This window comes from Carya illinoinensis, chromosome 1 (assembly GCF_018687715.1).
Source record: "Carya illinoinensis cultivar Pawnee chromosome 1, C.illinoinensisPawnee_v1, whole genome shotgun sequence".
In the NCBI taxonomy this organism is placed as follows: domain Eukaryota; kingdom Viridiplantae; phylum Streptophyta; class Magnoliopsida; order Fagales; family Juglandaceae; genus Carya; species Carya illinoinensis.
In genome coordinates, this window is record NC_056752.1 from 23,044,700 (window position 1) to 23,116,788 (window position 72,089).

Below are 72,089 nucleotides of genomic sequence, written 5' to 3' on the forward strand. Positions count from 1 at the left end.
AAAATATTTAAATATACTTAAAAAATGTGAAAAGAAAAAAGAACCAAAAAATAAAAACTTCAAAAATGTACTAGCGGTCAAATGGAATAATGCTACTCAGGCGGTAGAGTAACACCGCTCATATATATATATATATATATATACTAGTAGAGGAGCAATATGCATGCTTGTTTGCCTAGTTAGGTTAATTGGTTATTTCAAAGAAAAATAATCTTTTCCATAAAAAAGTAATCCTAATAAAAATTTTAATATATAGGGAAGAAAACCTTAATTCTACCAATTTTTTTTTATAACAATAGTTAAGTGGAGTATAGTAATTACATATTTACACATATTAAAATAGAAAAATATTAGTTCAGAATTCAACATAAAGTAATGCAGATTACACGTGATGAATGTTAGTGTATGGCATATTTATCATGAAGCAAACATGGTTGCTGATTTTCTTGCAAATGAGGGGGGAAGGGTCGAATTTTTTATTTTTGGGGAGAGGAATTTAGAGAGAGGCATTTTCTTGGGCTTGTACGTGTTGATAAATAGGGTCTCCTATATATTACGGGCCAATAATGTGAGGTTGTTAATTGGGATGAACTTGAAACCTGATTTGTCTTTTTTGAGTTTTGGTATTTTTGGTGTCCCTAGTTTGATTTTATTCAGTATTTCTCCGTCATAAGTGAGAGCTTTTAATAAAATTGGAAAGGGGGTCACTTTTAAACATGTGACCTTCGACTATTTAAAAAAAAAAAAAGTACTACAGATTCATCATGTTGCTAGTTTTGGCAAATTTGTTTAGGACAAACTTAATTCAAGTTTAGTTAAAATATCAATTCAAAATGTGTTCTTTTTTGCATCATCATTATAGCTCTGGCCATGTTATACGGGACCAATTGAGACTACGTTGAAGTTTTTGTGTTGTTGGTTGAATTTGTCTAGGTCTGTAACAAGTTGAATCATCTAATATTTTTATGAAGCTTGTACTGTAATATTCTCAATATATGGTAAATGCTCATTCATAACAAATATTTAATAGCATCATATTATTAATAAAGATGTAAAAAATTAATATGCAGAAAATTGAAATACTATAAATCTATATAAGTTTTATTACACAACACAATTAGTTTATTGAAATTTTTACTTTTGAGAATAAGAGTTATTTTCTATGTTGACTATCTTTTATGTATGTTGTAGTCTTGTAGATAAAAATAACATTTTATATTGAAAAGGTGATAACAAGGGGGTGATGAAATAGATTTTATTTTTTTTATTATACACACTAACAAAATATGACATTATATGTAGCTTTAAAACACGGGCAGCGTAAAATAAATTAAAAGGCAAACCAAAATAAATAAAAATGACAATCATAAACATTTCAAACATCAAAAAAAAAAAAAAATTAAAGCTGTTTGTTTTTTTCGAAAAGCTGAAAGGGAAACTCAATAATATACAAACTGAGCTAAATATATTAATAAAAAAAATATACAAATCCAAGAAACAGAATCAATAAGAAAATATACAAATCCAAATTGAAAAAAATAAATTTGAAAGACATACAAATCTTAAAGCACCATCAACTCCAAACTAAAAAGTGTATATTCCCTACCAAAAAGTGCAGATTCCCTGCAAGAAACAAACCAATAAATCTGATTAACCAAAGGAAAAAAAAATGATGACATGCAAAAAAAAAACTCAAAGCATTATCAACCCCAAACCATACAATGGAAATTACTTTTGTGCTATATTTTCTTGAACAAAAGTACCATATAGAATTCTCAATAAAAGAACCTTTCAATTTTTGGTATAAAATAAAATAGCAAAATATTTAACTTTTTTTCTCTTCTTATTCCATTTTACTACTTTCATATTGTTCAAGAGAATAAAATTTCTTAAAAACAAGTTTAACCTCAACATAATTTATCCCATTGCTAAATTGTTTCAATAGATTTCATCTTCATAAGTCTTCTCATCCCTAAAGAGAAGACAATATATTCTCTCTATTTGTTGATATTGCATGAGGATTCCTGAAGCACCTGAAACAGAAATAAAAAAAAAAAAAGGTGGATAAGATGATTCCAATGGATTATATAGATTTGATCCAATTAAACAGGTGTTTGATTTATTAATTTATGGAAGAGCACTCCAATTTTATTTATTAAGTTAGCCCACTTGTAAAATCCTGCACTTGAATAAATTATTTAAAATCAATTTTTTAAATAATTAATTTTAAAGAATCTGTGTGATGAAGTGGCTTACATCCTAATCTAGTATTTTTTAAGAAACTGTGTGATGAAGTGGCCTTGTGATCTCAAGTGGTACTAAGTTTTTACTGCTATATACTTTCTACATCTGAACTCAATCATGGTAAGGATGAGTTTATTTGGAGATGAATGATGTTTGCCGGTTTGTAATTAAGAGACATCCTTGAACATTACGCTTTTAAAAATTATGAGAGGCACTTAATTATTCCCAAACAAGGGTATGAAAAGCATCCTCCTTGTCCGTGAGTTTCAACCAGGAAATCCTCCTTGCACTCTTCACTCCATTGTATCCTACATGATTGTTTATGGTAGTTAAAAGGTGTAATTAAGAACCATCATATAATATCTATATATAAAGGTGAAGCTTAATCATTCTGGACAAAGCCAAAACATTTGACAAATATATTCGACAAACATCAATAGAACCCATAGGAACATAAGTTAAACCAATCCACAGTGCACTGCCTTTGACTCTTTTATATAAAAAGACTTATTCCCCTACTTTTAGACCCAAATGAAAAACAAAATAGCCTATAAAAAGCTAATTTAATGAGAATGTAAGAAATTAGATTTAAAAAATGCAAATGTTTACCTTTAATGCCCAAAGAAGAGTAATTTAAATCTTGGATTATCTAAAGTTTTTCGATTTCCTTGCCAAAATCCCCTCTAAAACCCACCAAACCCAAACTTAATATAAATTTCTGAAATTAAAAATTTCAAAGAAAAATAAAAGGAAAAGGGAAACCTTTCCAAGAATAAGGTAGACATTGTTGAACCCAAGGTTTCAAGTTTCATGTGATTATAAATCTACACATGGATTTTGATGATAACAAATAAATTCAAAGAATAAAGGAGTTTCAAACTCAAATTGTCCACACAATGGAGTCAAGCACATCAAAGAACCAAGCATGAGCAAGAAGGAAACAAGTTCACATTAAAGTCATAGAGTAATGTTGTAAATCTCTTAAAATTCGAAATTAGGATTAATGCTCAAAATTAATATTTTATCATAAAATATTAAAATACTTTTTCCACATGTGCATGAATATTTTTAAAAATTAAATTTGAAAATTTTGAAAGATGATTGATTGTCATCTTTTACATGTACATGCCTTGATTAAATGGTTGAACTTTGAAAATATTAAAAATGATTGATTTTCATCTTTTACATGTGCATGCCTTGATTAAAGGGTTGAACTTTGAAAATATTAAAGATGATTGATTGTCATGTTTCACATGTGCATGTTTTATTTGAATATTTTCAAAAGTGATTGATGCTTTTTTAGACTTATACAAAAAGTAGATGATTTTGTTTGAAAAATTTGAAAAGTAAAGTGTGCTCCTTTTGTCATATGCAAAAAGTAAAAGATTAGGTTTGAATTTTTTGAAAAGGAAAGTGTGCTCCTTTTGTCATATGTCAAAAGTAAAATATTAGGTTTGATTTTTTTGAAAAAGTGAATGATGTTGTCTTTGACATGTGAATCTTTTTAAATTTGAATATGAAGTCTGATATGCCTATAAATAGATCATTTGAGAGCTTCACATTTACAACACTAAGAGCATACAACATTCATTCAAAGCTTTCATTCTCTCTTCTCTAAGCATTGAGCCTTAATCCTTGTTCATTTTGAGAGATATAGTTTGCGCTGTATTGTTCTTGTTTCACTCATTGAGGAGTGTTTTCTGATAACCTACCCACTATCAGCTCTTGTATCAGAAAAAGAGTGTGTATAACACTTGTGCCTGTAGAAAGTATTCTACATAGGGAATAGTTGAATCACCACGTGTAAGGTGATTGCAAGTGTAGAGGGTGTTCTACACGGATCCTTTGTAGCGGTGTTGTTCAAAGGTATAATAGGTTTCTATCTCCACTTAAAGGAGGTTGAATAATGAATTTGGAAATCCTCAAGGGGTAGCTTGAGGCGAGGACGTAGGCAGTGGGGCCGAACCTCGTTAACATACTGAGTTTGCTTCTCTCTTACCCTTACTCTTTATATTTATTGTTATTTCATATTTTGTTTATATTTTATATTATATATTTGATTTATAATTGTTATTTTTTTAATACAGCTCAATTCACCCTCCTCTTGTGTTAGTCATCTGGGTAACAATTAGTATCAGAGCTAAGAGCTCTATTATAAAATTAACTATCTTTTGAGTTAAGATCTTATGGCTAACATTTCAGCTTCATTTGGTGAAGGTCAATCTAGCAGTCGGCCTCCACTCTTTTGTGGAAATAATTACTCATTCTGAAAAGTTAGAATGAGAATATTCCTTCAGGTTCAAGGTCGAGAAATCTGGAAATGTATTGTAAATGGACCTTATATTCCAACAAAAGTGGTTGATGGAGTAAAGGTCAAAAAGGAAGAAGAAGAGTTTGATTGCGAAGACGATAGACTTTATACTTTGAATTTAACTGCTATGAATTTATTATTTAATGCTCTCAATGGAAATGAGTTTAATAAAATAATGACTTGTGCTACGGCAAAAGAAATTTGGGATAACTTGGAAGTTACTTATGAAAGAACTTCACAAGTTAAGGAATCAAAAATTTATATTCTTATTCATGAATATGAAATGTTTAAAATGAATGATGATGAATCTATTTATAGTATGCACACTCGTTTTACTAACATCATAAACAGCTTGACAGCTCTTGGAAAAGTTTATTCCAGGTGGAGATAGTAAGAAAAATTCTTAACTCTCTACCAAAACGCTGAGAATCAAAAGTGACAGCGATTCTTAAAGCTAGAAACCTCAAAAAGCTCGAAGTGAATGAACTCATCGGGTCACTTATCACCCATGAGTACACATTGAAAAGAGGAGAAGAAGAAGGAAAGCCAAAGAAGAGCTTGTCACTTAAAGTTGTTCATCATGAAAGTGAAAGTGATGATGATGAGGAAAATGAAGATAAAGATGAAGAAGTTGTGATGATAACAAGAAGAATTCAGAGGTTCTTAAAGAAAAATAAAATTCTTCCGAGGAAATCCTTCAAAAAGTTTTCCAAGAAAGATTCAGGTAAAAATGACACTTTAATTTGTTATAAATGTAATAAGCCTGGTCATATCAAGCCAGATTGTCCTCTGCTAAAAAAAGATCGAAACAATGGCAATAAAGCAATGAAAGCTACATGGGATGATGATTCAAGTAGCTCAGATAGTGAAGCAAGCAATGGAGAATCAGCAAATCTTTGTCTTATGGCTAAAGATAACATTGAGGTAACAAATCTTGATAATATTGAAGATCTTTCATATGAAGAATTGCAAAATTTTTAGAAGAGATTTATGAGGAATTTGGAAAATTGGGTATCTAATATACTGCTTTGAAAAAGAAAAATTTTTCTTTAACAAATGAAATTAATATTTTAAGAAAAGAAAATATCATTTTGAAAGATGAAAATCTTGAATTGAATAAGAAGAAAACCGATTTAGAAAATATTGTTGAAAACTTTACGAATAGAAAAAGAAATTTTGAAAAACTTCTTGGTAGTCAAAGATGTATTTTTGACAAGGCAGGCTTGGGATATATGCCAAAACAAAAACACAAACCTTATAAAAATTTCTTTGATAATCCTTCTATATCAAAGACCAATAATCAAAATTTTTTTCATAAAAATAATTTTGTCAAAAAAAGATATTATTATAATCATTCAAGTTCTTCATATATGTCACATGCTATTTGCAATTTCTGTAATAGAAATAGTCATAATTATCATACTTGCCCTATTAGAAGAAATCATACAATGACTGTTAGGAGCATATGGGTACCTAAAAATCTTGTTTCTTCTAATACTAATAAATAAAGGACCCAAAGAACTTGGGTACCAAGAAAAATCATTTTAATTGTTTTTATAGGTATGCATGAAATCATCCACAAGCAAAAACAAGTGATTTTTAGATAGTGGATGTTCAAAACACATGACGGGAGACAAGACTAAGTTCTTTGATCTTAGATCTAAAGAAGAAGGACACGTGACATTTGGAGACAACTCGAAAGGGAAGATCGTGGGAATCGGTAAAATTGGTAATGAATCTTCTCTCATAATTGAAGATGTTCTACTTGTTGAAGGTCTAAAACATAATTTTTTGAGCATAAGTCAATTATGTGATAAAGGATTTACAGTAACTTTCAAAATGGATAAGTGCATTATTTTGAATGATCATGATTGTAATATTTGTTTTATTACTTTTAGAAACAATAATGTTTATACAATCGATTTTGAAGAAATTACCTCACAAGATGCTATTTGTTTTTCAGTTCAAAATGAAACTAGTTGGTTATGGCATAGAAGATTAGGTCATGCCAACATGGAACTTATTTCCAAACTTTCAAAAAATGATCTTGTGAGGTTTATCAAAAATAAATTTTCTTAAAGACAAAATTTGTGATGCATATCAATTTGGTAAACAAACAAAAACTTCTTTTAAAACTAAGAAACATATTTCCACTACTAGACCATTGCAACTGATATACATGGATCTTTTTGGACCAAATAGAGTTGTAAGTCTAGGAGGAAAATATTATGCATTTGTTATTGTTGATGATTTCTCTAGATATACTTGGGTCATCTTTCTTGCTCATAAAGATGAGGCACATAATGCCTTTATCAAGTTATGCAAGAGAATTTAAAATGAAAATGACTATACTATTTCAAGTATCCGAAGTGATAGTGGAAAAGATTTTGTTAATAAAAATATTGAAACATTTTGTGATGAAAATGGTTTTGTGCATAATTTTTCTGCTCCTCGAACTCCTCAACAAAATGGGGTAGTAGAGAGGAAAAATAGATCTGCCAAGAGATGGCAAGAATAATGCTCAATGAGAACAACTTGCCTAGTTATTTTTGGGCCGAAGCGGTAAGTACTGCTTGTTATGATATAAATAGAGTTATGCTAAGGTCTAAGTTAGATAAAACCCCCTATGAGCTTTGGAATAAGAAAAAGCTCAACATTGGTTACTTTCATGTATTTGGATGCAAATGTTTTATTTTGAATGATAGGGATAATTTAGGCAAGTTTGATGCAAAATCTGATGAAGGTATCTTTCTCGGGTATTCTACTAATAGTAAAGCTTATAGAGTATTCAATAAAAAGATTTTGACTGTACAAGAATCTATGGATATAGTATTTGATGAATCTAATTCTCCAGTCTCCAAAAAATCTATTGATGAAGAAACATGAGGTATAAATAACATGGAAAGTCTCAATCTCAACAAAGAGAAAACAATAGAGGAAGTTCAACATGGAGCCATCAGGAAAGATCATCAAAATTTAATACAAAATGCAACTAAACAGTGGAAATTTGTGAAAGATCATCCAGTGGAACAAATTTTGGGAGAACCTTCACAAGGTGTAAGTACTCGATCATCTCTTAGAAATATTTGCAATCATACTGTTTTTCTATCTCAAATTGAACCCAAAAATATTGATGACGTACTTCTTGATGAATCTTGGATTCTAGCTATGCAAGAAGAGTTGAATCAATTTGAAAGAAATGATGTTTGGACACTTGTTTCTAGACCCAAAAATCATACTATTATTGGAACAAAATAAGTTTTTAGAAATAAGAAAGATGAGTCCAGAGTCATTACTAGAAATAAGGCTCGACTTGTAGCCCAAGGTTTTAATCAAGAAGAAGGAATCGATTATGATGAGACATATGCACCTGTCGCAAGATTAGAAGCTATTCGAATGCTACTTGCATATGCTTGTTATAAAGATTTCAAACTTTTTCAAATGGATGTTAAAAGTGCTTTCTTAAATGGTTTTATAAATGAAGAAGTATATATTGAGCAACCTCTAGGTTTTGAAAATCATATTTCCCCAAATCATGTTTTCAAAATTACAAAAGCACTATATGGACTTAAACAAGCTCCTAGAGCTTGGTACGAGATACTCAGTGGTTTCTTGATTGAAAAAGGTTTTTCAAGAGGAAAAATCGACACAACTCTTTTCATTAAATATGAAAATGATGATATTCTTTTGATTCAGATTTATGTTGATGATATAATATTCAGTGCTACTAATGAAAATATGTGTCAAGTTTTTGCTAAGACTATGCAGGAAGAATTTGAGATGAGCATGACGGGAGAACTTACATTCTTTCTCGGATTGCAAATTAAGCAAGCAAAAAGTGGGATATTCATCAATCAATCAAAATATATTAAGGAATTACTGAAGAAGTTTGGGATGGAAAATGCTAAGGAAATTGGAACACCAATTAGCCCATCAACTAAACTTGATAAAGATGAATCCGGGAAAAACCAGTTCACTCGAAGATATATCGAAGTATGATTGGTAGCTTATTTAACAGCCAGTAGACCAGATATTATATTTAGTGTGTGCTTATGTGCACGCTTTCAATCATCTCCAAAAGAATCACATTTAATTGCAGTTAAGCGCATTCTTAGATATCTTAGTGGTACAATTAACCTAGGGTTGTGGTACCCTAAGCACACATCTTTCGATCTAATCAGCTACACAAATGCAGATTATGCTGGCTGTAAAATAGATCGAAAAAGCACTAGTGGAGCATGTCATTTCTTAGGTCATGTACTAGTTTCTTGGTTTAGTAAAAAATAAAATTCTGTTGTACTATCTATTGCTGAGGCAGAATATGTTGCTGCGGGTAGTTGTTGTGCTCAAGTTCTCTACATGAAGCAACAACTTGAAGATTTTAAACTCATGTATAATCACATTCCAATCAAATGTGATAATACAAGTGTCATAAATCTTTCAAAGAACCCAATACAACATTCTAGAACTAAGCATATTGAAATAAGATATCATTTTCTTCGAGATCATGTGCAGAAAGACGATATAGTACTAGAATTTACAAACACACAGGATCAGTTAGTAGATATTTTCACAAAGCCTTTACCAGAAGATAGATTATGTATGATCAGAAGATAAATAGGTATGATGCATGCTATGAATATCTCTTAAAAGATAGACTAGAGTCAATAAAAATAGAAATAGATTTTTTAAATACTTTTACATAAATTTGAGATTTTTAGCCTCATGTTTGAGACGTTCATTCTCTTCATACAATATCATATCATTCTTATCCATGGGAACCTGCAAGCGGAATGAAGAATCTAATAAAGATTTCAACTGTTTATTCTTCTGCCGAATGATTCCTTCCCTTGTGTGAGACTCTTGAACAATTCGTTGAAGTACAACAATTTGTTCTTTGAGCTTTTCAACTTCATGATTTTTGACTTGTAGCCGCTGAGAAAAAACAACAATAGAGGAAGAGTAGCGAGTTCCAAGACTCACTAAGTCATAAATAGCATCAGAATCTGACTTATTAGTCAGATTATTATTTTCCTACTGCAACATGGCACCAATGGCAGCTGCAGAAAGGACAGGAGGTTGAGATGCAGAATGCCTCATGGATGGATCTAGAGAAATGTTAGAAGAATAAGCCATTGAGAAAAGAATATAAGGCTTAAAACGAGAATGTTGAAGGAATGCAGATGAGAAGAAAACTTGATACGGATTGGATGAACTTCAGGACTGATTTTATAGAGATAGCATAAAGAATAAGACAAACTATTGTCTCTTCAAATCTTATTTAGTCAAAAGAAATACAAGATATGCTGGACACACATTGTCAAAAGTTTTCTTACTAAGCCAGCGAGATTAACAGTAGATTGTCCCTATTTTTCTAGTAAATGATGAACTTCTGCTGTTATCTGTCGATGTTGACATTGTATCTGAACCCTTTCTCGTTCCAGCTCCTCTATTCGTGGTTGCAGATCATGAGCATACCAATCTGCAAATTTTTTCAACTCTTGGTTTTCTTGGTTTAGCCTTTTATTCTCACTATCCTTATTAGCAAGCTTCTGTCGTAACTCAGATATTTGCATGTTAAGATGATCAATCTAACTCACCCTCGCCATTAACCTCCGAGACATGATCGTAACAGAGGCAGCATATTGACTACTGAGCATTCTTAATTCTGCAATAATCTCAGAATCAGCCTTACTAGAAAAACGGTTTTCTGCTCCTATCATGGTATTGACGGTCTCAGGAGAGAAGATTGATGATTGATGCGTCAAGGGTTCCTAATTCAAGTCTAGAACATTAGTGGAAGAGAATTGCTCAGCCATTCTATCGTTGTGGAAAAACTGAACTCAGGTCAAGAAGCAATGTATTTTTTTGGCATCCGATAGATGAAAATGCTCATTTTTTTTTATAGAAACTCAGAACCTTCAATCGCGTTTGTCAACAACATCGGCTATTGTTTAAATCTCCAGCCGCACTAAATTCATAGAGTTAGGCCTTGAGACTTTGCAGCATTTGTCAGGTCACGGACGGCTCCTTTTTCAACTATCTACAGTGACTATTAAACGCATCATTTTCTTCAGTCCATTTACTTGCTACCGATCCTTTTTAATGATGCCAAAAGGGGGAGAAGTTTTTGACTAGAACATTAACATTGTTTAAATTGCTAAACTTGTTATAGATGCTTGGAATTATATTTATACTTTTGCTTGAAAAACTAACGCATATTTTCAGTGAGAGCTTAAGTATTAATACAGGCTTCAAGTTCTATCTAGTATTTGTCATCATCAAAAAGGGGGAGATTGTTGAACCCAAGGTTTCAAGTTTCATGTGATTATAAATCTACACATGGATTTTGATGATAACAAATGAATTCAAAGAATAAAGGAGTTTCAAGTTCAAGTTGTCCACACAATGGAGTCAAGCACATTAAAGAACCAAGCATGAGCAAGAAGGAAACAAATTCACATTAAAGTCATAGAGTAATGTTGTAAATCTCTTAAAATTCAAAATTAGGATTAATGCTCAAAATTAATATTTTATCATAAAGCATTAAAATACTTTTTCCACATGTGCATGAATATTTTTGAAAATTAAATTTAAAAATTTTGAAAGATGATTGATTTTCATCTTTTACATGTGCATGCCTTGATTAAAGGGTTGAATTTTGAAAATATTAAAAATGATTGATTGTCATCTTTTACATGTGCATGCCTTGATTAAAGGGTTGAACTTTGAAAATATTAAAGATGATTGATTGTCATCTTTCACATGTGCATGTTTTATTTGAATATTTTCAAAAGTGATTGATACTTTTTTAGACTTATACAAAAGGTAGATGATTTTGTTTGAAAAATTTGAAAAGTAAAGTGTGCTCCTTTTGTCATATGCAAAAAGTAAAAGATTAGGTTTGAATTTTTTGAAAAGGAAAGTGTGCTCCTTTTGTCATATGCCAAAAGTAAAAGATTAGGTTTGATTTTTCTGAAAAAATGAATGATGTTGTCTTTGACATGTGAATCTTTTTAAATTTGAATATGAAGTCTGATATGCCTATAAATAGATCATTTGAGAGCTTCACATTTACAACACTAAGAGCATACAACATTCATTCAAAGCTTTCATTCTCTCTTCTCTAAGCATTGAGTCTTAATCCTTGTTCATTTTGAGAGATATAGTTTGCGCTGTATTGTTCTTGTTTCACTCATTGAGGAGTGTTTTCTGATAACCTACCCACTATCAGCTTTTGTATCAGAAAAAGAGTGTGTATAACCCTTGTGCCTGTAGAAAGTATTCTATACGGAGAATAGTTGAATCACCACGTGTAAGGTGATTGCAAGTGTAGAGGGTGTTCTACACGGATCCTTTGTAGCGGTGTTGTTCAAAGGTGTAATAGGTTTCTATCTCCACCTGAAGGAGGTTGAATAGTGAATTTGGAAATCCTCAAGGGGTAGCTTGAAGCGAGGACGTAGGCAGTGGGGCCGAACCTCGTTAATATGTTGAGTTTGCTTCTCTCTTACCCTTACTCTTTATATTTATTGTTATTTCATATTTTATTTATATTTTATATTATATATTTGATTTATAATTGTTATTTTTTTAATACAACTCAATTCACCCCCCCTTTTGTATTAGTTATCTGGGCAACAGACATAGCCAGAAAAACTGATCCCCTCGAGTTTTCAGCATCTGGGACCTCACTTGATTGAGTGGAAAGATACTATTCCAGTATCAGTAGACCTTGTATGCATGATTCATCTGAAACAAAAATGGAAAAAGAAAGTGAAACGAAAATGGAAGAAGAAAGTGAAGAGTAAGTATAAGTACATTTTTCAAGAAAGCCTATAAAAGAAATAGAGGAATGGAATAAAGATGAAACCCCTATGAAAGGAATGTCACGGACGAACCTCCTGCCATGAAGCTCTACAGAGCGAAGGAGGTTTGGAAATGAGGTTTAGAAGTGGGTCCCTCGCCTCCTCCATCAAAATCCACCGCTATCTCCTTGGTGTCCCACGCGCATCACCCTTCCTCCAATATATGCACATCCCCCCTCAAGCCCAGGCCCTCAACTTCGGAAACCGTATCTTGAAGACTTACGACTTGGTCGCTATGAGGCCCTTGAACCAAGTCGTCTTTGACTAGATTTCGTACGGTGGAGCTGTTACTACAACAAAGAGGTGGTGCGGCTGGTGGTAGGTTTCACAGTTTTAATGGTTTGGGTTTCACAGAGGGAGAGACAAGCTTTGGGGAGATGATAGAAACAAAGGGAGAGGACAAGCGTTGGGGTTGGATTTCACAATTTTGGTGATTTGGATTTCAGCTACATGAAGAGAAATGGAGGGCCACGAGAAAGAGAGAGAGAGTGGGTCTGAGTTGAGAGAAAAAACTCGGGAGGCAAACGAAACCAAATTTGAGAGATGAATTTGTGCGGTCTAAAATTTTTTTGGGGAGAAAATATTACTGGCACAACTTAACACTAAAGACCAAAATATCCTAATTTAAACGGATACAAAAGTAAGGGTGTGCATCCGGATCCGGATATCCGGCTATAACCGGATTTGGATCGGATCTAATTCGGGCGGATAACCGGATCTTATCCGGATATCCGGATATATTCGGTTTTTTTTTTTCCTTCCTTTTTTTTGGCTTAAATCTGGATTGAATCCGGGTTTTTACATAATTTTTTTTTTTAACAAGACTATAACCTAAAACAATGTTTTATAGCTCTTTTTTATCAAAAAAAATATTCCGATATCATCCTTAAATTGCCCAAATTTCTTTAAAAAATAATTTAAACACTTTTTAAAAGAATTTTATAAAAAAATAAATTAAAGAACAAAATAATTAAAAATGAAAAATAAATAATATTGTTATTATATCATAATGCAAAACATAAATTTACATAAAACAAAATAAATAATAATATATCACAACTAATTAAACTATTACATAGCAATGCAAAATAAATAACATTGTTAAATATTTTCTGGATCATTTTAACATTCTGGTGAATATTTCCTCCATATCAAGTGTTGGGTACTTTTTTCTCAGCACACAACCTGGATAAAAATATGAGAGAAAAGTCAATAAATAAACAAGAGAATCAGACTCATTTAAATCCATTAGCTCTCGGACCAGTCAGCCTGGTAAAACATTATTGTAACTACGTGATGCTTGCAAGCAACAAAAAAATAAACCCCCTCGGTCCATAGTCCTTAACTAGCCAAAAACGACAATCAACTTATAGATGGGGCCCAAACACATGGCACCATCTTTCAAGATGCTGAGTGATTTGAGAGACTCACAACCCCCTTGAAGTTGGAAGTCATTTTCATTCCAGCACTCTTAAATTTCAAACTGTAGCACTTAAGTCTCTCTTTATGAGACCACAACTGTGAAAATTAACAACAAAATAGTCATAAACCACTGACACAACCGTTATTTAGCAAATTGGTGATTGGTGATAAAGGCAAGCTATCTCATATACATCATAATAATTTCTTGTATACTACCTGTGTAATTGGACTATGCCTATTTACTATAAATAATATCTCTATTATCTATCAAAAAAAAAAATATATACATCACAATAATAATTGAAGAAAAAATTTAAATGAAAGAAACAAAAGACTAAAAGGAGAGAATTATGGATGGCTAGGCCACATTTTTACCTCCAGCAAGCTACCATAAGTTGTAGGAGATAAATGTTGCAGGGTACAATGATCTCCTTACTAAACTTAGAACTGATCCTCGTGACCATGCAGAAAACCTGCCATGCCAGAAGAAAACTTAGAACTGCAATGAAAAAAGCACAGCTAACATACTCACATGGCTATAATAAATATTGTGCAATTTAGAACTTTAATAAATATTATGAAACCTTGGTTCAACAAATATATATGACTACAGAGAGCAAGGGAGCTAGCCACAAAGCATGCCAACCTTGCTGCAACAGCAATTGATTCTCTACCCGAGAGCAATGATGAAGATAATCAAGAAGGGCACTCATAGCAAACAAAAACAAATGATCAAAACAGGTTGAAAACAGTATTTTGATGAAGAAGTAACATCAAAATACTACAAAAAAAAAAAAAAATCTCTGAAAAATCTCAGAAGTGGTAACCAGTTAGCAGTTAGGAATTACATGATTTCGCATCAGTTCCCATATCCCATAGGTTTCTTACAACAAAATCTCATGCGGAGATTTGGTGACCCCTGTCATGCTGATATCCCTCAAGTGGACAATACCGAGCTAAACCAATAACTCATTTATAACCAATTGAATCATGACATAATAAAAGAACAAAACTATTATCCAAAACATCCAAAATAGATAGCGAGCTAATGAGATAGAGAATCAAGGTGCTGTCAAAACATCCAAAACCCTAGTTACAAGATAGAGAATCAGGGGCTGTAATAACTGCAAAAATACTTTTTGCCCGTCACATCCTCGAGCTTTCCTCCATTAACCCATCTAATAATTTCCCACGCCGAGGTATAAAAATAGAAAGAATCATAACATAAATAACTCAAGTCTATTAAAAAGTTCAGAGAAACCCATTAACTTCACACATGGTTAGCCCCCAAAAGAAAGCAATAGCACAGAAAAGAGGCTGGCCAAAAAAACCCAAATATATTAAAAAGTTGAGGGAAATCCAGATATGTGCAAAACAATCTAGCCCAAAAAAATCCAGGTCTGTGAAAAACAATGGAAACATGGCCACTGAGATTTCTATCAACCATTCTAGCACAAAACTGTATAATAATGTATTATGGACTTGATTACAAGAGCATATGTCCTGGATGAACGAAATCCTAAGGCCTATACAAAACCAAACCACGGAGGCATATTCAAAATGAGAGAGAGGGAGAGAAAAAGCCATACCAGAGATTTTATTTGTGATGGAAACTGCCAATGACGTCGACTCAGAATTTGAGTTAGGTTTCAGTGCGGCAGCAAAAGAGAAGGAGATGGGATCAGGGATCAGGGATCTAGGGTTTTCTTGGTCCAATGTTCAGATCGAGTGAGAGAGTGAGCGAGAGAGAGGAGAGTAATTTTCTTTTCAAAACACACAGTGAACGAGAGACCTATCCGTAACCTGTCGGCTAAAATATTTTAAAACATAGCCGATTACGGATAACTGGGTTAGAATTTGTATTCGTAACCGTATCCGGGCGGTTACATATATCATTTTATCTCCCGGATTCAATCTGGGCGATAACCGCCCAAATCCATCTGGATTTCCAGATTTTGCATTGGACCGGAAAAAAATTCGGTCTGAAAACAAAAGATGAAACCAAAAGGATAAAAAAAGACAATTAACAACCAACACAGAATAAAATGCACGGAATGGAAAAATTATTGTAGCTCAGTGATGTCCGCTAATATAATTGCTATAAATATTAGATGATACGTACTGTTTCACAACAAGGCATAAAAAATAAAAACGAAAATAAAAATAAAGAATTAAAATAAATAAATACCTGTCTGGTGGTCGAGGACTCGAGGTTTGACTTGGGAGTCGTTTTCCATTACCCGAACCCAACGCCTAAATTCTGAAAAAACTTTGAAAGTTCATGGGAAAACATGTAATGCTCCCATGTTTTTCTTTTCTTTCTTTTTTTTTTTTTTGGCCCTTTCTCTAGAAACCTCTAATTTAGCATCTCATTTATGTATAAAAGTCTCCCCTCCCTCCCTTGGCGTGGTAGCAGTAGCAGACTAGCAGTGGTCCCCTCTCCCTTCCATTGGCAAAATCCACAAATGGGAAGAGGAAGAGCTCTTCCTCTCCTTCTCCTCGTAACCCTCACTTCTCTCCTTCTCTTCCGCTCTGCCTCCTCTGAGATCTTCTTTGAGGAGCGATTCGAGGGTACGTACTTTCAATCTTTTTATCATTATGCTACCAGTTATCATTTTAGATTTACGAGTTCGTTTCCTGAGAAAACGCTGGAAAATACTACCGTCTGGATAGCAGAAAATGTTTGGTAGACCTTTTTTTTTTTTTTTTTTTTTTTGTTTAACCTGTTTGCTTCGGGTGGTGTGTGCGCAAAGATATTAAACCACTCGCTCCTAGCATAATGAATTTTACGTGTTTTTTGTCTAGTTAGAAATTTGATTTTCTTGACGTTAGTGTGTGCGTGTTTCACTATCGTATCTGAACAAAATTGTACCTTGTGTATTAGATCATTCTGTGCGAATCTTTTTCAATGTCAGATTCGGTATGTTTAACGGAAAGAGGGTAAAAAAAAATTGTATTTGGTGGTTTTTCTGTAAATTTAGATTTATATAATTTTATAAAAGTTTGTTTACGATTGCTTCAAAATGAACGATTGACCAAGAGGCACGGAGAGATATTCAGTGGTCAATAGTAGCTTTTTATTACCTCCTACTCATTTTGAGTCCGAAGAAAATACGCGTGTTTTCTGTTGCGTTTATTTGATAGGGATTGATGTTATTTTCTGAACATTTTATGTGATTCTCGTGGAAAAAGATGGGTGGAAGAGCCGGTGGGTCTTATCGGACTGGAAGAGGAGCGAAGGGAAAGCGGGCACATTTAAGCACACGGCAGGAAAATGGTCTGCGGATCCTGACGATAGAGGTATCTGAAGTAATATCATGTGCCTAATCCTGCCTATTTAGGGATAGAAGTATATATTTGTTTCAAGTCTTAAATGTCCTTTGAAAATGCTGTTAATGGTTACTTTTTTTTTTTAAAGTAATAAAACTCCATTAATCAACACCAAAGGTGCATCCAGGCACACAGGGTGTATACAAGAAAGTTTCCATATAAGAGTATAAAAATGTACTAGAAAGTCGTGAAAATTTACTACAAAGTCTAACTGGTGTTAATGAATACTTTTATTTTTTTTTATTTTTAAAGTAAGAGAACTACATTAATCAGCTCAAAAGGTGCATCCAGACACACAGGGTGTATACAGGAAAGTTTGCATTGAAGAGTAGAAAAAGGTACAAGAAAGTCATGTAAAGTTAGCACAAAGTCTAAAGAAGATGTTGAAAGTGAAAGAGTATTAAAAACTTAAATTTTTTAGCTCCTCGAATGTCGGCTCACTATCCTCAATATTCCTATCATTCCTTTCCCTCCAAATACACCGTACTAGACAAGTAGAACCATGTTTTAAATTGCTGATTATATATTAGTCAAAGAAGCAAAGGCATATGCAATTAAATTTATTTATTTTGCTGAAATTATATCAATTGTATTGTTTTGATAAAGATTTATAACAAGAAAGATACGGGAAAAGTGCATTTAAATTTTGAGATATGCTTGGTCAGAAAAGCTTGCAAAAATAATTCAAATACCTGCTGAAATTGGAGATAAATCCCCATACATTTTCTACCATCATTGCTTTGTGGTTTTCATTTAGAAGTCACTCTAGATGTTCCATTATTGTAGCGTTTGATACACAGCAGTCTGTCTACTGGTCTGAATTGGGACTTTGGAATTATAGTAGATATTGATGATGCCTGGAAATCACAGGTCTTCAGACATATAATGATGCAAAGCATTATGCAATATCTGCAAAGGTACCAGAGTTCAGCAATGAGAATAGAACTCTCGTAGTCCAGTATTCAATTAAGTTTGAACAGGACATTGAATGTGGTGGTGGTTACATCAAGCTTCTTTCTGGATATGTCAATCAGAAGAAATTTGGTGGTGACACTCCTTACAGGTCTGTCAATCGTTTCATTTGTTTGGAGCACGTTTTTAGAATTTTCATTTTTTGGTTAGTGTTCAATATCTGCATAGAAAAATTATCCTATTTACAATACTCTCTGGTTTTCTTGACACTGGAATAATTTATATTTATCGGAAATTTTCGTTTTTAGCTATAAAAAAAATTATATAAATCAGGTTGCGTTGAAGCTTACTGTTTTATGGGTGTTTAATGTCATTTTCTAGTTCGTACTATGCTACTGTTGGATGTGTGTGTGTGTGTGTGTGTGTGTGTATAAGGAGGATGAAGATAATTCTACTGACTGGTCACATTTTATTTTGCAGTTTCATGTTTGGACCAGATATATGTGGCTCGCAGACAAAAAAGCTCCATGTCATACTTTCTTACCAGGGGCAAAATTATCCCATTAAAAAGGATCTACAATGTGAAACGGACAAGTTAACTCATTTTTACACCTTTATTCTTAGGCCTGATGCAAGTTACAGCGTCTTGATTGACAATCGAGAAAGAGATTCCGGTAGCATGTATACAGATTGGGATATCCTTCCTCCAAGGAAAATTAAGGATGTCAATGCAAAAAAGGTACTTTTCTGAGTTTCTACCAGTTATTGACTCGGTGATAAAGTAGACTGAAATATGTGATCAGAAATATCACTATATGATTATGGAGAATTCTTTAGCTATCTGACAAATATATGAGGTATTTCCTTTGTTAACTTGCATTCCCCTCACAGCCTGCAGACTGGGATGATAGAGAGTACATTGATGATCCTAATGATGTCAAACCAGAGGTATCTACTGTTCTTTAGTTTTTCACTCGATGGCAATCATCTCTTAGGTGTAATTTACTATTTAAGTAATTCATTCCTTCGAAATTTCTTGATGTCGCAGGGATATGATTCAATTCCAGCTGAAATTCCTGATCCAAAGGCCAAAGAGGTGCGCAAATTGGACATGTATATCAATCAAGTTTATGTTCCATATCTCACTAAGTGGGGTTTAGTGTATATGTATTTTGTAGAAGAAAGTCTTTTCTGCTAATCATGCATGTTACCTGTAAATATAGATACACACACATATTAATTATGTTATGTCATGATGGTACAATGATAGTCAGAAGAACAAATAATTAGTAATCTGGGTTAATTGATTGATAAATCTTGAATGGGGTTAGTGATTTTCTTTAACTTCTTTTTATCTGTTATTAGCCTGCTGACTGGGATGAAGAGGAAGATGGAATATGGAAGCCACCCAAGATTCCTAATCCAGCATACAAAGGACCATGGAAGCCCAAGGTGCTTTAAGCTGCAAATTGAAAGTTCAATTTGGCTTTTGTTACGTATTTTAATTTCTTGGAATTTGTGCTATTCTACAGAAAATGAAGAATCCCAATTATAAGGGGAAGTGGAAGAAGACTGCATGGATTGATAACCCAGGTACAATTCTGTGCTTCAGCAGTTCTTGGTGGCTAGGTAGTATCATGCATGTGAGTTTCATGCATGTGAGACTAAACTAGTTGGCTAGCTATGTTCTTCACATTCAAGAATAGAAGCATGTGCTATTCACTTCTACCATCACAAAAATAATCGCACATCAGTAATCATGGTGTTCACACTATCATTCTAATTATATTCATTTAATATTTTCACTCCAGTACTAAATTTAATTGTGAATATTGCCACCACCATTGTTGACCTTTCCACTTTTTGATTGATCTTTAAAACCCCTTTGTTTCCAATTGATTTTCACCTAGGTGAAAGATCAACAAGCTCCCAAATCCATGAAATTGATGTTTCTTACATAGCAATTATTTACTTTGATATCCTGTGATGATAGTGCATCAACAGATGAAACTGGTTCATCATTGGAAAGTGGAGCATATATGAAAGCGTCCCTATAAATGTAAAAATGTTACTTGGGGATCTTTCTAGATTTGTTTCTACACAACTGAAAATCTTGGGAGGTTTTGTAATGATAACATGCTTTCTTTATGTTGACAAATTATTTCCACTAAGCTGAGAGCTATCCTCTTGAGGGAAATTCATGTTAGGAGACAAATATGTCAAATTATACTTGAATATCACAGCACATTAGATTGAAGATTTACTACCCCCGTGTCCATTGAAAAACTTTGTACATATTTCATTAGTCTCTATTATCTCATAAAGTACAAGATACTTTTCTAGTTTCATCTTTGCTTGGAAAATCAATTTCAAGAGTTGGTGTTGCGAGTCTCAATCTCTAGAATATTATGCTCTCTGAACATGATCAATATGCTCTCTCTCTCTCTCTCTCTCTCTCTCTCTCTCTCTCTCTCTCACACGCGTGGTGTCTCAGTTTTTGAAGAGTGAAAAGCATCCAGATATTCAGGCACTATCATGTAGGGATAGATGCCCAGCGCACCCCGCCCCCAGCCCCCCCCCCCCCCCCCCCCCCCCCCCCCCCCCAACACAACACACACACAAAATTGCTTCTCACCCAGAAAGAAAAATATATGTATCTAGAATATTATTAAATACCCAAATCCTAAATCTTAAGAAAATTTTCTAAGGCTCATAATTTTGCCCCCACCCCCCCAAAAAAAAGAATAAAAGTTAAAGATATCTTTATTATTATTAGAAAATAAAATAAAATAAAATAAAAAATGTAGCTTTCCTCTATTCTCTCTTTGAGTCCCTTTAACCTTTCCTTCTTTCCTTTAATTTTTTTTTTCTTTGACGATACCTCAACTTTGAAGAAAAATGTCAAGTTTTCCCTTTAAAAGAGAAAATTATTATTTGCTTTCTTTCTTCTACATGACCGGTGAATCTCTTTCTCCATTAGCTTTTGTTGCCTCTCTTTTGATTTTCCTTCATTGGTCTTCAGCTCTTCCCTTTCTCACTACCAGTTTCTGTAGCTCTCAAGGTGTATCTTTCTCTCTCCCTTTGATTTGTGTAGCTTGGGCTCCCTCAATCTGTCAATTACTTGATAATCAACCAACCATCTAGAATTTGTATGCTGATGGCTGTTTGTTCTGGTGTCGGTAGTGGTTGATGATGCTTAGCTCTAGGTTTGGTGAAATAGACTGTACTTTCGACAACCTGGCTGTGGAAAAACATAAGAAATGGTAACACGTATTAGAAGGCTTTATTTTTTGCTTGGAAACTAGGAGTGGATTGTACTATGTTGGTCCACATGTCAGAACAATCGGATCATTTGCACAGTAACGATGATTGTAAATATTCTTTACTAAAAGGTTTTTAAGTTGCCCTGAATAATTTATTGTTATTCTGACATTCATATGCAGGTGCATGTTAGTGGTCTAGAAAAAAAAGTTGCATGTTAACAAATCTAGGTTTTTTCTCTTTTCTCTCTGACTTTTCTTTTTTGGGGTTGGGGGTGATTTAAGAGTCCGTTTGGCAACGCAACTGTGTGTTCAAGTATTTTCAAATATTTCTTTCCCAAAAATCATTCAAGCAAAAACCATTTTTAGTTTCAAATTTTTAACTTTTTTATCAAATCATTACTTAATTATTACAACTTTCCTAAACTTACAAACAAAACACAACAGTAATAATACTTTTTTAAATTTCAAAACAAATATAATATTAAAAAATAATATTCAAACAATATTTTTACTTTATAATATTTTTATTCAAAATTTTCTTGATCCTTCTCCAAAACCCAATAAAATATCTTAACTCAAACCATTTCACTATTATTTACAGATATATTGAGATATTTTAAGTGTCCAAATGTTCCCTTGAAATAATGTGCTTTTGTCTGTGGGTTTTTTATGAGTTGTGTGCAACTTGTTGAGAGGCCAAATTATTAGTTCAGGGCACACAACTTATTTCACCTTTCAACTATTAATATTGATTCTGGTTTTCTTTCTTTTTTGGTCTTTCTTAATTTCCTGCAGAGTTTGAGGACGATCCCAACCTTTATGTGCTCAAGCCAATAAAATATGTAGGCATTGAAGTTTGGCAGGTAGGTGCCATGAATTGTTCTTATGGAGTATTCTTATGGAGTCTGACAATATTCATTATGTGGAAACACAATAGTTGCATTCTTTACAACCGGCAAGGTGAAGAACCTTGCTGTTTTCTATTTCAAGTTGACAATAGGGAACTGTAGATTTGTTAATCTGAAGAGCAAAGTTGCTAACTTGATTGATGATTAGTGGTTAGGCCTCTCCATCTCTTGTATAGAAACATGGTAGCTGGGTATCTCCAAAGCAACCAGCCTGGCAGGTTTTGGATATTGTTGAACTTACTAGGACTGATTTTTATGTCTTGGACTGCTCTGCCTTTGATGTTTATATTTCTAGCTTTAACGGCTGTAAAGAATGTTTAACTTTTGCTTATAGTTGGGAGCTTAATCAATCTTATTGCAGGTAAAGGCTGGTTCAGTTTTTGACAACATTTTGATTTGTGATGACCCAGAGTATGCAAAACAAGTAGTAGACGAGATATTTGCGAATAGAGAGGTGAGCTGTTGCTAGACAGTTTGATAGTCACTTGGCTCCAAGATAATGTCTAACTAGCTTGCCTATTATACTTTGAAATTTCAGATTGAAAAGGATGCCTTGGAGGAAGCAGAGAAAGAGAGAAAAGCCAGGGAAGAGGAGGTGATACACAGGAAGTTTGGATGCCTTAGGAATTTTTCTATTGAAAGCTTGTTTCACCAACCAATGTTCTTTCTGAATATTAACTTCTTGACTGTGGAATTGAACAATTATGTAGGAATCTAAAAGAGCTAGAGAGGAAGGTGAACGGAGGAAGAGGGATAGGGATCGCCGGTATGGAGATCGAAGGCGCCACAGGAGGGTAATGTATCTCATGATCTTGTCTCAATCTACAAAGTATAGTTTCACATATATCAGAAGTTTATGGATTTTGAGCATCAAGTCTCCTCAGAGACCAAATGTGGCAGAAGAAAAATACAGTCTTATGGAGGGGTTAGTTTATTGGTGCAACATTGAGAGAAAATATAGGCAGGAGCACTGTTAAATGCTTGTGTGGGAGTAAAAAAGGTCAAATGATGATATACAAATTAAAGAAAGAAAGGGTGTAGTTGTAGATCATATATGGAGGAGGCAGATGTGGCAAAATATTTGATGCGATTGTTGCCTTGGTTTTTGTAACACTAAAAATAGCATGCATGTTTTTGTTGAGATGTATAATACCCTCAATTTAATCAAATCTAATGTGAGACAGATTTATCCCGCTTTTGATTTCTCTTCATTAGGTCAACTGCAAATAGTACTAAAGCTTGGGCTGATGGCTATGATGATTTGTTGTTGCTTTTAACACATTAATTTTCTGTTTGCAGCACGATCCACGGGATTACTTGGATGATTACCATGTAAGCATGAATCTCTCTTTTCCCCCCTTTCCCCCCCTCTGGAGTTTTCTTTGGTCCTATTTAATCCTTACATATTCTACTAATTTTGTAACTTTATCAGCCTTATTTTTAACTGTGATCGTGTTTCAAAGTTGGATAGTGCTCAAACTGAGCCTTAATCGTTTACATAGATGGGATCGTTGCTTTATATGTCTGCCACTTTTTATATTGGAGGCAATAGTCTTAGGCTCTCATCTGATGCTAGTTAGAGATCTCTGTACACCAACAAAAGTTAAAATTTCAAATCCAAGTCACAGCCCAGGGAAAAAAAAAAAAAAAAAAAAAATGAAAACAAATCCCATAATGTCAATCTGAGTCTTTCTTGCAAGTCATCCTATAAGGCTTTTTTATTGATATTAAAATTTTCTTGATCTTGCAGGATGAACTCTAAGGCATCCATCCAGTGCAATTTTCACACTTGTATCACATCTAGAATAAAGTGTTCAACATTTCAAGAGAAGCGGAGTTGTTTTTCCGACTGAGGATGTCCGCCCTGTGTTGTTGTCTGGTTAATGTTGTAAAATTGATGGTGGAGGAGGAGGAGGAGGCTGTGGTGTTGGATCCGTTAAAGCTTTGGATCCATTAAAGCCGGTATTTATGGGGCTCCACCATGCATACATGTATTGATGTATGTTGGGAACAGGATCGAATTTGGATTTTGTATCTGATGTTCATTTGAGACCATAAACAATTAGCTTTAACGGATGTTGTACTGTTGAAAAGATTACCCATACTTTTTACACCAAATTGTGGGGTATGACGTAGTGATGGATCATTTTGGTCTGTGTTTGTTTCTGTCTGTTTGCTTTCCCTTTTATCTCCGACTTATCCTCGGTAGCCATGACCCAAAGAACGTTGCTCGGTAGTTCTTTCCAATTTCAATCTTATCTGAGGCAATCTTATCTGAGGCTTGGCCCCCCCCTTTTTTTTTTATAATAATTAAAAAGAGAGATTCAATTGCATTTAAATAAGGTAGCCTAGTAAAGTACTTTTTTTCTACGTAAATTGTGATGGTTTTGGGATAACTGAATCTAAGAAATGAAAATGGTCTGTGTGTATTTGTCGAAGGAAAAGTGGAGATTGGTTTTAGTTGATGATAAATTTAATGCACAGTCACGATGCTTGTAAGTATTATTAAATGTTGTAAATTAGGAGTTGGTTGTTTCTCGGGAAAAAGAAAAAAGGAAAAAGTTTAGTTGCAAGCACACTTGTGTACTAATATGTGCATCAATTTATTGTGATTAATAAAAAAGTAGATTTTATTGAAAATAGTGTTAATTTAACTTTTAAATATGAAAGAATAAGTATTAATATGCAGATTAGTACGCGGCTTTACTTATATATAACAAAATTCAAAGAAAAAAAAGGAAGTGGTGGGTGGTAGATTCGTCCGTAGGATGCCCGCGTACCAATGGCTGCAAAAACGAATTTTGCTCTCCAAACATGGCTCGAAATCGAATAAAATTTAATATCTTTTATTTAAACTTGACTTGTTAACTATTAATATTGCTTTTGTTTGAATTCAAGCTCCAACTACTAATTCAGCTCAAGTAGTTTGAGCTTGAATTTGATTTTTTAAAATTTTGATTCTTATCTTTTAATTAATATAAAAAGAGTTTTTACAAAAAAATTACAACCGTTTAATTACTCGATCAAATAGCTTTAATTAAAAAACTCTTGTGATTCAATTTTTTTTATAAAATAAATTAACTTATAAATTAAAAATAATAATACATAAGATAAATGTATACAACTAAACCATTTAATTTATAGATAACATAATAAATCAAATCAAAGTTCTAGTTGTATAATATTTTATTATTAAATACAAGTTATGAATATATTATAGTTTACATTATTGAATATTATATTTATTAGTGTATTACAAGCATATGATTTATGTATATAATTATAACATATAATCTATGTAACAATTAAAAACTTAATATATAACATTAAATAATACATAATTATCCTAAACACACTTTGGAAACATAATAAATATATTAAATAAGGTAAATTAAATATATATTAATAATATATACTTAAGTATATAAATATAACTAATATGTAATAAATATAACACATACATATACAACACATATTATGAGCATCAAAAAAGCACAAGTGAATCAAATCGAGCTTATAAAAGTTTCGTTCGTAAACTTAAATTGAATTAAGTCAAGTTTATATGAGTTTTGCTCGTTTAATATTCCAGTCAATATTAATATCTATGAATGTCCTATTTTATTAAATGAATTGAATTAAAATTGAGTATATATAAGCCAAGCTCGAATTATTCACGAGCTGCTTTATTTATTTGCAACCCTACATGTCATACCAAAATATATGGAATTTATCCTATATTTTAGGACAATTATGCAGTTGGCATTCATCTCTAATCTCCACAAGTTCCTCATTCTCATTCAATTTAAAAGGAAAAGGTGAGTAAAAGTAGGATAAAACGCTTTCTATCCAATCCTCAGTTATTAATTAGTCGTGTGTGAGAAATTCATCATGTTTAAAAATAGACTAATGATGTGAGTTGATCATAACTACTCATTCTCTCCTTTAATATATAAAAAGCTCTCATCTATTGACCTAACATCATTATATGATTAGATCCAAGTCTTTCACCCCAAAACGTGCCTACATGATGAGTATGCAATTTTATTTTATTTTTATTTTTTTTGAAAAGTTAGAAGGACTAACAACAAGAGAAGAGAATGTCTAAATATAAAAATAAATTCACAAATTGATAAAATTTAATATAATACGTTAAATTTACTTTATAAGAAAATAACTTTACATTTTGATTGTATTACATCAACTATGTTAATTTTTAAATTTAAGATTTATTTGTCGATGCTTATTTTGTAGAAAAGAAAAGAATATGCCAATTTTCTTTTATGGTTTCTCGTTTGTTTTTCTTTTGAGAAATGCTTGCGATCCATCCTGCAAATGAGTCTCGAGCATTTCTCCTTATATTTTTTATTTATTTATTTTTATTTAGAGATTAAATAAGTGTTTTATATTGATATTATAAATTTTATTTCATTTTTAAATATTTAAAAATATTTTTAAAATAAATTAAAAATAAAACATTATTATCCAAATCACTCAAATTTAGATTCCGAATCGGTGGAGAGCCACTCTTTTCTCTTTGGTCGGAATCAAAAAATAAAAAGGAAAGGAAAACTCAGGTGAAGACGACACCACCCAACTGTCATATAAGCCACTTTTATTTAATTAATATAATAGTGGTGACAAAATCATTTCACGTTTTGTGCATCCACATGCTATGTTAATTACAAAAAGAAAATGTACTTATAAGCAGCCTGATTATTCTCAATAATTATTTTTTAAAAAAAATAACAAAGAAAATTATGTCATTAACATTAGATATATTCACTAAAATTATTTTAAAGTGGACTAAATTATTTCCATAACCTAATTAGAAATGTTGGTAAACTCTTGCTTATAATATTTTATTAAGAAAAATAACAGATGCATGACATTTTTTACAATCTTTTATATAATCATGTTTTAAATTAGAGATATTTTAATTAAAAAGAACATAAAAGTAATATTATTTTACAGTTCTGCTACGTAAAGTCATTTCTGTATAATTTTTAAGCACTCCACTGATATGATTGGTCAAAATAATTATTTTGTATTAAAAAAATGACATAACCAATCATATTAATAGAGTGTACAAAAAATATGTAAATGTGATTATATATATAATTTTTGATTATTTTATAAAAATACTTTTATTTTATAACATAATTATATAAAATACTGTAAAAATGATTGTATGTATATTATTATTAGTCATTTATTGATATTAGTGGCCACAATTGTATTTCAATGAGTGAGTGTGTATAGTTAAATTGATGCTGTAGCTCCCCTAAATAATTAGTAAATCATGCTTTGACTCATAATAATTTTGAGTCCTTTACATATAAACTCTTTTTCTCTTTTGATAATAATGTTTGTCTATTTACCATTGATCTTAATGATTGTGAACATCTAAGTTGTTTTTTAATTAATATTTTGATGGCATGTTTTACTGGTTTTATGAAAATATGAACATTAGACACTGTTGAGTGAATTTCTCTAATCTCAACCAGTATTTTTAAAATAAAAATTTTTATGTGCAGTTATTCTTGCGTATTCTTTATATACTCCATAAATGAATGCGTAAAGAATACGTAAAAATAATTATATATAACAAAATTCTATTTTTAAAAATAAAGAATGTATTTTATCCCATCAAAATTCTAAAACTGAATTGATATTGTTTATCAATTTTTATTTTTTTTTAAAATAATCTAAAAATAATAAAAAATATCATATTTATAAAATATATAAAAGTGAAATAATAGCATGATTTGGGAGAGGTTAAATATTTAAATAAAAATTATTCAAAATATGATATATTAATGTTGGATTGAAACAGGAAGGAAAGAATCAAAATAAAAAGTAGTATGTTGTTATTTTCAATTGAAAAATTAAAGAAAAATATTAAAGTCAACCGACGAGTTAGTTTAATTATATGACAGCATAGCGTTTTCTCATGTCATAATTACGAAAGTGGGGTTGGGGAGTGTAGAGGGAGTGAGGGTGAGGCTTCCCAAAACAAAAAGTACGGTTGAATGAATAAAAAAACGCGTGGTGTTATAATTAGTATTGCCTGCAAAAAGGTGCCAACCCACCAATGCTCTCTCTCTCCCCTTCTCTCCCTCTTTGCAGATGATCTCCAGGGCCTCCTCTGCCATGGCTGCCTTTCCTTGCTCTAGGGTTTGTCTATCTGTTCCTTTGTATTTTTCTTTTAATGTTTCTTTGTTTTTTTCGTTTGCATGTGTACTAAGTTATCACATGCGTACTTTTTTTTTTTTTTTGGGTTTTGATTTACTGTGAGTTTTTGGGTCTTTGTTCCGATCCTTGTTGTGTGAATCTAATGAAATGACTTCTGGGTTTTCCTTTTCGTTGGGGAGCATTTGATCTGGAGTGGAATTCAAGAGAACAATTGGATTATTTTTCATTTTTTTTTGTCTCATTGTTTAGTTCCTTTTTCCCATCAGAATGTCTTGAAAATGCTGTGTTTACTTTTGAAAGATTGAGCCAGCCATTCTTATATGCGGCGTTTGTTTTAGAAAATATTATTCTTCACCATTTAGTTATTGAATTTAAATTACTTTCTCATAGGTGAGGAGTGGGCTTCGCGTTTGGCCGGGAGTGAGACAACTTTGCTTCAGAAAAGGCCTTTTGTATGGGTTCCTTCGATTCTTGTCTACACCGTTAAAAACCTTGCGCGGAGCTAGTCGATCCCTTAGAGTGAATCAATTTTGCAGTGTTGTTAATCTGTTTTCGACATTGCAAATTGAATTGGTAAGCAGTTTTTTCCTTTCTTTTTGTTTTGCTGATGGGGGTTGGTAATGCTCGTTCACGATGAGCTGCTGATCAATTGGATATAAGCAGTATTCTTTTCAAATGATTCTGCTTTTTTTTTTTTTTTTTTAAATTATTATTCTTCCCTTTGTGATAAATACTTTCGCTTTTTACATGTTGATCTTATACTACTCAGAATCCTATTGGGTCATGGCCCTCCCTGCTTGTGATGTTGAATGTTTCCTGCTGAATCTTTTAGGCCCCATTTGGAACTCAGTTTAAAAGAGTCTAACATCTTAACACTCAACTTTCAAATTACTAAACTCATTTCAGTTACTGCATGAAACCTTGTCAAATCAGTTACTGCATTGTTGTCATGTCACAATGTTGCACTTGATATGGCTCTCAATCATGTGCATTTTTATAACTGATATTGATAGGACCTGTATTGCAAATGAGATGATAAAATTACTTCTTGATCTATAGCATAGGACATGCTTCGTGATTGCAGTGTCATCCTACATCTTATAATAAGGTGGCATCACTCTCCCCCTGAAGCTAGACCATGTATATATGTATATTTTGATGATCAGAAAACTTTGGAAAGAAATATTTAGAAATTGGTCCTCAGACTTGAGAAATGATGTGGAAATAAAGGAGGTTTGGAGGCAATTTGGAAAACAGTATGATTATTACGAGAATATTCAGAGTGGAGTTGAAGTTGGAAAAAGAAAATGTACCTGGCCTTTGCACTACATTTTGCTGCTGCTATCTTTTATCTCTTTTGCGTGATCAAAGTACTTGCTAGAAAGGTACAACACCAAGAAGTTGATCCTCAATCTGAAGGAGAATTTTCTTCCCCAATCAGCATTAGTGAAACCTGATGCTCTATGCTTTCCATTTGGGTCGTAGTGGTATAGGGTGGCTGGTGGCTACGGTGGAAGCAGTGTTACATGCGGCTCTACTTGGAATTCACAAAACACTTGCGCGAAGTAAACAAAGCCTTCGTGGCTCAACGAGGCTCCAAGGTGCACGGTAGATATCTAACTGTTACTGAATATGGTGGAGGAGGCTGGTGGATTGATCTAGTCATTCTGGAAGGGTATGAAGGGTTGGGTTAGGAGAATTTTGCCATCGAGCTATGCAGAGCCTAATGTTCCAAGAATATGCTAGACATAGTGGAAGAAAATAAAGAAGAACATTTCTAAAGCCACTATATATATATTTTTGATTTGTTAAAGCCAATATATGCTGAAACGGTATTGAATACAAATTTTGGCAGTGCAAATAAGCCCCATAGTTTTATGTTGAAATCCTTTTCAGATACTTTCTCCGTATGAGTTAGAATTTAGATAGAAGCGGAGCTTACATAAGATGGGATTGAATTAATTCTTGTAGTCTATTCATTTTTTAGTTTTTGTCCCACTCAGGCTGCTGTTTCCCACTCTATCTCCACCCCCCCCCCCCCCCCCCCCCCCCCCCCAAAAAAAAAAAAAAAAAAAAAAAAACAACAAAAAAAAGAAATTCTTCTGATCTCTTTGCTCATTTTGGTAAGTTTTTTTTATGTGTGGTGAACTTGCCACACACTTAACTTTTAGGGGAAGGAGGCCCAGCAGTAGACCTCTTAACTTGGAATGCACACCAGGTGCAAGTATATACCAGCGACGCCTTCCTCTCTTTGAAGGGTCGTAGCGACGACTTCCTAATCAAAGAGAGGATGGTGAAGCTGGTGATGTACTAACACCTGTTCAAGCAGTTTTAAAGGGCCCTAAGGGTTCTCACTTTAGACTCTGCTGTATAAGTCACTTTCTTCTGGTTTGCAAAGAGTAAATTGATGTACTTCCATCTTTAATTAGTAGCTTCATCCACACAAGCAGGGGAAAGTTTATCATTTATTATATGTTTACTCCCTAAAGGTATGGCTGAAATCATGTACTATAAAAAAATAAATAAAAAATGGCTGAAATCGTGTATGTGGGTTGTCACCCAAACTTACAAGTTAATCAGTTTTCAATAAGGTGTTTTTTTTAATAAGAAGGTTATACACTCCATCAACCATACATATCCTGGATTTGTTTTCATTTTCAGGTACCATGTCTCAGGGACAGCTATGCATATCTTTTACATGATGTAGATACAGGCACAGTTGGTGTTGTTGATCCTTCCGAGGCTGTACCTATTATAGATGCCTTGAGGAGGAAAAATCGAAATTTGACATACATATTGAACACTCATCATCATCACGATCACACTGGTGGGAATGCGGAGCTAAAAGAAAGGTACGGTGCAAAGGTATGGAATTTTTTTTAATGTCTCAGGGTAAGGTATTACATTTTTTCTTCTGGTAAATGGTTTTTCATTTCTTTTGTCTCGTATCATTGATTGTTGACTCTCAAAGGAACATTGGGACATGAACTCTTTTATGCAATACCGGGACCCATCATGGCAACTCTTTCTTATGGAAGCCATAATACTGCTTGTTATAAAATAAACTTCTGATCAGATTCTTATATCTTTCTTTGTATCTCTAAACTAGCATGCCTAGGCATTGCTCTTTTATGTCCCGTATATTTGGGCATTTGCCTTCCCTTTTGATCAATAAAAATTTGTTTACCGATCAAAAAAAAAAAAAAAAGATTCTTATATCCTTGAGTTTGGTGACACTTTTGGTTAGCCTGACCCAATCATCTGGAATGGTAATTTTTTTTGGTTGTCTTTTGTTCTTGAAAATGATTTGTGGTCCACACCAATTCTTCCTCTTTTATCGTACTTCATCAAAACTTTTCATATCCATCATATTACACACATTTCTCTTGTTTATTTTTATCCCTGTTAGGATTTGTATCAAATCTTGAATTTGCAAAATTTATCACTACATTTTAAGAATTAATGAGTACTTTTTTCTTTATTTTTTATCGCTTTTATATATCTTGGAGTTAATTTGGGGCTGGGCATGATCCCTCCTCTCTCTTTAGAATATTCTACGGATCCAGTGTTTGAAGTTATTCTAGTGTGTTTTGATTTAGGGATTCCACAGTTTAGAAATACATTTTAAGAATTACTGAATATGTTTTCTTGATTTTAATATTGCTTCTATATTTCTTTTAGTTAATTTAGTTTCTTTTGCTTTATTAGCTTAGGATTGAATGGTTGAATTTATTGTCAGTTTAGAAGATTTTCTGAAAAATTCATTCATAAAAAAAAAAAAAGATTTTCTGAAAAATTCAAAGTAGTCTTCTTGCCTTGTTCTCTTGAAGCGTACGGTTTTTATATTGCCCAATATTCATAAAGTTTTCCACTTACTCTTTGTTACTTGTAGGTGATTGGTTCTGCAATAGACAGGGATAGGATTCCTGGTATTGATATTGTTTTGAATGATGGAGACAAGTGGATGTTTGCCGGCCATGAGGTGGTTGTAATGGAAACTCCTGGGCATACTCGAGGTCATACTTGATTAACCGATTGTATTAGAAAATCTGATAGAAATTCTCTCTCTCTTTCTCTCTCTCTCTCACGTATGCACACACATTCATTATCAAAACTGACATGTATTGATTGTGGACATTGTTGCTTTGGAAGTTATGCTTGATCATCATTCTTTGTAGTTGTTTTTTTCTTCCCCTTTTCTTGTTTTTAAAAATTTACAAAAATGAAACCATTCATTAGGATAAAGGTCCAGCAGCAATTGTTTTATGAGATAAAGTCTTTTCTGTACAATTCTAAATGCAATCTGGCCTGCAGCTCAGAGGATTGGAGGCAGGAAATGTTTAGCATAAAGCCCTTAATGGAAATTCTTTGACTGCCCTTTGCTTAAAATTCTTTAATTCCATAGAATTTAAGAGTGTTTGTATATTCCATTCCCAAGCAATTCATTCCCCTTTGCGCATCTAAGTTTACCTCGACTGCCTGGAGTTCTACTTCTCTCTCTCTCTCTAACTTTTGTTCCTTTAAGGAAAATATATACCAAATATTACCTCATACCAGGTTGCTAAACTTTCGTATAGGTTTGTTATCTGGCAGTTCTTTTGCCTGAGCCATCCATCAGATTGGTGGATGAAGTGAACATGAGAAATTTGCATGTATACAATGTTTGAGACTTTCTGAGATATACAGGCCAATGATCAACCTATATAGTACCTTTTACTTCAAAACGGGCTCTTGTCTCCACACCATAGTCTGGATCTTATTGCGGATGATTCTAGTTTGCCTGCCTTCATTTGCTTTTTTCAACTTACTCTGATCTACTATTGCTGCAGGCCACGTTAGTTTCTATTTTCCTGGTTCTGGGGCCATTTTTACAGGAGACACTTTGTTCAGTTTATCATGTGGCAAGCTTTTTGAAGGAAGCCCTGAACAGGTAAACCTAACTTGAATTCTTTGCTATGCCCCTGTTTAGAGATATATCTGTAGAGTAGGCACTTTTACCTTTGTCAATCTGCCGTAAAGTGTATTTTTTGTGTATTGAGAGGATGTAATGCATAGCCATGTGTGTGGTAAAAATGAAGTTTATCGGTTGTAAATATGGGAATTTTTTTGTTAGCATAAAAACTTTAATTTTAGAAAAGCATGAACAATAGTTAACTAATCTATCATGCACTGACTAACAAATTGATTTTGTTTCAAAGTAAAATAGGATCTCATATGTTTAACTTTGCTTGCAATATTGGCATGACTTGTATAATTAATATTTAAAGTGAATGGTAGAAACAAGAGCCGCTTGTGTTGCTGAAGGCAAGGAGGGTACTGGCAGATGTATTGCTGTCACTTTGAAATTTTATTTAATTTTTTTTATAAGTAAAAGTAAATTTTATTGATAGGAAAAAGTATAGCCCAAGTATACATGGAGTATACACAGAAAATGCCTAAGTACCACTAAGCACTAGTGAGGGATACAAGCAAGTTATGGAAACTGTCCTCGTTACAAATAATGACCGAAGCCCAAGAAAATAAAGTATTATAAAAGAATATCTTCCGCTCATCCAAAGAACGCTCGTGTCTTCAAAGCACCTCTTATTTCTCACCATCCAGAAACACCACACAATACAACGAGGGATCACTTTCCATACAGCAGTAATGTGAACATTTCCCCTAATACGTGTCCAGCACTTAAAAATATTCATAACTCTTACAGGCATAACCTGTGCCACACCAGTCTGGTTAAGGATCTCATTCCATAAACACCAAGCCATCTCACAATGTAACAATAGATGATCCATGGATTCCCCATCTTTCTTACACAGAAAGCACAAATCCATAATGATGAGATTACGATTCCTCAAACTGTCAGAGCTGAGAATTCTCCCAAGGGATGCAGTCCATATAAAGAAAGAAATCTTAGCAGGTACCTTACAATTCCAAATAGCCTTCCAAGGAAAACAATGATCATTAGAAAATCCCAATAGGGCCTGATGGTAGGAATGCACCGAGAACACCAACCCCCCTAATGCTCCTGTATTTTGATTCTATGACTTCTCCTCCACAAACCCTCCCCTTCTCGATGATATCTCTACTACCATTTTCCCAAAAGTGCTTTGTTGAAGATCCTCAAGTTATGCACCCCCAAACCACCACAAGTGCTTTGTTACAGATTAGGAAGTTTAAGTGGGAAATGCATTTGATGTTGTGGTCTGAGCTTAACGAACATATGTCACTGAACTTTTTAAAACTTTACCTGATATAAATTTATTTAAACTTTCTTATTATTTTTTCCCAAAGAAAAGTACCAATTTTTTAATAATGTATACTAGTAATAGATCCTCATTTTTGGAAATTATGTGTTCTTGGAGAAATGGAAATTTCACAAATTAAGATGTCAGAAGATACTTGCAAATAAAGGTAAATCCGTTGATTTGTATCTTTGATTAGATTACTTTTTGTTAGAACTCTGTTTTTTTGGGGCCAAAGCTATAGATTTCAATAGCCTCGATTTTCATGATTTTCTTATTTCTATTACTTCTTCCTAAATAGGTGTTATCTCTTGTATACCTACTTGGGCTATGCCTATTCATACTAATTATAATCGTTAAAAAAAAAAAAAAAAGGATATTGAAATGCTCAAGCTGAGGAATGGTTAGATTGCTGTCAAAGTTCAGTTATTCGAGAAAACTGGTCAATATCGAATGCTTTTATCTTGATTTATCTATATAACAGTTCATCATCTATGTTGTAGATGCTCACATCCCTTAAAAAGATCATGGCTTTGCCCGATGATACGAATATATATTGCGGCCATGAGTATACATTGGTTAGTTATCTTCCTCCATTAGCCTTTAGTGTTCCCCAGTCTTTCTTTTTTCCTGCCTGAAGCTTAAAAGGCATACAGGCCCTAACCCTGAGTTATGCATTTTGGCAGAGTAATTCGAAATTTGCTGTGTCTATTGAACCCCAAAATGAGGCACTCAAGTCCTATGCAGCCAATGTAGCCCATATTCGCAGCAAGGGCTTACCAACGGTAATTCTTGGGCTTCCTTTCCTTGAAAAGTGATTGGAATGTCTTTCCAGATATCTAAATTTGAAGTTTTTGAAACCCAAAATGCGATAATTCATTTATCCCAGCAGTGAGTGTTTCCTGTCTTGCGTGCCTCCCCTGTGCTCCATCTTATGTATTCTCCTTTGATCCTTGCATGTCTTGCTAAATCGAAGTTGACTATGTTTCTGGTTTATCAGATTCCAACTACACTGATGATTGAGAAGTCCTGCAATCCCTTTCTTCGCACTTCAAGTACGGAAATCAGAAGGTCCTTAAATATTTCAGAAGCAGCTGATGAGGCAGAAGCCTTGGGAATCATACGCCAAGCAAAGGATAAATTTTAAGATGTTTTCGAAGCATGTTTCTTTTGTTGTATAGGACACGGTAAGCCATTCATCAATCTGTGAACTGCAACTCCACAGATCTATTTGTCAATTTACCCTTTATATTTTCTTCTTAGATATTTCTCAAGCTTAGAATACGTTGCTCACAAAAAAAAAAGAAAAGATGAGATGCTGCATTCCTGGAAGACAAACCCCAACCCCCCCCCCCCCCTCCCAAAAAAAAAAAAAAAAAAAACCGAAAAACGTGCATGCATGAATATCCTCATCCTTAATTTGGTAAGTTGGTAACCGTACCCAGTCCATGATCTGTGGATTTTAATAACATCTACTCATAACAATTATAATTTACAATACAGACTTATTATTACATGTTGTACTTGAATATTTGGGAATTTGAATGATGTATTTAGCTCCTCTCAGATGTCAAGCTTGCCCTGTGTTATGCTCTTAGCAGTATAGCAGCAAGGACTCGCCACAACAACAGTATTGCAGCAAGGGTGCCGATTTTGCAAATACATTTTCATGGAACTCCATACCTGAGCCGCTCCATGGAAATGAATATATGGCAAGTGGTAATATGTAAAAGTCCTTTGCAATGCAATTCTGAGTCTAAACCCTTGGCTTCCCACAACCTAAATGAGTTGAAATTGTAAGTTCAAAGTGCTGATTGTTGTTAGGAGAGAGAGCAAGAAGTCACTTTGTTTCATTCGAAATTACTTTTGCAATCAATGGGGGACGTTAAAAAAAAAAAAAAAAAAAAAACACAGCCTTAAGCTTTGATAATGTTCAGTGGGTGCAAAAATGATGAGGAAATGGCCCTCAAGCAGTTGTAGTGGGAGGGATTTGGATTTGGAACGACTTGTTAGGATTTAGCTGTGATAGTCCGCAACTCTTTCTTGTTGGTACTTTAAATTTTAATTTATATTTTGGTGTTAAATATCTTTCTACTTTTTATATTTTGGGCTTTAATGTACCATTGTTGATGGATGGGTTTACCAACCAACACTACCACTTCCCATGCCATAAAGTATGCTCCCCCTTTTTTTTTAAGGGTTTCGAAGGAACTGATATCATCATACCTCAGTTGACTGACACTTCAGTACCTAATCAAAGTATCAAACAAGTAACGGCTATTATTGCTGATCGTATCCGAAAAAAACATCTTTAATTTTTCCAAAAAAAGACAAAAAGAAAAAAAACTTAATACATCTACTTGCTAATTGAAACTTGTTTTGTTTATTTATTTTTCTTAAGTCTACACTAATCAAATACAATTGCCAAACACTGGATGATTCTGACACACTCTCCCATGCAGAATCCCTTTAAACCCCCCAATTCTAATTAAGTGAAGAATCCACCACCAAGTAAAAATAAAAAATAAATAAATACAAAAAGAGATTGTTTTGGTCTAGATTTGGTGCACCAAAATACCTTATATATATATATATAATCTTGCCCATTGGTTTACCCTTTTTGTTTTTTAAAAACAAAGCAGTTAGGTGAAGTAGAGTTGTTGGTGATTCGTGTCTTGGGTTTTTTGATTCAAGTCGTATTTGTATTGTATACGAGTCAATTTTAATATGATTAGTCGTAAGAATGAGTTTTACTGCAAATCAGCCACTATTTACATTACACACCTCACACTTATAGCTTTTTATAAGATGTTTGAGTGTTTTTTATAAGGTGTATGGATGTTTTTCATAGGATGTGGGGCGTGGATGGTAAATAGTGGTTGATGAGAAGAATTATTGCGTAAGAATTACCGAATCCATATATATGATAAGAAAAATACTATAATAAAGTTTTACACCACACATTTCGATTTAATCAATATGTGATTTGTTATTTTTATTCTTTTATTAAAGCACATACATATTTAAGCATTAAGATAAAAGGATAAAAATGATAAATTATATTATAATTAGGTGAAAGTATGTAGTATAAAATTTCTATTTAGAATTTTTCATATAAGATATAGCCTAACTAAATAATTCTTTTATTATTATTTTTGAAATGCTAATTCAATCAACTTAATTAAACAGAGGGAGGGGATTACTCAGCATGAGAAGGAGAGGTGCCGGCCAACAAACTACAGTCTACAGTACCGGTGGGAGCAACAACCAAAACGAGAGAGAAGGGGACGTTTTATTATTAAAGAAATGCTTTCCGCGCCAAACACCAAACCTATATAGAGAAAGGGGCAGGCCGGCCATATAAAAAGGCACCCCACTCTGTGATCCACCATTTCAATTTCTGTAACCATCTCTCTCTCTCTCTCTCTCTCTCTCCCTTTGATCACAAGGAAATTATCGAAAATGGATGACCGGCTCACGGAGCCGAACCGCAGGACCTGCGTTGTCCTAGGCGGTCGAGGCTTCCTTGGCAGATCTCTAGTCCTTAGGCTCTTGGCACTCCCCAACTGGATCGTTCGAGTTGCCGATTCCCCTCGCTCCCTCCACCTCCATCCCCTCCACGACTCCCTTCTCTCCCTAGCTCTCTCTTCCGGTCGCGCTTCCTGCCACCCCCTTGACGTTCGCGATTATTCTCAAATCCTCCAAGGTTTCTCTATGCTCTTTCTGCCTATTCTATATCGGTGTCTGTTTTGTCTTTGTCACTTGTTTGGGTGCCGGGAGAAACGCGGGAGAGGAAATTTGTGAAAGTCCACCCGGCTGAGTTCCATGTCAAATGTTTGGGACATAGGTTTATTATTACTATTTTCACTATTAGTGTTATAATTATTTTTATAGCATCTGTCGTTTCAGTAACTGTTTGGTTGCTGAGAAAATACGCTTAGGGAAGGAAAAGATAGCGTGAGGAACTGTGGGAGAGTCTACTCGGCTGAGCTGGGCATTTGAATTTCATTGCGATGCTTGACTCCTAGATTTTCAGTTTTTTTTTTTTTTAATAGAAATATATATGATGATTACTTGAGAACGCTCTCGCTCTGTCTCTTCTGCTTCTGGTGGTGACAATATGGAAAACGAGAACAAGAATTTGACCTTTTAGGACCTTGATCGTTAGTTTCAATTGTTTAGAAAACTAACACAAGATCACGTCTTGAAATTTGTTGTTTGCCGCTAAAATGGGCTGGGGATGAAGAATTATTGCGCTAAACTGAAACTTGCGGTTCCAGCTTCGGGGTCAGCTTTCTTTTAGAAAATAATAAAAATACAGGAGGATTTCTAGAATTTTCTTGGAGTTCTTGCAATCTAACGGATAATTTTATTTGACCTGCATAAAAATAATGTGGGAAAAGAAAAAAAATTAACATAAAATTCTTAGCTGCTGATTTTTATTTTTATTTTTAAAAAATGAATTCAGAAATCCTCTGAGAAGAGGAAGCTACACTCAACATATACATAATTTTGCTCAAAATAAATTTTGAAATAGAAACAGATGAACTCGACCCTTGAAGTTTTATCTGTGTTTTTTATTATCATCCATTGATTGAGCAACCAAATAGAGGTTGAAGATTTATTAGATTGGTTTGCTGTCAAAGAAGTTTGTGATTTATTTCTCTTTTGTGACTTAGGATCTAAGAGAAGCCACGAAAACATACTCAATCTATGTTTATGTTGTGTCTTCTTTATTTTTTTTTCCTCAGCAGTCAACGGATGATCATTCTTGTGTTTGGAGCCCCCAAAATTATTGAGTTGATATGTTTCACTTCAACTCCAACTGACCACCAATCTAAAGAGGACAAATTACTGAATAGATTCCAAGGCGTGTTCTCTTGTACTAGTGGGGAGAAGTAGTGAGAGCTGTTGTTATATATTAGGATATGGTAGCCTTGGAAGATTTCGACTTCACCTTTCTTTGTTATTTATGCTGTCTTTAGTTCTTTTTAATTTTAACTTGGCCATCAATCCTGCATATGCAGAATAAGGAACCCTTGAACTTTATTCACCCAAGAAGCATAGATATTCCCACCTAATATCTACCATTAAAATTTTAATTCTGTTTAATTTTGGGGATCTTTGAGCTGCTTTTACATGTGAATCGAGTCCACAATTGTCAGATGACGGCAAAGTAAACAATATTTGTTCTCGGAATTTTTTGCACTGGTGCAACACTCAGATCACTACTACTCCTTCCTTTATCTTGTGTTGGTGTTTAAAGCCACACACGAACAAATAAAGAAACAAACTATTTGTGCATAATTACTGATGCCCTAGTTTTCTGTCACTAGCTGTTACATTACTCCTGCTTTTGACAATTAATTGCATATATCATTACAGCAATTGAAGGTTCGTCTGTTGTATTCTATATGGACATTAGCGACTTACAAAGAGATGATTTCTACAAGTGCTACACGATTATAGTTCAAGGTAATGGATCATACTGCGGTTTAGAAGTTTAATAATGCAAGATTTCTTTTGGTACTAAAAAGTATTGAAGGAAAAAGAATTGCATTGTGACTTTTTCATTCAGGTGCAAAAAACGTTATTAACGCTTGCCGAGAGTGCAAAGTCAGAAGGCTAATATACAACAGTTCTGCAGATGTAGTATTTAATGGTCTACATGATATAAATAATGGAGATGAATCCTTGACATACCCTTGGAAAGTATGTCTCTGTTTAGAGGGCTTCTCCTCCTTGTTCTTTCAGTTTTAGATATGCAGTTTTTTTTATTTTTTTCTCTCTCTAAGCTTTATCCTCCCCCTGCCCCTTCAAAGTATTTGTTGATGTGTTCTGCAGTTTGAGGACATGATGAGTGACCTTAAGGCTCAAGCAGAAGCGCTGATCCTGTTTGCTAACAACATTGATGGCCTCCTAACATGTGCTCTTCGTCCTAGCAACGTCTTTGGACCTGAAGAAACACAGCTTGTGCCATTGTTAGTAAATTTAGTGAAATCTGGTTGGGCAAAGGTTTGATGCAAATCATCATATAAACCACTTTCGTTTTAAATACTGTGATGATTTTTGAAACTTCAAAAACCATCAAAATGGTTGTTTTGTTTTTTGTTTTTATAAGTAATATTAAATTTTATTGATATTAAGAAAGGCGTAAGCCAGTTACACCGGAAGTATACATGTGATTACACCGCTTTAAGAACTAGAAACTGTTACAAGGAAATCATGGAAGCTGAGACCATTAAACTCTAAAGCAATGGCCCACATAAACAAAGTCTTCCATAAAAACTCCTAAACTCTTCTACTTTTCTGTTTTTCTAGACTCAGGATGCACTCTGCTTCATTTTGTCCTATTTGTTTTTCTTTGGATATCTAGTAGACCCCACATTAGAGATGATTTCCAGGTGTACCATAGATGGCTCTGTGTTCATCACAACTTTGATTCTTTGTACTAACTTTTGGAGATTACACTTTTGACAGTGACTTGTATTTCTGAGTGTGAAGTGTATGTCTATTTAGCTTTTTTTGAAGTAACGGGGTCTCTCATTTCAGTTTATTATAGGAAGTGGTGAAAACATGTCCGACTTCACCTATGTTGAGAATGTTAGTCTTGCCCATGTCTGTGCAGAAGAAGCTTTAGATTTTCGGATGGTCTCTGTGGCTGGAAAGGTAGGCCTACATTGAGAATTTTCATGGATATAGAATTACTTTTTCGTCCTTTTTTATGATATACATGCAGAATGAAATATTCTCTCAAAATTGATATTTGTAGGCATTTTTCATCACTAATCTTGAGCCTATGAAGTTCTGGGACTTCGTATCTCTCATATCAGATGGCTTGGGATATCAAAGGTAAAAGTAAGAATCTGAATTTCTTATGTGAACTCAGCTAATGCATCAAGAGTAGCTAATTTTCAGTTGGCATCAACAATGACAGTTTTCAGATGTTGTTTTTACCAATGGCCAGAACTTGGAGTGAGAGTGAGAGATAAAGCCCAAAAGCTGAGAACTTTCAACTCTAGACTACCTCCAAGTCATCCATCTATATCATATTCATACATTTTTACGCTTTTTTTCTCGTACTATACATATATGTATACATTGAACAAGTTTATACTGATTTCTGTGGTTGAAAGTTAGTATAGTTGATGAAGTAGATGTGTAGCGCTTCAATGGAAGGCCCAAACCACATGGCCTTTACTCCAAAAGGACTAGCCAATGATACAATTGGAGCCCCATTGGAACCTTATAAAGAGCAAGAACTTATCATTCTCATGAAATATGGAATCTCATTCACCACCTACTCTTATCCTTATCACATGGGATATTACAATCTCCCTCCCTAAATTCCCAATGTTCTCGTCAGACTTGTCCATTGTAGGTGGCACGACTCCAGTGTCACATTTCTGGTTGGGATAGGCTCTGATATCTTTGTAACGCCCCAATGAAAGGCTCAGACCACATGACCTATACTCTAAAAGGACTAGTTAATGATATACTTGTAGCCCCATTGGAACCTTATAAAGAGCAAGAACTTTTCATTCCCATGCAATGTGAGATTTCATACACCACCTACTCTTATCTTTATCATATGGGGTATCACAAGATGATTGTTAGGAGATTTTTAGTTCAGCATAGCCGATGTCTGATGATCAACTCATGCTAAATTTCCACTTGGGCCAATCCCTCTGTTGTTTTCTGACTATTCTATTTTTGTGACCTCTGTGGTGGAGAAGTTCCAGTTTATCAAATTGCATAGTAATCCATACTAATTGGCTTAGTTACCTAGGTCATCACTAACTTGAGTTCAGTAGACTGCAGTAGGCTCTGGTAAGTTCCAAGCAATGCAGCCATTAAACTCCAACCCACATCCTTCCCTCAACTGCTAAATAAGCTCTATTGCTGCTTATTGTTAAATTGGATGGGGTGAATATTGAACTTATACTAGCTTTTCATTGTTTCAAATTGAAATTTTAATTTAACTGTATAGGTAAATTTCTTGATTAGTAACTGTACAGGTAAATTTATAATTACTATGTCTTGCTACACCTCCTAGATGTACGTTCCTTTTCCTTTAAAAGTATATGATGGAATAAGGCTTCCTCAAGAGTGGCATTCTCTGTATGGTCAGCTGCACTTGGGAAGATATTAATGATAGATAATCTGAGGAGGTGGCACATAATGTTGATGGATTGGCATTGTGGGTGCAAAGAGAGCAGGGAAACCATTGATTACCTGTTGCTTCACTGTGAAGTGGCTAGGGTTTTGGGGACAGCAATCTTCCAACTTCTTGGGGCCAGAATGGGTGATGCCATTTCAACTGATTGAGCTAATCGTGGATTGAGGAGGTATTCTGGGTGGAATTAGCATTGACATAGGAAGAATGGCTCCTTTGTTCTTGATGTGGAGTATTTGAAGGATTGTAATGCCCAAAACTTTGAACATTAGGAGAGAACTTTCCACAAGTTGAGAACTTTTGTGCTGAAATATTTATACGAGTGGACTGCAATCTATAACAAATACAATTTTGAATCCTTTATAGATTTTACTAGCCCATCTGTCCCTAACCTTCCTTAAATAGGTGTTCCCATCTGTATTACCTCCAGTGTACTTGGGTAGCACTTGAAAATAATGCGAGGTATCCTTACTTGTAAAAATAATAATAATAAATTAATTGCAAAGTCTTGCTTTGTTGGATATTATCTATGTGATGTAGAAAATATCTGGCATGAGTTTTTGGTCTTAGATGAGGAAGAAAGTTTTAAAATGACTTTTCCAACTTAGTTTGAGAAATTAATGATCACATTAAGTCACTTTTGACACTTTTAAGAGTGTAAGCAGATGAGTTTACTCTAATCTTGCGACAGAAGAACATATCTATTATGTCCCTTTTGCCTATTTTTGATATGTTTTATTCTTTATCAACATTTTCTTTGTGCTTAGATTGTGCTTCCATTTTGAGTACTCAAGAAAGGAAAAATTCTGAGTTTTCATTCTTGGATGTTTATGCGAAATCTTTTTATATTGTTTTTTCCAAAGCTGAGTGTGAGTGCTTCCTCTAATTGCAGACCATTAATAAAAGTTCCTGCTAGGATGGTTTGGTATATTCTCCTTCTTGTCAAATGGGTGCATGAAAAATTGGGATCCAGAAAATACAACCATTCTGTATCAGTTCATTATATTCAATTAGCCTCACGCACTAGAACGTTTAACTGCGCTGCAGCTCAGAAACATATTGGATACTCACCAGTAGTTTCCATGGAAGTAAGTTTTATTTTTTTGTTTTTTACTTTTCATTCTCTCGTGGTCGGTAAGGTTGAAGACCCTCGGGTGTATACCTTATCACTTAAAGAAAAAAGATCGGAAATTATAAGGTTTGAAGTTTTGTTTGAAGTTTTGCTTTTGTTTCTTCTGATTGCTGTGCAGGAAGGTGCCACTTTGACTGTGAAATCATTGTCCAATGTAGCCGAAGACTCATATTACGCAAGATATAACAGCTTCAATGAACAATCAAAAGTAGAAAAGCTGCTGGGCGGCGGGGAAGGTTCGAAACTTATTTCATTATATCACACTTTATATTTTATTCTACAATTGTGCCATAATTTTTTTTTTTTTTATAAGTAAAAATATTTTATATATCAAAAACAATTGTGCCATAATTTTAATATTGAAACTTTCATAATTTGAGTCAGATTGATCATTTTAAGTTCATAATTCTTTTAGGCCTGTGGCTTTACAAATAGCCTGGGTTAATTTTAGCCTGCAAATAAGCGTTGGTTGTACATTGGCCAGTGAGTGAAACTGGCATTGTCCTAGCTATAGAAAGCCTAGGTGTATCTGCTTGGTTTGGTGAACCGTTACCAATTTGCTCCAGCAGTCTTAAGCCTGCTTTTGGCAGAAGTCCATTGTTATCTGGGTGCATATTAATTTGTTCTAGAAGGGTACCAAAGGCAGGGATCTAAAACTGGTCCATTTCTTAACTTGGACACTGACGACTACAGCATTATTCTCAATGATTAAACATTGCCAAATAGTATATCCACGGAATTTTTGTCTGAATAGGCTTCTGAATCATAAGGTGCTGATTATGTAGTTATTACCATGGCATGACCTTGAACTATGTTGCTGCAGTTGCGGACATTTTGCTGTGGAGAGACGAGAAGAAAACATTTATATATTTTCTTTCTCTGGTTCTGTTGTTTTACTGGTTTTTCCTTTCTGGAAGAACTTTCATGTCATCTGCTGCAAAGCTTCTGCTTCTGATTAATGTTATCCTTTTTGGATATGGTATTGTATCATCAAAGATGTAAGTATTGTTGAATCCTCTATTATATATATGACATATTAAGCCATTTATGTGGTCATATTTCTTTGGGTTCTTTTGAAGCATTATTCTGTATTCCTTGGTTCATTTTCCCAATCTATGAGAGCGTCATCTTACCTGTTACTCATTCAATAAACCCATATGGGACTATATGCTCCAGTAGAACTGGCTCAATAGTTGGTTCAGACTATTAAGAACATGATTCAATGGCATGAAATGACCTGAACTCTTACTTCATTAGCATTAACTCTTTGAAGTATATTTTTGTTTGATTTGGATTATCTCTTTGAATTGTTTTGTTGACTAATTTTTCAAAAATACTATTTCCTTTGTAACTGATATCAATTCCATTCATTATGATGGCTTTGCAACAGAGTTGCTATCACTTTTCAGAGAATACCTTCGTCTTGTTTTGAAGTGTCAGAAACATCGGTGAAATATTCAGTTGCAACCCTAGCATATATGTGGAACAATGGCATCCAACGTATACAGTCCTTGGCCCAAGGGGAGGATTGGAGAAATTTCTTCAAGGTAGGTAATTGAATGCATTGACGATTCCATGAAGTGGAAAATTGTATCTGTCTTTGACCATACACATGGGAGCCTGAAAGCTTCTGAACATACTTTTTGCATCTTCATTCCTTCTTTCCAAGCTGCAACACCACCCACTTTCCCAGCTTAAGCCCAATTGAAAAGAAATATTCCTGACAAGCAAATCCAATACAATTGTGAGGACACCATCTGTTAGTTTTAACCATTATCCTGTTACTAGAGTTTTCTTTTTCTTCCTTTTTGGCCTTTGATTGAGGATTGAATTTCTTCTCACGGACTTTATGCATGTAGATTATAGTAGCTCAAGTTTGGTGTGCATCATGAAATATTTTTGAGATGATATGGCTTTGTTTAATGATCATAATTGATACGACAGAAACAATTATAGTGGTTGGCGACACACGAGCCTATAATGTGTTAGTGCTGCATGTTCAACAAGAACTTTTATACATCAACTGGAACAAATTCCCTAATTTGAATGGCAAATGTTTCTGTTCACCAGTGATGGTTATTTTGTAAAATCTTTCCTCCATTTAATTCTCATAATTCAATGCAGGTAGCAGTTTCTCTCTATTTTCTGAGGTTGATTCTGTTGCAATCATTGACTGCAGTGATTGGTGTAGGTAAGAACTGTTAATATATGCTTTTAATATTTTTTCATACTATTCAGTTTGTTTTTATTTTAATTTGAACTTTCTAGATGAAATTGATTATATTGATCTTCTTTGATATGAAATGCAGCCCTTGTCTTTTCATTCACTGCATTCTTTGTTTACGAGCAATACGAGTCAGAAATTGATGGATTCATAAAAGTTCTGTTCAACAGTATAAAGGGTTCAGTGGGACTGTTGACAAGGAATTTGCTTCCTAGTGCATCATCATTTATTCGAAACTACAACAGCTTTCTTAGAAACAAAGGTCATGCTGCATTATAACATCGGGGGAGTTGGTTGACATGCGATGTGGGAGCTTTGTCGGTTTAAACGGTTAGGTGCCATATGCCAACTTAATGAGGCTTTGGATCAAACTACAGAGACTGGGTTTAGGCCCCGGCGAAAGAGAGAGAGATGGGTTATGTTAGGAAAGTATAAACTCTTGCTTTGGCTAACACAGTTAAATACCAAAAAGTTAGGGCATAGATATTATGCCTACCTGTGACAACAAAAATCGCTTAAGCAAAAAGTTGAAATACGACAGTTGCTTGCAAAAGGATTGACAACTTGTTGATGGCTTACCTTTTCCAATTATTGACATTTGATCGGGGAAGTTGGTATTCTTGCTCAAATTATACACGGTTGAAAGTGTTTGGCTAACCTGAGAACTGATTCAGAATCAAATGCGGGTTGAATTTTACACTGATTTTGGTTTTTATGCAGTTTTTCCACACCATTCGTCCTTTATGGAAACAAAATCAAATTCTCTGTCTGTCTGTAATCAAATTCTCTCTCTAGATGACTGTAATCAAATACTATTGTGCATTCTGGAGTTGGAAAAATGGCTGTCATGAGTGTTCTGTCATAGTTTACAAGGAGACTTGGGTACAACAGTAAGAAAGAATGCACTCGAGATAAACCATTTGCACCTCCTGATAGGAAAAAACAATAAAACAAGCTTGTCTTGCGCTTATTGAATGTAGGAGTTGAGCTTTTTTTAGGTACGAATGTGTTCGAGCTTCAGAAAGCACGTGTGTCACCAAGTAAGACAGGACGTGAGGCTCACGTGACAATGAGAGGGCAAGTCTAAAGGCAGCCTAATACAGATTTTAAAGGAAGATTATAACAACCCGATACTAAAATTAGGCTATAAAATAAGTTTAATGTATTTTTATATCATTATTAAAATTCTATTATTTTTATTATACTATTATCATTTTAGTTTTATTTCAGATTTTTAACCACCCATATAATGAACAAGTAATGGGATAGAAGATTCCCTTGTAGAAGTCCTATTGTAGGATTAAAATATTGTTGAAGCACATCATCAATCAAGATAAAATGGGAGACTTAAATCACACATTCAAAACCCATCTTCATCATGACAATTCTAAGGAAATCCCACTTCATTTGATCATAGCTTTACTAATATTCAATTTGACTGCCATACTGTCCCTTTGCCATATAGGGCAATATGCACTGAATGTATTGTTTATAAGCAGCCAAGATATTGTTAGATATAAGTTTACCCGAAATGAAACCACTTTGACTAGGTGAGATAAGAAAAAGTAGGGTTTCTTTTGTCTATTAGCTAAAACTTTTGAGGTTATCTCTGAACGCAAGCTAGTAAGCCTAAATTCACTCAACTTCATTGGATTCTTTACTTTTGGCACTAAAGTGATAAAAGTCTTGCATATAGATTCTAATACACCATACTATCATCTCACTTTCATCCTACTAAATAAGATATGACACATTTATCACCATTGAATGATCATTTATTACATGTTTCTTTATCATCCATGTGAGGGGAGTAAAATCCCATGGCCTATGGCCCAGGCCCAACCCACCTAGGCGTACAAAACACAACGTTAACAAATAAAATATTTATTAATCTTATTTTCTATAATATGTATTTAATTAGTAAGTAGAATATTATTGTGACACTTTTTCCTAGCATTTAAATGGCGACTAGTAATTCATATAGATAACGAGTTACGAGGTGAAATCTTAGAAGTAACACTACGAGGTAAGTAGCTTGATAAAAAATTAAGATTAACACATGTTAATTAGTTTAAATAGATTATTATTAAATCTCATTCCTTGATAGCCACTTTTGTGTACCACGTATGTCATGAGGTATGCAAGCATATCATTTATCATAGTTCATGATCATACTATTTTTGCATCAGGTTTAATTCAACATTTTATAATTATGTACATATTATGTATATCATACATCTCATGTTGCATAAGGCATGTCAACTTTCTTATGTTCAAGTGTAAGATAAGATTATATTAGTTAATAAGATAAGATTATATTAGTTAATAAGATGAGCATTTAGATAGATGCATGGTAACAATGCGATTCATAGGTGGATGTGCAAGCCATGGACTCAAGCATGGTCCACCATAATATGCCAGATAACTATCAGCGGCCCACTTTGCGGCTGTGAGATTTGAAGCCGGTGCACAACCTTATACACAAGACTAAGTGTGTTGACCAGTCAGATAAGCCAGATAATTCAAGACAAATCATGCATAGCATATTCATATGTATGAATGATCACGATTTTTAGTTCTTAGTATTAAAAATCTTATGAAAATTTTATGTTTATTACGTTTACATTGTAATGGGTTTCTTACTAAGTTTTCGACTCATTTTAGTTTTATTTCATATTTTTAATCACTCAGGTGAGGATGATGAATATGAGCAGGTGGACTAGAATTAGATGAAGCAGTTGATTATATTCCAAACTTCTAGGAGAAATTATTATTACGACATACATTTATTTAAGTTGTTCACAATTGTCTTTATTAAATATTATTGGAGACATGTTTTATTAAATAATTCTTTCTATGAAATAAATGTTTATTTTATTAAAATATAAGATCTCTTGCTGGGCTATTTTGTAAAAACACGTGACGTCCCTAGCTTACGGGAAGGGGGTGTTACAGCTGCATTTGGTTGTTGAGGTGATCTCAGATTATTTGAATTGATATGTAAATAGTAGTATTTTGTGGGTCTCAATGAGATATGTTTGAATGCATGAAATATGTTGAGATATGTGTTTGAATGTATGAAATAGGTTAAAATATGTTTAACTGAAGATGAAAAAAAATAATAAATCTCATTAATAATTAGTTTAAGATAAGTTGAAATGAGTTTGACACTCAATCATACCTTTATTATACAATTTTAGTTAATTACTTTTTCTGCCAACTTTTACTTTCAAGCAGCAAGGTGTCCAAATCTCTTTGTTTCATTTTATTTTTTATTTATTTTTTATTTTTTTAAAGGATCTTGAAGCTCAATCATTCATTAACTAACAAGTCAGTAATACAAGGAGGAGAGTCCTCAATGTTTACAATATAATCTGAAATGAGCAGAGCACTTTTAGCTAAACTATGGGCAACTTTGTTTGCATCTCTTCTAACATGCCTAGCTGACCACTTCAAATAATGTGCAAGTAGAAGTTGAGTATCATTGATAACCATTGCAGTAGCAGACCTCTCTTGATCCTTAGCCAACATGCATCTAATAACTTGTTGAGAGTCTCCCTTGAGTATCACCTGGGTTAAACCTAGTTGAATCCCCAGCTTGGCTGCCTCAAAAGCCCCACAAGCCTTTGCTAGCAAAGGATCATGTAACAATGGCCTATTCATCCTTAGAGCAGCAATTATCAAACCTCTGTGGTCCCTTACAATCACCCCAAGTCCAATTCTGCAATTAATCTTGTCCACAGCTGCATCCTAGTTGATTTTGTAAGAGTTCTTTGGAGGAGGAGACCATTTCTCTTTAACCTGTTCCTTAGTTTGCAACTTGGCTCTCGAGGTCTTGATGGACTCCAATCCACCTATCACAATAAAAGCTTGTTTAAGAATACAGTTGGGATGACTGAATTCCTTTTGAAAAATAAACTTGTTCCTTCTCCACCAGATGAGCTTAGAGACCACAAAAAACTCTTCAAGAGTGTCCATATTAGCAATTCTGCACAGGTGGATCCATAATTCCCTGAAAGGTATAGGAGGAAAAGATTTATTCTGTAGGAACCTCGAGTACTGCCCCAGACATCTTGGGTTGTAGGAGCCTCGAGCACTGCACCATGATCCTTATAAAAAAAGATTTCTTCTTTTTTCATGTTTTCTTGCAACATTTCAATTAGTTATCGACGACCACTAAAATGACTCAACATTTTCCATCTCTCTGTTAGGGGAAAGTTCATTTTTTCCTTTTTTTTTTTTTTTTTTTGTATTTTTTTTGCAATTATCAACGCTAGTGTTTCATGTTGGGGGCTCAATTGGGGTGGGCCTTAGGCAATTGCTACGTCTAAAATGATTTAAGAAATTTTAAATTTTTTTTTCTTAAATATTATTTAAATATAAAATATTTTTCAATTTTTTAATTTTTAATTTTTGTTATCTAATCATTATTTCTACAAACTTAAGAATTAAACACAAAAATCAATATAATTCTTTCAAATTCCAAAATAAAAATTATATTCAAATACTTTTTTAACTTTATAATATTTTTATTTAAATTTTTCTCTCTCATTTTTTAAAAACTAATAAAATATCTTCATTCAAATCATTTCACAACTATTTATAGATCATTTTATTATTATTCACAAAATTTTAAAAGAAAAATGATTTGTAGAAACTCAAAATAGACAACTTCTGTAGTCTCTCTGTAAAAAATTGAATCACACTTTGAAAAAGTGTAATTTTATTTTTAGTGGGATCTACTATTTACAATCACATGGAGGTGACTTGCTGTTTGGGGTTTATACTTAGCATTATTCACTTTTATAAAATAACTTATAAAATTAGAATAATTTTATTTGAACGTCTTTATACCACACACCATCCTTGCAGCATAATCTGATTTGAAAAATAAATTTTCTAAAAAGTGACATCATTTTATAAAAGAGTAATATTATATACAATCATGTCTTGTACAAGTGCTGAATAATTTTTTTGAAAAAAAATAAGATTTACTATTAAAAAATCAATTTTTTTTTTTTTTTTTACGTGAGTCTCATATTTACTCATTTTTTTTTAAAAAAAGCAAATGACACTTGCGCACTCTATGACTGTAAATATTATTTCTTTGTATAAAAATATCATATCTTAAAATATTATTGTAAAATATATGGGGTAGTGCTACTATACCACCCATGATTGACCACTTAGTGTTCCCCTTAGTCCAAATTGTACATTTTTTTTTTTTACTTTTTCTTTTAAACATTTTTTAAGTATCTTTAAAAAATAAAAAAAATACTGATATACTAATAGTGACTTTTTTAACTGTTAGGGGGAATTTTCATTAGGGGCCTAAAGTTCATGCTGATAGCCCCAACCCCATCACCTTTCCTCGGCCCCATGAGTCAAGATGTCACCGGTCCAAACCTGTGAGGGCCCCCCAGCAGCTTGAGGCGGGCCATTGACCTGTACGGGTTGCAGGCAACCACCCGCATTGAGATGGGATGTTGCTGGAACATCATGGGAAACTTCAATCGGAGGAAAAGGAGAGAAACATGTCGAAAAAAATGGACGGAATTGAGCAGTAATGCCAGAGGACCATGTCGCATTAAATGAAGATATTAGACAACCATGTTGCATTAAATGACTGACACTAGGAGAACACGCCGCATTAAAGACAGCATGGCGGTGGAGGCTCCGGGAGAGGCCTCCCTCTTCCCCGAACACAAAGTATGGCTTCCTGACTTGAGAAGTCGAGTATAAAGGGACGCCCAGAATTACGAGGTAAGGGGGATTGATTGATGAAATAAAACTATTATTAGACTTCTGTATTTTCTTTGAATCATTTTCTGGAGAAGAAGACTGACTTAGGCATCGGAGGCTTCCCGGGCTACTGAGAGCCACTCATTTCCCTATTGTAGGACATTGATCGAGTGAAGGCTTGGACCGTTGAGCAGCCCGGCCCAAAGGCATAGGAAAGAAGACGTTAACAGTTGGAGCTATCTGTGGGATCCAAAAATTTTTAAGTCGAGCGTGTCTTTCGTATACCTGCAAGGACCCGTTCTTATTTCGTACGGGATCAAGACGAAGAGATGACAAACAACATGGAAGCGAGGGTGGTTGCTATGGAGCAGCTCGTTGAAAGGCTCACTAATGAGGTGGATGTCTTTTGAGAAGAAAATCAGGCCCTTAAGGATAATTTTCGTGAGTTAGTGCATCAGGAAGACCCTAGTGTCACGAACACCAGGAATCTAGAAGGGAAGAAGAGGGTGACAATGCCCTCGAAGAAAGAAAGCGCATGCAGGATGAGCTGCATAACCTTCAAGGAAAATATGAGGATTTGATGAGAAAAATGGGGAGCTCGTCCCTAGTAGATCAGCTACTTGTCAGCATGGGCTTGCCGTACAGCGCAAGGGTGATGGCAGTCCTGTTGCCACCAAAATTCCAAGTCCCACCCATGGAAGTATACGATAGGATTTGAGACCCGGTCGAGCACTTCAAGACCTTCAAGGCCCCTATGACGTTGCATGGGCTTCCCAGATAAGTGGCGTGCGAGAACATAGTTCGACTTCCTAGCACCTGGTTCCTTCGAGAACTTTGATAAGCTGGCGTGCATATTCCTCACTCACTTCATGGCTAGCTAGAGAAGAAGACACCCAGCTGCTTTCCTCCTCACCATCAAGCAAAGAGAAGATGAGAACTTGAAAACTTATTTGGCTAAGTTTAATAAGGAGCGAATGACCACGGAAGATCAAGATGAGAAAATTACACTGGCAGCATTGCTTGGAGGAGTCTGGCCTCGATCGACGTTCATGGCGGAGTTGGCAAAAAAGACACCCGTGACTCTTTGAGAATTCATAGATCAAGCTGACAACTTCATTAGCGCTGAGGATACCCTCCACGCCTTGACTGAGCCCAAACGATAGGAGGTAGAGGGGGCACGTAAGAAGGAAAAGGCCTTGACCAAAGGTCACACCTAGGAGAAGTAGGAATGTAAACAACGGGAATCAAGGAGGGAAGAGCCCGCCACGAGAGGAGCACCGCATAGGCACGACCACTCAACACTCACCATCACAAAGGAGAAGCGGCCAACCTCAGAGGAACATCGCTACTGCACCCACCACTGAACGTCCTCCCATAGTATCGAACAATGCTAGTCACCTCGAAAAAGCCACGCTTCACAACAATATCCCCTTTTCCAGCGGCGGGAGTGGCCATTGAGAGGACGCTCCCTGGAAAGGAGCCCTACCAGGGAGTATCGGCAAGGGAGGTGGGAGAGCCCGAGTAGGAGGGATGTCGAGCGCGAACCACCACACCATCTTAGCAGATGCCCGTGGGGGAGATTTGCACCATCGCAGGAGAGTTTGTCAGTGGAGGGGCAACCTTGTCCGGGAGGAAAGCCCATGCTAGAGAAGCCTGATACCAAGAAGTCTATGCAACCGCTTATTGTCCCATGTAGTACCTCAGAACCAAACTTGCTCCTATGATCTCCTTTGGAGAAGCCAATGAGGAAGGGGTGTTCTATCCGCATGACGACGCACTGGTAGTCACCATGCAGATTGCCAACTTCACGACCAAAAGAATCCTCGTCGGCAACGGTAGTTTCGTAGACATCTTGTTATGGGAGGCATTCATCCTCATGGGGATAGAAGCGACTCAGCTCCGGTTAGCCCCAATGCCACTTAAAGGTTTCTTGGGGGAAACAGTCCAACCGGTAGGGACAATCCCCTGTCAGTCTTGGTGGGCAACCGACCTTGCATCTCCTCAGTCATGATCGACTTTTTGATAGTGAAAGCTCCCTCCTCCTATAACGCCATCATCGGTCATCCAACACTCAAAAGTTGAGGGCCATCACCTTCACTTACCATCTGAAGGTTAAGTTCCCAACGGTCCAGGGAATCGGGGAGATCCGAGGAGAGCAAGCCTCGACACGTGAATGCTACATGCAGGAGCTAAAATCCACCATAAGAGGAGCGACACCCAACACGAGCATGCGCCACTCATGAAGTCGTAATGAGCTCCCATCAGGACATGAGCTATCTCGACTAGGAGGGGGGGGAGGAGGGGCACATGCTGAGAAGAAAGGACAACTGAGGCATTTCCCATGACTTTTTCCTTGTTTTTTTTGTAAATTTGGTTTTCCTGTCGGTTAATGAGAAATGAGTGACTATTTCAGAAATTGTACATCAGAGAATGAGGTCCCTGTGTTCGTGTGAATTACCCTTTCCGCGATATCAATGGATGGGAACGGGTACAGTCGCAAACTGCCTGAACAGATTACCTCCACGTGCAGGTCAACAGGCGAGTTAGCCTGGGCTAACCCAGCCTCCCTCACGGGGGAATGCGAGTCCAGCCCTGAGGTTGCTTGAAATAGCCCCTTGGCCCTCCATGACTAACCTCACCACGGGGTACCAAAGGGAAGGGTGTATAATGCTAAGAGGCTGCCCTGTCCCTTCCGCGGCGGTAAGTGGGCTAGTCTTGAGCACGTTGGATTGACCCTCGTCATGAGAGTCGACCAGCGGGAGTGGTCAGTCAGGGACTGCACGAACCTCTACATGTGAGTCAATAGGTAGAACTAACCTGGGGTTAGACCAACCTCTTCGGTGGAGGAGAGCGGGTACAATCCTGAAGCTGCCCGAACATTATCCCGTTCCATCATGATGAGAAGTGGATGCAGTACCTGCCCGGTCCTAATTGACATTCCCTACGATGTCAACAGATGGGAGTGGGTATAGTCTCAAACTATCCCAACAGACTACTTTCACATGTGGGTCAACAGGTGGGGTAGCCTTGGGCTAACCCGGCCTCCCCCACGAGGGAGAGCTGGGCTAGCCCTGAGGTTGCTCGAAATTGACCCCATCCCCATCGCGGCGAAGAGCAGATGGCCACTAGTCCTTTTGACTAACCTCCTTGTATACCCCATAAGGAACGTGTGTAATGCCAAAGGGCTGCTCGATCCCTCCCATGGTGGAGAGCAGTCTGTCCTTAACGGTCGACACATGGATTGACCCTCGTCATGAGCGTCGACCAACGAGAGCAGGTCCCGTCAGGGACTACCTGAACAGACTACCTCCATGTGTGGGTCAACAGGCAGAACTAACCCCGAGTTAGACTGACTTCCCCTGTGTAGGAGAGCGCATCCAGCCTTGAGGCTGCCCGAACATTACCCCGTTTTGTCATGACGAGGAGTGGATGTGGCACCAGCCCGATTCTAACTCCTCTTTCCTGTGATGTCGACGAATAGGAGTTGGTCCAGTCAGACAAATTGCCCAAACGGAATTCCTCCACGCTTGGGTCAACAGGAGGGATTGGCTCGGGGCTATCCCGACCTCCCCTGTGAAGGAGAGCGGGTCCAGCCCTGCGGCTGCCCGAATGAGACCTTATCCCATAGCAGCAAAGGGACGATGACCTCTCCGAAAGACTGAAGAGGAGGTGTGGTTTGAGGCGCCCCTACCTTTCCTTCGGTAGAGCGCATGATAGTCCTAAGACTACTCGACTCAACTGCAGAAGCCAACAAGGCCCCTATGATTGAACCACGTGACCTCCATCAGAGAAAATAAATGAAGGCTCCCCCGAGGGAATCCCACACTCCCGTAAGGGAATGCTCCCCTGAGCGAATGAACGATCCTCCCCCAAGAGAATGCTCCCCCTTTGGGAAAGCTCCAGTAAGGGAATGCTCTCCTGAGGGAATGAACGATCCTCCCCCAAGAGAATGCTCCCATTGTGGGAAAACTTCCGTAAGGGAATGCTCCCCCTGAAGGAATGAACGATCCTCCCTTGAGGGAATGCTCCCCTGAGGGAATGAACGAACACTTCCCTGAGGGAATGCTTCCCTTGTGGGTAAGCTCCCATAAGGGAAAACTCCCCTAAGGGAATGAACGATCCTCCACCGAGGGAATGAACGATCCTCCCCTGAGGGAATGAACAAAGGCTCCCTAAGGAAATGCTCCCCTTGTGAGAAAGCTCTCGCAAGGGAATGATTCCCTGAGGGAATGAACTATCCTTTCTCGAGGGAATGCTCCTCATGTGAGAAAGCTCCGGTAAGAGAATGCTCCCCTGAGAGAATGAACAATCCTCCCCCGAGGGAATGCTCCATTTGTGGGAAAGCTCCAGTAAGAGAATGCTCCCATGAGGGAATGAACGATCCTCCCCAGAGGGAATGCTTCCTTGAGGGAATGAACGAAAACTCCCTTGAGGGAATGCTCCCCTTGTGGGAAAGCTCCCGTAAGGGAATGAATGATCCTCCCTCGAGGGAATGCTCCCCATGTGGGAAAGCTCTTGTAAGGGAATACTCCCCTAAGGGAATGAACGATCCTCCCCTGAGGGAATGCTCATTGCTCATCGGAGGAAATTAATGAAGGCTCCCCTGAGGGAATGCTCTCCTTATGAGAAAGTTTCTGTAAGAGAATGCTCCCCTGAGGGAATGAATGATCCTCCCCCGCGGGAATGCTCCCCTTGTAGAAAAGCTCTTGTAAGGGAATGTTCCATTGAGGAAATGAACGATCCTCTCCCGAGGGAATGCTCCCCCTGTGGGAAATCTCCTGTAAGGAAATGCTCTCCTGAGGGAATGAATGATCTTCTCCTGAGGGAATGAATGAATCTTTCCCGAGGAAATACACCTCGCGCGGGAAAGCTCCCCTAAGGGAATGAACGAACCCCCCCTTTAAGGAAATACATCTCGAGCGGGAAAGTTCCCCTGAGGGAATGAACGAACCTCCTATGAGGAAATGCACCTCTCGCGGGAAAGCTCCCCTGAGGGAATGAACGAACCTCCCCCGTGGAAATACACCTCGCGTGAGAAAGCTCCCCTGAGGGAATGAATGAACCTCCCCCCGTGGAAATGCTCCCTGTCATGGGAAAGCTGCCCTGAGGGAATGAACGAGTCTCCTTCGAGGGACCGAAGGGGGAGGGTATGGTTTGAAGCATCCTTGCCCCTCCCTAGGTGGAATGCGAGCAGTCGCAAGACTAATCCGAGCCCTCAAAGACCTTGAAGTCCCACTGCTTCAAATCAATGAGGAAGGTTGGTAATTATCAAGTAAATTATACATATCCAGGTTCTGATTTTGCAGAATGTACACGAAGGATTTGGGCGAGTTTGGCTTACGCTGCTCGGCCCCTTTCGTAGAGCACCAAGATTGACTAAGCCTTGTCGATTTTGCATATAGGAGGGATTTCTGTTGCGGCTTTGACTATGCGACATGCTCAAGCAAAATGGGGGCCTTGCGTACAAGATCACCGACCAGTTATGCTATAAGGGGTCTTGCATATCACTAACTATAAATGGTCAGTTGTACTCGATGGGGTGTCATCGGAAAGATTATCAACTTGCCACAATATCGGCAATTGGCCAACGCATTGCTGCCCATGAAAGGCATACATGATAGAAGCAAGCATCGCAAAGAAAGATGACGAAACAGGAAAACATAAAAAGAAGAGTATTTTATTCATCAAATGCTAGAACAATTACAACAGAAGACACTACGAGCAAACAACAGAGGAACAATGTGAAAGGAAAAGTCAAAGCATTGGAAGATGATCAAGGCGTAAAGAAGATATATTGTTAATTCATTTACAAAAGGGACACGTGGCATCCATTAGTACTACCAACGCAGCCCAGGACACAAGCAGGGGGTACTCACACGCCATGGATGGGAAAGGGGATTGGATTTAAAGGCACAATATGGTCGCACAGTCACAGAAGGGAGGTAGCATCTGACAGCCTGCCTTGCAGGGTATGTGAAACGATGAGCACCATATTAACATCCCAGGAACAATAATGGCAAAATCGGCATCGGATATGTGGAATGACCAACCCACTCATGCCCCCACTTAGTAGCGAGAAATGTGACTGACAATAGTGAACAAAAAGATTATAGAAATTTCTATTGGGTTAGCCCGATGAGAATTAGTGGGTAACTGTTAGGAAAAATTTTCGTTAGGGGCCTAAAGCCCATGTTGACAGCCCCAAGCCCATCACCTTCCCCTAGCCCCACAAGTGAAGATGTCACTTGTCCAAGTCTGCGGTGGCCCCCAACAACTCCCGTACTGGTCAAAGGCAACCACCCATGTTAAGATGAGACGTTGCTAGAACAGCGCGGGAAACCTCGATTGGAGGAAAGGGAGAGAAACACGCCAAAAAGAAGGGACAAAACTTAGCAGTAACGATAGAGGATCACGTCGCAGTAAATGAAGATACCAGACAACCATGCAGTATTAAATGACTGACACTAGGAGACCACGCCGCATTAAAGACAGCATGGCTGTGGAGGCTCTGGGAGAGGCCTCCCTCTTCCTCAGAATGCAGGGTTTGACTTCCTGACTTGATAAGTCGAGTATAAAGGGACTCTTAGAATTACAAGGTAAAGGGGATCGATTGATGACAGAAAACTGTTATTAGACTTCTGTATTTTCTTTGAAGCATTTTCTGGAGAAGAAGACTGATTTAGGCATCAGAAGCTTCCCGGGCCACCGATGGCCACTCATGTCTTTGTTGCAAGACATCGATCAAGTGAAGGCCCAAACCGCTGAGTAGCCCGGCCTAAAGGCGAACAAAATACGATGTTAACATTAACTTTTAATTAAAAATATTAAAGAAATGAGATTTTCTAATCATCATCCCCACACACCACATATCACCTTTTTTTATTTTGTTTATTTTTTTAAATTGTTTAAAAAATTTATTTGGATTTTTTCTTCTTGAACTAGTTGGATTTTTTTATTCATATGCCAAATATTTGATAAAAAAATAAAAAAATATATATAATATAGTATATGAAGATGATGAAGTTTTTTTTATTAAAGTGTGTTGCTCGACTATTATTATTCAGTTCTTCTACGTACCACCGGGGTTGCGTCCCCGTTGCGTCCTCGGCTGACGTGGCATATGCCACGTCTGCTGACTTAAAAAAAAAAGAAAAGAAAAGAAAAAGACGAAAAAAGCAGAAAGAGGAGGGAAATGATTTTGAGCGGCATTTTGAGCATTTTGGACCAGAGGAGATGAGAGAAATCAGGCAAAGAAAGAGGAGATCTGAGAATCCCTGGGGTTCGGTCGCCATCGCCAGCCGTCTTTCATCGCCGTCTTCAGTCGGCTTTCGTCGCCGTCGTTCATTCCGTACACGCCTCCCAGCTTCCAGATCTGTCGCCGTCGCGTAAGTCGGGCTTGTCTGTTTTGGGTTGTCGACCTTCTTTGTTTTTGGTTGTCGGCGGCATCTGTGCTTGCCGTTGGTTTGTTCTGTGATTTTGTTTTGATTTCATGTCAGTTTTGTTATAGTGATAGGTTCATACGATGAACGTTTGTGGCTGGTGGGTGGCTCTGTTTGTGGTTTTGGTGTGTTCGATTATTATAACACTAATTTATCAGTGCGTTGGATTATTGTGTTGGATTTCTATCTACACTAATTTATCAGACCTGGTTGGATTATTGTGTATGTTGTACTGGGTTTGTTTCCTTGTGTTTCAGTTAATTAAGTGTGAATATTCCAAAACAAAAACGCTATGGCCAACAATTTGAGTTAAAACATAAATACTCCATTTATAGGAAATTCCTATTTGACAATCAGTCAAGTGCATTTACTTCGCCTGGTTGATTTAGTAATGGATTTCCAACTTCAATGAATATGTTGAACCTATTTTAAGAGGTATAATAGTCTGAATTGGCCTGACTCAACGTCCTTCCATTTATAATTTCCTAAGGTGGACTTTTTCAGCAGTGTTTGACATCTTAAGCTGGACCTCTCATGATGAAGAAAGGAGAATGAATTGGTTGCTTTTTAACTGGGGGGTTTGAAAACTTGAAAAATGAAATTTAATTTCCCAAAGGAATCAAGATATTGATGAAGTAGTATTTGTGGATAAGTGTTTACTGGGTTGGATTATTTTGTTTGAGTTAAGTGTAAATGAGATAATAAATATAAATTAGAAAAATTATAGTAATACAATATATGGATTATTTTATTTTATATTTATTTCTTTTATAAATTACCCATATGTTAATGGCCAATTTTTTCACATGTACTGATATTTCATATCTAATATCGTGTATGCATATAATATTTACCAGCCTACCAACATATTTTGTTTAATATATGTGTGTTACAATTTTTAACTTGTATCACAATTTATAAAAATTGTATAAATTATTGTATAGGAATGTATTGATACTCTTATTCTATCGTAAGATATAAATTGACAATGCATTTGTCTTCTTTTCAGCATGGGAAACGAGAAAGAACAACCACCCTCCCTTACACCTGGCAGCTCAAACACCTCATTTGCAGTATATATCAATACAAAAATATTTGGACTTTAATGAGTTTTTATTTATTAGAAAGTTACATCAATAACAAGATGTTGTGTTCATATGTTAGGGCATACCATCAACTAATCCAGACATCCCAAATTACATGCCTGGGTACTTTGGACTGGTGCCTGCGTGGTCACTGACTTTTCTACCATATTCAGTTAGCAACCAATACCCATTTCAACATGGCATGGAAACTCCGACTCCTCACATCAGTACAAGCTTTGCTACAAGCAACTATAAAGGTACAAAGGATAATAGACCTGATGGTGGGGAAACTGAAGCGCAATGTGATTCTCCAAGAGTTGAAGAAAGTACTGAGGATAGGCAAAATACACGGGAAACAGAGGATTGTAGTGCTGGGACATCTCAGAATGTGGTAATGGATGATGATGATATGGTTGAGGAGCCAACCAAGGGGATGGAGTTTAATTCCTTTGAAGATTTATTGAGTTATTATAAGCAATATGGTAAGAAATGTGGCTTTGGGGTGATGACCAAAAGGACTGAGAGGGGAGAAGATGAGGCTGTTAGATATGTCACCTTTGCTTGTGCCCGGGGTGGGAAGGCTCGGAATAGGACATTGAATGTCACTAACCCACATCCAACATGGAAGACGGAATGTAAGGCAAAGATTAATGCCTTAAGAATTGATGAAAAGCTTCAGTTGACTACAGTTTATAATATCCATAACCATGGCCTCAGTCCAAAAAAATCTCGCTTCTTTCGATGTAATAGAGAAGTGAGTGAGTCGGTAAAAAGAATCTTAGATACAAATGACTTGGCTGGCATCCGAATGAATAAGAGCTTCGGATCTCTTGTTGTTGGCGCGGGTGGATTCGAGAACCTTCCATTTTTGGAAAATGATTGTCGTAATTTTATCGATAAGGCAAGACATCTACGACTTGGAGCTGGTGGTGCTGGAGCACTTAATGAGTATTTTTTACGGATGCAGTATAGAAATCTTGAGTTCTTTGCATTGATGGATTTAGATGATGACGGGAGGTTAAAGAATGTCTTTTGGGCAGACCCCCGTAGTAGAGCAGCCTACCAATATTTCAGTGACGTGGTCACATTCGACATCACTTACCTGACGAATAGATATGTGATGCCCTTTGCACAATTTGTTGGTGTAAACCACCATGGGCAATCAATTTTGTTGGGAGCAAGCTTGATTTCCAGCGAGGATACTGAGACTTTTGTATGGTTATTCCAGACCTGGCTGCAGTATATGGATGGTATAGCTCCGAAAGCTATTATCACTGATCAGGATAGAGCGATGAAAAATGCAATCGCTATTGTTTTTCTAGAAACCAAACATAGATTTTGTCTGTGGCATATACTAAAGAAAGTTCCAGAAAAACTGGGCTCATATGGTTCATACAAAAATGGGATGAAAAATGAATTGATGAAATGTGTGTATGACACTCAATCTATTGAAGAGTTTGAGAAGTGTTGGGATGAATTGATTACCACTTACAACTTGCAAGAGAATGCGTGGTTGAAAAGCCTATACGTTGACCGTAAGCATTGGATACCGGCATTTTTGAAAGAGTCATTTTGGGTTGGAATGAGTACGACGCAGCGGAGTGAGAGCATGAATGCATTTTTTGACGGTTACGTTCATGCTAAGACAAACCTAAAAGAGTTTGTCGACCAGTTTGATAACGCATTGAAGAAAAAAATTGAGAATGAAAATACCGCAGACTTCCACTCATTTAGTGTCACAATTCCCTGCATTTCTAGATCACCGATTAAGAAGAGATTCCAAGAGTTGTACACGAATGCAAAGTTCAAGGAAGTTCAAAAGCAAGTTACTGGCATGATCGATTTGAATCCAAAGTTACTTGAGAGTGATGGTGCATTACACATTTATAGGGTTGACGATGAAATTCGTTTGGAAGATTTCACTAAGCCGGTGACACATTCTGTGGATTTCAGTTCGGTAGATGCAACTACAAAATGTTCTTGTGGATTATTTGAGATGAGGGGAATATTGTGTTGACACATTTACGCCGTTTTTAGATCTAACGAGATAAAAGTTTTGCCAGATAAATACATTTTAGATCGATGGAGGAAAGATATTAAAAGACGATACACATTAATCCATAGTAGCTATGATGCAGGGGAACAGCGGGCAGATTCTAATAGATATTCAGAATTATTGAATATTTGTTACCAAATGATTACTCGTGCAGCGGGTACTAGAGCGCATATTGAGGATGCAAAAAGTAAGTTATATGCAATGATTGAGTTGTATGATGCCAACCAAGAACCCCCATCGATGATCCAAACGGGTTCCAATGCATGTAGTACGGCAAAGGACACAAATACAGGAAGTGGTTCTGGTCAAGTACGCAGTCCACATATTGTGCGAGGGAAAGGCAGACCCTCCTCTTTGCGGAGAGCATCAATGATGGAGATAGACATGCGAAAAGCTAAGGCGAAGACGAAGAAAGCACCATCAAAAGGGAAACGTAAAGAGGTATAAATATTTAGCATGACAAAGTAAGTTATATTTTACTCTCTGCTTACATTAATTAATGTGTTCTTACTTGTTACTTGATTATTAGAGAGATGGACGAGATACACCAGCCGTGGACACTTGCAGAAATTTATTTGGAAATACTCAGATGGATATGCCCAATGTTGAAATTACTGGATCCCAGCTCCGAGAAACAGTGATTCAGAGTCAAGAAAGTGTAAGTGGATTGAGTTATTTTTCCCTCTGCTTTTGAATGTATTTATCGACATGACGTTAATATTTGGGTTTTTATTCTTTATAGATGCAGTTTGGGTTGGATGGATCACAACCGTTGAAGTATGGGATGGATGGAAATGACATGGATGGATCACAAGGCAGGGAATGATTTATGGGGATTTTCATGTATTTTTTTGTGGCCTTTAATCACATATTTGTGGACTTTAATTTATTTTGGTGGACTTTATTGTATTTTTGATGGACTTTAATTGAGCTAATAGATTTCTGAAGATTGAATGTAGTTCATGACATTTTTATGGGAATTTAGAAGATTCTTGTGGATGGAATATATTTTGTGGCTTGAATGAGAGAATTAGATGCTTATTTTGTGAATTTAATTAGATTTTGGTAGATTGAGTTGAATGTAAATTCAGGGCATTTATTAATGTATTTTTAGTTGATATTATTGAGTTATTAGAGTATTTTGTGGCTTGATGAGAGATTCAGGGCATTTATTAATTTTTGTGAATTTCCAAGATTTTTTTTTATATTGATGGAGTATTATTTGTGGATTTTAGGAGTATTTTGTGGATTTAAAAGGAGTCTTGTTGTGGCTTGGATGTGAGAATACGCTATTGTATTTTATTCTGTACATATGATTAATAGACTTGAAAGTATGGATGGTACAGTTTGGATGGAAACTGTGATTTTAAATGATCGACCACTTTTGGTGATGTTTTCGTTTATACAAATTTGGTTACAGTTATACCAAACTGTATCGGCCAATGAAGTTTCCAGATTATGGTTTTTTGGTTATTCTTGTTGAAATGTTATGAATATGGTTTCAGAATTTATCTTGTTGAAATTCTGTAAATAGATGTTTGTATCACATTCTGGTCCGGGGAGGATCTGCTTTAGTTGCTGAATGGTGGGAGGTAAGAGTATATAACGTCCAAGCTGGGGGCAATAAAGAGTATGAGTGTGTGTGAGTTTGCCAGGTTTTAACATACACATTTATAGACCAGTTTTGAATGTCAACAATCAGTTCAATGACACAAATAGAAGGGCGATTTATACATCATCTAGTCAGTTTGTAGTCCAATACTTCGGTTGACTACAAAGGGACTACAAACACTTCATATTACGTGAACTGCACGTCCAATACAAGTGCAAAAGTTGAGTACAAAAATAAAGACCAACATAAGTGATGGTTTACAAACACTAGAATGATGATTACTTGGATACTACAAGATAAAATGCAACAAAAAATGCAAATGCCCAAAAACTAAGGGGAAGTTGTGTGCGTCTGAGCCTGATCTCAGCTTCTCTATTTTCAATCTCAACCACCCTCCCTTCTAGCTCAATCTCCCTTTTCTCAACATCAAGCAATTTCTTCTCAAGTTCTTTCAGCTTCCTTAATAGTGCTTGGATGGTCATTTCTCGAAGTTCAAGCTCTCCCATCTGATCTCTATCTACCTATTTGAAAAACTTGCAATATGGTAATCCCTGCTCAAATTTAGCAAATGCCCAAAAATGTTAGATGATTCAGTTCATACAAAATCATGTTAAAAAAAAGGTATCTTGTGTAGAAATTTAAATGTCATTACCTGTGTATTGTACTTTGGACACCCTAAGAAGGGTCGTCCTAGATTTCTTGCAGTATTTGCATATCTCATTGTGGCTTCAACCTCAGTAACATTTAGTAGAGGATGCGGAAGAAATTGATGATTCTGACATTGTTAGATCCCCCAAAATCACAAAGTAGTTAACTTGGAGAGAGTTTTCAAAAGAGTTTTTTGTGCATGTACTTGTCAGTGAGTACATGATGAGAGAAACGCAAAAAACATAGAAAAAGAATTAGAAGATTTATAGAATCCCAAAAAATCATTTCATAAACCACAACAAAATATAACTGGACAGAAAAAGAGGCCAAAATTGTCAATCTCCCAACCATGTGTTGCTCGAATAATATCTACTTCCCAATTAATAGAGGCATTCAATAAGTGATGGTTATATAGCTATTCAAATATGTTTCACAAATTATCAATCAATTGATCTAAAGACTAAGACCATAAAAGCTTTGGCTGGGTTATTTTAGTTCCTTTTGTTTTCATCCAAGCCTGAGCAGATATATAGAAAGCATACTAAACAATTAACCCAGTCAAGAAAATGGAAATGGGTGTCCATGGTTTTTGTTTACAAAGCCAAACAATTTCTACAAACTCGAATACAGTGAAGACTCGGAACAGGGAGGGTCAATTAGTACAGGGCATCCATTTGAAATAACTAAATTTACTTGGATAAGAAAACAAAATCGAAACTCAATCAGCTACCAGTTTGTTACAATCAACAATCAGCTACCAGTTTCAAGATGCAAAACAAATTACAAACAAAAATAGCAGGGCTTGATTTTCAGCGAGAATACTGAGGCCCCTGCAAAGCCGGGTTATGGACAAAGTAAGTTTTATTTTCCGATGCAATAAACAATACAGAACTCAAAAGGGTACCCTTCGAAAACAATACCCGATAGAATCTAATTTCTTAATATGCACAAGAGGAAAGGGTACCTCAGAAACCCAATGAATTTGAGCTTCAAATCTGCCGCTCCCACAAGTTCTTTGGTTCCATGGTCCCCCAGGCCAAGGGCAAAAAAAAAAAAAAAAATTTGAGAATGGGGGGTGTTCGTGGGTGTTCTAGGGTTCTGGGTTCTTCTAGGGTTCATGAGTGTTCTAGGGCTCGTGGGTGTTCTAGGGCTCGTGGAGAACACAAACGCTGACTGTGGAGAAGACGAAGGGGCCTTCGTTGGATGGGCTTCGTGAGTCTCAGTATGTATGGGTTTTCGAAGGGGAGAAAAAGATTAGGGGTTTTGATGGGGAGTAGATCGTGATGTCGGGATGGGGGTTTTGCTTGGCTGAACACGACGACGAAGATGAGTGCTCGAAGACGATGGGGGCGAAGCATCAAACGGTGACTTCTGTGTCGGTATGGGTTTTCGAAGGGGAGAAAAAGATTGGGGGTTTCGATGGGGAGTAGATCGTGATGCCGGGATGGGGGTTTTGGTTGGCTGACCACGACGACGATGATTTTGATGGCTCGAAGCCGATGGGGCAGACAGAGGGAAGATGGTGGACGGTGGACTCTATTTCGGGATGGGGTTTCAAAGGTTCGAAGGAAGACGAAAACCCATTTTCAGTCTTTTGATTTCATCCCATCGTATTCCCTTCCCCCCAAACAAAAAGAAGTGTTTTGAATTTTATTCTATTTTTAAAAAAAAAATTAAGTCAGCTGACGTGGCATAAGCCGAGGCCGCGTCGGGGCCCAGTGTTACAACCCCTATAAAAGTCACCTTGGGACAAGCCTTGACATTGCCCTTGGGAGGCAAGGACAGCACCTTGGCTAGCCCACAAGCATGCCTTGGCTCGTGGGGTGACACGCACGGGGCGCCCAGCATGCATGCATGCCTTGGCCCGCGTGGTGGCACACACGGGGCGCCCAGCATGCGGGCTAGCGTGGCTAGTGAGAGCTTGCTTGCACGCACAGCCTGGCGCTGCACGCCCATGCGAGTCTTAGTGCGCAGGCCCATGCGCACCATGGTGGGCCGCGTGGCCCTTGCACGCACCCATGCACGGCAAGGCCTTGCACGGCACTTCCAGCCCACCCGGCCACACTTCAGCAAGGCTAGTGGCATGCCATCCAGCGCACGGCTCCAGCCCGTGCCTTGCAGAGCAGGTCAGTGGCATGCCCACCAGGCATGCCATCTAGCGCATGGCTCCAGCCATGCCTTGCAGACTCAGCGCCTAGGCCACCAGCCTAGGCCATGCCGCACGCACACATGGCTCACCACCAGCAGGCCTTGCGTGGCACCATGCCATGCCCACCAGCAGGCCCTTGCATGGCACCATGCCATGCCCATCCGCAAGCCATGTTGTGCCACCTAGCCATGGACCAGACCGAAGACCACCATGCACCATCCTAGCCCACCATGGGCTCATGCACGCTTGGGCCAACTTGGCCCGCCACTATGTTATTTCTTTTTATTTATGTTATTTTTATTTTATTTATTTCCAAGGGGCCTTTTGGGGGTTTCCAAGTTGTAACTCCTATATATAGGACCCTTAGCTCCTTCATTTCATATCTTTGGACAATTGGCTTAGGAGAGCTTTGTTTTGGAGATCATCTATTTCGGTGCTTAGCACTTGGACTCTTTGGGGTGCAATTCGTGAATCCCTAAGGAGAGAATCACACTTTGCAATTCGTGAATAAGTGTGATTCAATCTATCAATCATATTGTTCTTGTCATTCAATCTCGTTTCTTCCATTTACTTTCTATTGTTATTGTTATTTTGTGTGCATTGATTTTCATTGTTCTTGAGCGTTCTTAGTTGTTCTTAAGAGTTCTTCATATTGTTCTTCAGTGTTCTTCGTGTTCTTGAGAGTTCTTCATATTGTTCTTGAGTGTTCTTCGTGTTCTTAAGAGTTCTTCATATTGTTCTTCAGTGTTCTTCTTTGCTCTTGAGTGTTTATCATTTTGTTCTTGAGTGTTCATCATTTTGTTCTTAGAGTTGATTCTTCAATTGCCTCATTTCATCCATACAAGCACTTAGTGCCATCCACTATAGTGTTTGCACATTTCCATCACTCCATACACCCATCTTAGCCCCAAACACCTAACCACATCATACCCAAGTGGTCATCTTGACCACCATTGCTTGCGAACCAAGCAAGAGAGGAACCAGGATCCGGTCATCACAAGACCACCATTGACGTGGAAGACTTATTGTCTAGGGACTTGACCAGGGTCCCTAACACCCAGGCCGGTTGCGTATAGCATTTTTCATTATTATTTAGGTCCTCCTGCCAAACAAGCTTACCGACTCTAACAAGCGTCAAGTGACGTGACCCCTTCATGACACCGAGGAACGCAGGAAACTTGTTTTTAAAGGAAAGTAGGAAACTAACCGCATACAAACCGCACCACAAAGTCAAGCATGAATAAATATTTAGAATAATTTTATTTATTATCAATAATTTATCATCTTTAATATATTACACATTATATTTATTTTATAATAAATATAAATTATATAGAGAATAAATATAATAATTCAATTAATTTAATAAAAATAAAAAAATAAAAAATAATATTAAAATATATAATATATCAAAAGTATTAGTATGCTAATTGAAACACGTCGTTCTACTTGACTGTTGTTTTTTTTAAATTTAATAATTATAAAAGTAATTTTAAATATATTAATATATTTTGTTTATTTTTTAAAAATATTTAAATATATAAAAAATTAAATAAAAAACTAACTAGCGGTATGAATGGGCGGTGCTACTCCGCTCTATAATATATACGGTGTGAGATAATAAATACTCAAATCTCTCTTCTTCTCTCTTAAATTTCGAACTGCCTCAGCTGAGTCCCAAGTTTTCTAGGGTTCTACTCCTGTTTCTAAATACTAATCATCTCATATCATTCTCAAATCTCTTCCCCCAACCCTAATCTAGGTGTGTCCCTCTTTCTCTCTTAACCGAATCCTAATCTTGTTTCTAGGGTTTTCGGTCGCAATGCCGCTGCCGACCAAATCTGGCAGGCCGGTAAGGAACGCAGATTCCGACGAGTCGGAGACGCCGTCCAACAATTTATGGGTAGGTAACCTGGCGAGCGACGTCACCGACTCGGATCTCATGGACCTTTTTGCCCGGTACGGTGCGCTCGACAGCGTCACCACGTACTCGTTGCGGAGCTACGCCTTCGTCTTCTTCAAGCGTATCGAGGATGCCAAGGCTGCCAAGGAAGCTTTACAAGGGGTCGAGCTGCGTGGTAACCCGGTTAAGATCGAGTTTGCTCGTCCGGTTTGTTCTGATCTCTGCGTCTCGTTAGATTTATTTGGCTTTTGCTATTTTTTGCTTTATGGACTTGTGAGTTCTTGTAATTTAATTTTTTTAAAATCACAATTTGTTCAGTTTTATTCGTTTCAACTTTCAATCCCAAGATTCGTTCTCAGATCCCTAACAGAATAATGGATTTGGGGTAAATGATAATTGGATAACCAGGAAATTAGGTTCAATTCAATATTTTGATGCATTTACTGGGATCAAAACTGCACCTTAATTAAAAAATTACATAAGAATTGAAGCGTGAGTTGGTTTTAAACCAACAGCGGAAAGGAAAAGAAAACTAGTAAAATCGATTTGCGGGTTATTCGAGGCTGGAAACGTGAGTTTTACGTGTCTCCATTACCGAAACATTTTTGTTTTATGCGACCTCGAGTTTGAACTATCGAACTGCGATCGAGATTTAGGAAAAAGCTAGATGTTTGAACTTTACATGGAATTAAGCCAATCGAAGGTGGCTCATACTTCTCACAATCCGTCTTCTATGGTTGGGAGTAATTCGGCAAAATCATTATATCAATTGTGGATCATAATGAATTGGGTGACGTCTGTCTTATTTATTGTAGTATTAGTTGATAGCACTAGGTTTCACAAATGATTCCCAATGAAGCCCGAGAGCAAGAGGATGCCAAACGTTCGTGTGAATTATGCAGTACATGTGCCACTCAACGGTTAGGCTCATAAAAATGTGCTAATCGAAACGGCTGAGATTTCAAATTTGAACTGCAATTATCAGTTTGTTCTTAGCTTAGCATGGACCGATGCAGGAAGTAGAAACTTGGCAAGGATTTGTTGATGACCTAAACTTTTCCTTCCATGAACCAGGTTTCATCCCTGAAATAGTTTTTTGAACGAAGTTCCTGATGTGAGTTTGCTACCCTTTTCCTAAGTCAATGAAAGCAATAAATAGAATGGATTTTTATTTTTTTATTTTTTTATTTATCTGATTATGCAAACCCTAGGATGTAGAGATGGATCTGCACTCAAATGAGGATGTGAGGATCAAATCGAGGCAAAACGTTCACTCAAGCAAATAGACTAAAATAGAAGAACATGAGTTTGTGTATGGTCTACTGATCAGTGTTACACTGTTATAAACCGGATGCCTTGGGGTTGACACTGCCCATTCACAATCTTGAGGACATCAAACTAAAATAATTTTTCTTGAATTATTCGAGATATACTTGCGGGAAATTCCTTACCGAAGGCCTGGGCAATTTTGAGATTAGTTGTAAGAAAAATATTAATTGTACTTAAGAAAAACTTATTTCTCCATGTGTTAGCTATTGATACGTTGAAAATTATGAAATTTATAAGTACAAAATGAGTCTTGTACGTTAAATTGTAAGTAAAATTATTAGTACATGTAGCACTACTCAGTTTAAACTTTGTTCGGACAACCAGTGCCAATAGGAAAAATGTTTTCTTTAAATTTCTAGCCGGCTACATGAATCTTAACATTATTAAGTTAAACAATTTTATTTCTTGAATTAAGTTGCGCTTGCTCTGGTTTTTCTAAATTTACGATATTGGGGTCCAACCACGGATTTGTACCTTATTTGGAGAGGATGATATGATACTCACTTGGTATCATGGGATGCCAAGTCAATAAAATTGCATATATAAGCATTTATTTTAAATAACATGGCATTCTATTATAAGATGGAAGTATCATGTAGTCGTACTTTATGTTGTTACCTGATAAATACTTAGTCAGAGAAGGATACAGCAAGGAAAGATAATGTAAACTTCTTTTCTTTTTTTTTTTTTGATAGTTAAAGATGATGTAAACTTCTTGTTAGCTTGTTCATGAATAATGGGTTTAAGGCTATGAAGATAGTTTTGATTTCTGACCTTACCTTTGTTTGAGCCTTGCGCTTCAAATTCACAAATTCAGTCTTGAGCTTATAAGATTTCTTCCATTAAAAGGCTCCATGCTGGCTTTTGAATTTATCATACCTTTAACTGTACTTCATTTTGATGCCTATAATTATTCTTGCCATTGTAACAAAAAACATGATCTCGTTGCAGAAGTCTTTTGCTACCCACCAAATGAGACTGAAAGAGCTTACTTGCTCCCCCCCACCCCACCCCACATCCCTTTTAAAAGAAAAGAAAAAAAAAAAAAAAAAATACTTTGAGGAAGTGTTAAATTACATTTAACTCTCTAGTGCAAAAGCTGAGAATTCTTCAATTATGCAGAACCAATAAGAAGAATTCTTAAATATGAATGCAATATATTTTCTTTATGCGGCACAATCTATATATTGGGAGCATTCTTTTTCAACTAAAGTAGAGTCGTATCTGTGAGGTATCTTGATTGTGGAATAAAGGCCTGTAAACAATTTATTTTCCGCAAGCCTGGTTATCCTTTGTTGTTTTGCTAAGTTCAAACCTGTTTATTCAGAGTCTCTATTAGATCTGCATCCACTCTAGTCGGGCCTGAGAATGTTTGTATATAATTTAATTCTACAGATCATAGCCACCTTTGGTGATTGTAAGACATCTGCAAGTTACCATTAATGAGATCATCTGTGCATATTTTCATCATACTTCTTTAGAAATAGCAACACTTAAAATCCCTAGATGTGTCTTCACCTCGCACATTAATTATTTTATTCATTCGCCTCCATGGACTTGATGTTTAGGCATCTTTAATCTCTAAAAGATATGTGCATCTGCCTGCACAGGCTGATTGAAGCTTGGTGTTAGTTGCTCACAGATTAGTAATACTAGTTTCTTTCCCTCTGGAGCAAGTAGTATGATTTTCTTTTGACACCAATTTGATCTTTTTTTCTCATATATAGTATTTTGTTTCTCTCTAAGTTTTCTAAATGCCTAGCTATTGAAACATGCAATCCTGTGATGTTTGTAAATATCTTACAAAATCCTGCTTTGCAGGCAAAACCTTGTAAGAGTCTATGGGTCGGTGGAATTAGCCCAATGGTTTCAAAGGAAGAATTGGAAGAAGAATTTCATAATTTTGGT

The 72,089-nt window shown here is 36.1% G+C and overlaps 4 protein-coding genes across 7 annotated transcripts in view; all 4 read left to right on the forward strand.

The window, feature by feature from the left end:
* The first annotated feature begins 16,171 nt into the window (after positions 1 to 16,171).
* LOC122313720 (calreticulin-3-like) lies at positions 16,172 to 24,421 on the forward strand. The gene is made up of 14 exons (XM_043128912.1): positions 16,172 to 16,413; positions 17,035 to 17,142; positions 18,043 to 18,235; positions 18,565 to 18,823; positions 18,976 to 19,032; positions 19,133 to 19,180; positions 19,450 to 19,536; positions 19,617 to 19,677; positions 22,143 to 22,210; positions 22,617 to 22,709; positions 22,794 to 22,850; positions 22,966 to 23,049; positions 23,555 to 23,587; positions 24,006 to 24,421. Exons 1-14 carry the CDS (start codon positions 16,218 to 16,220, stop codon positions 24,015 to 24,017), a joined length of 1,356 nt encoding a protein of 451 aa, XP_042984846.1. The 5' UTR covers positions 16,172 to 16,217; the 3' UTR covers positions 24,018 to 24,421.
* Positions 24,422 to 28,252: 3,831 nt separating this feature from the next.
* LOC122313735 (hydroxyacylglutathione hydrolase 2, mitochondrial-like) lies at positions 28,253 to 36,770 on the forward strand. 3 transcript variants are annotated; one of them, XM_043128943.1, is made up of 9 exons: positions 28,253 to 28,429; positions 28,838 to 29,020; positions 31,109 to 31,312; positions 32,340 to 32,463; positions 33,277 to 33,377; positions 35,190 to 35,264; positions 35,373 to 35,471; positions 35,687 to 35,873; positions 36,254 to 36,770. In XM_043128943.1, the coding sequence occupies exons 1-8, from the start codon at positions 28,382 to 28,384 to the stop codon at positions 35,831 to 35,833; spliced, it is 981 nt and encodes a 326-aa protein (XP_042984877.1). In that variant the 5' UTR covers positions 28,253 to 28,381; the 3' UTR covers positions 35,834 to 35,873; positions 36,254 to 36,770. The 3 variants fall into 3 exon arrangements, with proteins under 3 accessions (XP_042984877.1, XP_042984887.1, XP_042984869.1); XM_043128953.1 differs by having other exon boundaries at positions 36,285 to 36,770; XM_043128935.1 differs by having other exon boundaries at positions 28,254 to 28,429; positions 36,288 to 36,770.
* A 1,209-nt stretch (positions 36,771 to 37,979) lies between these two features.
* Positions 37,980 to 46,931, forward strand: LOC122313728 (3beta-hydroxysteroid-dehydrogenase/decarboxylase). Its single transcript, XM_043128922.1, has 12 exons — positions 37,980 to 38,392; positions 40,072 to 40,161; positions 40,265 to 40,398; positions 40,531 to 40,701; positions 41,239 to 41,355; positions 41,459 to 41,538; positions 43,755 to 43,950; positions 44,113 to 44,230; positions 44,818 to 44,992; positions 45,385 to 45,541; positions 46,119 to 46,185; positions 46,304 to 46,931. The coding sequence occupies exons 1-12, from the start codon at positions 38,149 to 38,151 to the stop codon at positions 46,495 to 46,497; spliced, it is 1,743 nt and encodes a 580-aa protein (XP_042984856.1). The 5' UTR covers positions 37,980 to 38,148; the 3' UTR covers positions 46,498 to 46,931.
* Positions 46,932 to 68,566: 21,635 nt separating this feature from the next.
* LOC122313748 (flowering time control protein FPA-like) overlaps positions 68,567 to 72,089 on the forward strand; it is an 11,958-nt gene continuing 8,435 nt past the window's right edge. The window contains exons 1-2 of one of the 2 annotated variants that reach the window (XM_043128964.1): positions 68,568 to 69,059; positions 72,003 to 72,089. The exon at positions 72,003 to 72,089 is cut by the window's right edge and continues 159 nt beyond it. In XM_043128964.1, the coding sequence (XP_042984898.1) occupies positions 68,772 to 69,059; positions 72,003 to 72,089 (375 nt within the window). In that variant the 5' untranslated portion in view covers positions 68,568 to 68,771. Of the gene's footprint in view, positions 69,060 to 72,002 lie in introns of both variants that reach the window. The other variant, XM_043128969.1, reaches the window with a different exon arrangement.

Excerpts from the sequence above, each read along its gene's own strand:
- LOC122313720 (XM_043128912.1), top strand. The coding sequence starts at position 16,218 with ATGTATAAAAGTCTCCCCTCCCTCCCTTGGCGTGGTAGCAGTAGCAGA. Across the intron at positions 19,537-19,616 it reads AAGGACCATGGAAGCCCAAG|AAAATGAAGAATCCCAATTA; the intron begins GTGCTTTAAGCT and ends GCTATTCTACAG. Across the intron at positions 22,211-22,616 it reads TAGGCATTGAAGTTTGGCAG|GTAAAGGCTGGTTCAGTTTT; the intron begins GTAGGTGCCATG and ends ATCTTATTGCAG.
- LOC122313735 (XM_043128943.1), top strand. The coding sequence starts at position 28,382 with ATGATCTCCAGGGCCTCCTCTGCCATGGCTGCCTTTCCTTGCTCTAGG. Across the intron at positions 32,464-33,276 it reads AACTCCTGGGCATACTCGAG|GCCACGTTAGTTTCTATTTT; the intron begins GTCATACTTGAT and ends CTATTGCTGCAG. Across the intron at positions 35,265-35,372 it reads GCGGCCATGAGTATACATTG|AGTAATTCGAAATTTGCTGT; the intron begins GTTAGTTATCTT and ends GCATTTTGGCAG.
- LOC122313728 (XM_043128922.1), top strand. The coding sequence starts at position 38,149 with ATGGATGACCGGCTCACGGAGCCGAACCGCAGGACCTGCGTTGTCCTA. Across the intron at positions 40,162-40,264 it reads CTACACGATTATAGTTCAAG|GTGCAAAAAACGTTATTAAC; the intron begins GTAATGGATCAT and ends TTTTTCATTCAG. Across the intron at positions 45,542-46,118 it reads ATTGGAGAAATTTCTTCAAG|GTAGCAGTTTCTCTCTATTT; the intron begins GTAGGTAATTGA and ends AATTCAATGCAG.